This window comes from Zingiber officinale, chromosome 10A (assembly GCF_018446385.1).
Source record: "Zingiber officinale cultivar Zhangliang chromosome 10A, Zo_v1.1, whole genome shotgun sequence".
In the NCBI taxonomy this organism is placed as follows: Eukaryota; Viridiplantae; Streptophyta; class Magnoliopsida; order Zingiberales; family Zingiberaceae; genus Zingiber; species Zingiber officinale.
In genome coordinates, this window is record NC_056004.1 from 26,608,815 (window position 1) to 26,680,903 (window position 72,089).

General features: G+C 39.4%; 4 protein-coding genes across 5 annotated transcripts; 2 read left to right on the forward strand and 2 right to left on the reverse strand.

Annotated features, from left to right (window-relative positions):
- Positions 1-11,260: 11,260 nt before the first annotated feature.
- LOC122026549 (two-component system protein A-like) lies at positions 11,261-12,408 on the forward strand. The gene is made up of 5 exons (XM_042585287.1): positions 11,261-11,415; positions 11,561-11,843; positions 11,909-12,055; positions 12,125-12,244; positions 12,355-12,408. The coding sequence occupies exons 1-5, from the start codon at positions 11,261-11,263 to the stop codon at positions 12,406-12,408; spliced, it is 759 nt and encodes a 252-aa protein (XP_042441221.1).
- Positions 12,409-14,896: 2,488 nt separating this feature from the next.
- Positions 14,897-17,089, reverse strand: LOC122027500 (amino acid transporter AVT1H-like). The gene is made up of 3 exons (XM_042586495.1): positions 16,467-17,089; positions 15,767-16,377; positions 14,897-15,575 (listed from the first exon to the last, which is right to left on the reverse strand). Exons 1-3 carry the CDS (start codon positions 16,732-16,734, stop codon positions 15,036-15,038), a joined length of 1,419 nt encoding a protein of 472 aa, XP_042442429.1. The 5' UTR covers positions 16,735-17,089; the 3' UTR covers positions 14,897-15,035.
- Positions 17,090-30,845: 13,756 nt separating this feature from the next.
- On the reverse strand, positions 30,846-37,801 carry LOC122026884 (protein transport protein Sec61 subunit alpha-like). The gene is made up of 7 exons (XM_042585610.1): positions 37,651-37,801; positions 36,324-36,698; positions 32,460-32,687; positions 32,039-32,393; positions 31,831-31,955; positions 31,599-31,734; positions 30,846-31,306 (listed from the first exon to the last, which is right to left on the reverse strand). Exons 2-7 carry the CDS (start codon positions 36,665-36,667, stop codon positions 31,067-31,069), a joined length of 1,428 nt encoding a protein of 475 aa, XP_042441544.1. The 5' UTR covers positions 36,668-36,698; positions 37,651-37,801; the 3' UTR covers positions 30,846-31,066.
- Positions 37,802-39,783: 1,982 nt separating this feature from the next.
- On the forward strand, positions 39,784-40,807 carry LOC122027943 (transcription factor MYB20-like). 2 transcript variants are annotated; one of them, XM_042586960.1, is made up of 3 exons: positions 39,784-39,953; positions 40,042-40,171; positions 40,250-40,807. In XM_042586960.1, the coding sequence occupies exons 1-3, from the start codon at positions 39,821-39,823 to the stop codon at positions 40,704-40,706; spliced, it is 720 nt and encodes a 239-aa protein (XP_042442894.1). In that variant the 5' UTR covers positions 39,784-39,820; the 3' UTR covers positions 40,707-40,807. The 2 variants fall into 2 exon arrangements, with proteins under 2 accessions (XP_042442894.1, XP_042442893.1); XM_042586959.1 differs by having other exon boundaries at positions 40,042-40,807.
- The last annotated feature ends 31,282 nt before the right edge of the window (positions 40,808-72,089 follow it).

Genomic DNA, 72,089 nt, shown 5'->3' on the forward strand with positions numbered 1-72,089 from the left:
CACCTTGGCTAAAGGTTTGTGCGGAGAGGTGGGGAGGCACCTTCTGTGTGCCTGAAGGCACCTTGGAGCTAGGATAGAAGGCGCCTTCCATAACTTGAAGGTACCTTTATTGGTGCAATATCCCCTGAGTCAAGGTTGACCAGGATAACTAAGCTTGAGTTGGCTCAAGCTTGAGTCTTGATATTTGGTTTCGATGTTTGACAATATATGGAGATTGCAGGTGAAATCGTCCGATTGGGGAGATTGTTGGTGCAATTTTCCTCTGGTCAAGATTTGATCAGTTTGATGTGAAAAAGAGTTAAGTAGGTTAAAGTTGACCAGATACTTGACTGGAAAAATCCTATCTGGAGGTTAGGCAAGGGGAAGTCCTGGTGAGTGAAGCCAGGTGAAAGACCTAGTGAGTGAAGCTAGGCAGTTAGAAAATCCTAATGAGTGAAGCCAGGTGAAAGACCTAATGAGTGAAGATAGGCAGGTAAAAGTCCTGGTGAGTAAAGCTAGGCAGTGGAAAAATCCTAGTGAGTGAAACTAGGTGAAAGTCCTAGTGAGTGAAACTAGGCAGATGGAAAATCCTAATGAGTGGAGTTAAATGAAAGTCCTGGTGAGTGAAGTCAGGCAATGGGAAAATCCTAGTGAGTGAAGCTAGGTGAAAGTCCTGGTGAGTGAAGCCAGATAGATGGAAAATCCTAGTAAGTGAAGCTAGGTGAAAGTCCTGGTGAGTGAAGTCAGGTAGATGGAAAGTCCTAGTGAGTGAAGCTAGACAGATGGAAAGACCTGGTGAGTGAAGCCAGGCACGTGGAAATCTAGGTGGGTCAAGGTTGACCGGACACCTAGTGTTGGGAAGTCCAAGTAGGTCAAAGGTGTGACCAGATACTTGTCACAAGGAAATCCAGATGGGTTAAGGATGACTAGACATCTAGTGGAAGGAAGTCCAAGAGGATCATGGAGGACCGGACACTTGACATAAGACGGTAAGTCCAAGTGGGTAAAGGTTTACCAAACACTTGGCACGAGGAGAAAAGTTCAAGTAAGTCAAAGGATTGACCAGACACTTGATGAAGAAGTCCCAGCAGATCAAGGTTGACCAAATGCTAGGCATGAAGAAGTCCCAACAGGTCACAGTTGACCGGATGTTGGGTTTGGGAAACTTGGACTTGAGTTAAGCAAGTCAAAGGGAGGTCAATCGATCAACCGATCGATTGAACCGTAGTCCAATCGATCATCCAATCGATTGGAGGTGTACTGCGAGTGAAGACTCGCCCAATCAATCTCTCGATCAATTAGGAATCAATGTCATGAGTGCATAAGGGTCCCTAATCGATCAGCCAATGATTGGGCATTGCCAATCGATTAGGCGATCGATTGGGGCTGGATTTTTCGTGCGCACGCGAGAAAGCTGAATCGATCGGTCGATCAATTCGGGCCTTTTCCAGCAGAGCATAGAGGCGCTCTGAATCGATCACCCAATCAATTCAAGTCTCCCCAATTGATTGATCGATTGGGATATGATCGTTGCACAGGATGTAGATTTTGGATAGCTGAGATCGCTGGGATATGATGTGGCAATCGATTGGGAGAATGCCCAATCGATTAGGAGCCCTATAAATGTAGATATAAAGGCGATGATGAGTTCAAATGCGAAAATGCTTCTCCCGATTCTTCTCCACCAAGCTCACGACTTTTCCGCCAGTTCTTGGAAGCTCTTGGGGACATGTGTTGCTGCACTTCCAAGGTTCAAGAGGCATTTACAAGCTACAAGAGTTCAAGCAAGAAGGTTTTTCATTTGTATTATCTTGTATTTACCCTACAAATCGACCCTAACAACCTTCAGATGGATAAACAGCGCAGACTGCAGAGCTTATCGATACCGAGAAGATGGGGATAAGTTGCAAAGCTTGAGGCACCTTCAATGGGGTTGAAGGTGCCTTCAATAGCCAATAAAAGGCTAGTTCGAGCAAAGGGCTGAGAACAAATGATTTTCATAATCTTTCACCTGTGTACTGCTCTAAAGACGATCCGACGAAGCCGTAACGTGACTCCAACAAACTAATGCTCAGAATTTCTCATTCTTAGTTGTTGGTATAATTTTAATTATTGCAGTTAAATAAGTATACTTGTAATTCTCTGATTTATTAGTAAATTATCCAAATTAAACACTCAATGAGTATGGGCCTTGGAGTAGGAGTCGTCACAAACTCCGAACTAAATAAAATCAACTTGTGTCCTTGTTTTCTTTACTTATTCTTATTCCGCTGTGTTTATCTCCGATTGTGTTTATGAAAAGTGAAAAAGTCATGAGTGTTATTCAACCCCGCCCCCCCCCCCCCCCTCTCTAGCACGTCTCGATCCTACACTTGGTTCAAGATATGGTCTATATTTCAATTTCCACTAGGCTAACTACACTACATCTAGCCTAAAAAATAATTCTTTATCCTATAGATTCAAATTACTCAAACACGTATCTAAGAAGACTATCCTTTTGACATGTTTTACTTTGGTCAAAGACTTACGGGTAATAATCCTGATAAAAAGTTGCAGAGTATATGTCTCCTTTAAAAAAGGAGTCATGAATCCTTTGTGGACTATTCAAATACTTTCGGACATTTTGACTTATACCTAATTATCTCGTAACTACATCCCCTAGGGAATGTATAACAAATATGTCAATATATAAGCCTCCAAGACCGAGATGATTTAAATACCTCAAGTTTAAGAAAACTTACACTCGAACTACAATGATATCTTCATTGACATATGAACCACATGAAATCTCATAACATGTCACATCTAATGAACTAGTTACTCTTAACTAATATCCACATATTAATTCTCAACATCCCAAATTTCCATCTAGCGAGAAGCAGCTGCTTGGTTAAACCAAGAGTACAACATGCGCTAGTCTCACAGAATTGGCGATATCCAGTCTTATCAATTCATCGACTAGGGAAGATTTTAATATGTACACAATTACACATGATGATATACCCATTAATTATAATTTAATCATAATTTTTCTTATGTTATGCATTGTATTATGAACTTTATTAATTGAGTTTAAGATCAAATCACATACATATCAAATTTATACTCAAATAGTAAATTTTATTTATTAAATAAATAATACAATATCTAAGACGATCGTCTTAGGACACTCTCAAATATAACACAAATAAACTTTCTTTTATTTTTTAAAATCCTTCCAACAGTACTCAAAATGATTAAAAACTTTCTAAATATTATGATACTGATTTGTGAAGAACATCACCACTGTGGTGTTAGTCAAACCAGCACCAAAGTGACTTTTTATTAGTAAATTTTTATTTTTTTTTATTATTTTTATTAATAAAATTAACTTTTGTTATTATTTTTATTTTATTAAAAATAGGGAAAAAATGTTTTAAATATTTTATTAACCTTCTTTTTATATTTATATTTTTTAAATTAGAGTTTTAAAATTAAAAATAAAAATAAATAAATTTAGAGGATTATTTATTAAAATTTAAATGGTATTTAATTTAATTCAATTTAGAAGGAATGAGAAAAGAGGAAAGAGAAGTTGCATGCATGTAAAAGAGAGAGAAAAAATTACATGCATGCAAAAGGTTAAATTATAATTTGGTATGACTTTTGGGAATAATGAAATATTGGTACGTTTTTAGGAATTCTAAAACTTCTTGTGCGCCCTTTGAAAATTTGCCGAATCACATTTATACCTTAGTGAATATCTTTACACTCAGGGGGCGTTTGGTTTAGGGTAATAAGAGTGGGGAATGGGAATGGGAATCATTGATTCCCATTGTTAATGTTTGGATTATAGGAATAGGAATACAAATAAGGGAATGAATCCTTGAAATTGGGTAATGACTCATTCCCATGTACCTCCCCTTCAATGAGCCATTACCCTATTTTCATCAATCAAAATATTCCCTTATTCCAAAAATACCCTTGACTTAAAACTAAAATTTTCTCTATTAATATCAAATATCAAAATTTATTTATTTATTTTTTCTTTTATATCACTTATCTCTCCTTATTCTCTCTCATTACATTTTTCTCTCTCATCATTGTTTCTCTCTCATCATTTTATCACACACTTTCTCTCTCCTTAATCTCTCCTATCACACTCTCTTTCCTCTTTTTTTCTCATTACACTTTCTCTCTCATCATACTTTCTCTCTCCTCAATCTCTTCCATCGCACTCTCTTCCTTCTTTTGTTCCTTATCACACTTTCTCTCTCCTCAATCTCTCCCATCACACTCTTTTTTCTCATCACACTTTCTCTCTCATCATACTTTCTCTCTCCTCAATCTCTCTTATCACACTTCCTCCTTTTTTCCTCAACACACTTTCTCTCTCCTCAATCTCTCTTATCACACTTACTTCTTTTTTCCTCAACACACTTTCTCTCTCATCATACTTTCTCTCTCCTCAATCTCTTCCATCATATTCACCGTTCTTTTTTCTCTCACCATACTTTCTCTCTCCTCAATCTCTCTCCTCATTTTTTCTCACTATATTTTCTCTCTCTTCATCCTCTCCTATCATACTTTCTCTCACATCATATTTTCTCTCATCATGCTCTCTCTAATCACACTCTTTTTTTTCATTTTCTCTCATCACACTTTCTCTCTCATCATTCTTTCTTATCACACTTTCTCTCTCATAATACTTTCTCTCTCATCATTCTCTTTCATCATATTTTTCTCTCACATTCATCTTTCTCTCACATCTAATTTTTTCTCTTATTTTCCTTTAAGGGTAAAAAAGGAAACTTTGATTTATTCCGATAGAAGATATACAACTAACCAAACATTGCTTTTAAGAGTGATATCCATGCTCATACCTATTCCCATTCCACAATACAATGATTCCCATTCCGATTCCTATTCCTAGGAAAGAACCAAACGCCCCCTCAATATTCATATATATATTGTATAATCACATTATTAAGATTTTCTCATCAGAGCATCTATAGTGGTGGAAGCTCTCTAAGAGCTCTCTCTCAATGTCATATCAGTATCATATTAAAAGTAAACAAATCGTTATATATTTCTCCGTTATAAACAAAATCTATTAACAACTCCTTTATGATTCCATACTTTTTTAAAAACCTCACTCTTTTATTAATTTTATTTTTTAAACAAAAAATAAAAAAAATTATGCAAAATAAAAATACAAAACTAAAGAGTAGGCCCTTAAACAGAGAGTCACTCCCTGTCGAAAATGAAGGAGCTCCCTCCCCCACTATGAGAGGGAGCTCCCTCACCTATGCCACCATCAACCATGGGAGCTCCTAAGTGGATGCTCTCAACCAACCTATATCGCACAAAAGAAAGTGCACTTGTAATTTTATATTATTTAAAATTATTTAATAAGATAATTAATTCAAATTAAGTCTAAAATAAATTAAACAATAAAAATAATTATTTAAATTTAGTTTGATATAGTTTCTTTATAAGCTTCAATTTGATTTGGCATGAGCTCTCAAATTTAATTATTCAAATTTTTATATTTTTAAATTTATTTAATTGGTTAATGAATTTGATATTAAAAATTTGTAGAGTTTTTTATTTATTCATACTTTTAATATAAACTTTATTAATGAATATATTTTTTACAATCAATTCATAATCTGTATTTATGAATATTAACTAGTAAATGCATTCATTTAGCTTATTAAATTATTTATTTAATTAACATTTTATATATTAAATAAATATAAATAATTTTTTATTAAGCCGAATATTAACCTTACACTTTAATTCATTTACAAGCAACCTAATCTTGAGCTAAATTTTATGGTGTTCAAACTTGTTTGATAAGATAATAGAGTTAAATCAAGCTAAGCCTAAAATTAATCAAGTTATTGAAATAGTTATGATTTTTTTTATGAGTTTGGGCTAGGTTCAAATTTAATTTGAGCTTAATTCATTTAAATGTTATCAAGCTAGTTTAAATTTATTTGATTGTTTAAAAATTTTATGATTTTAAACTTATTTGATTGATTATTAAGTTTGATAATATAAATTTGTTTGTTCATTTTATTACAAGAAAATACTTATTCAACAACACTCAATATACAATAATTTTATGCCAAAATCATTATTTTTTATTTTTTTACAATGGTTTGTCTTTGAGTTTTTTTTAATCAAAGACAACAATTTTTCACAAATCCTTGTCTTTGAGCATTTTTTGGGGCTACAATAACCGTTTTAAAAAATTGTTGTCTATTTGGGCTTTTTTAGATGGCTACGACAACGATTTTTTAAAATCATTGTCTATTTATGTTTTTTTTAGAGCTATGACAAACTATTGTCTATTTGCACTTTTTTTTTTTTTGAGGCTACAACAATGGATTTTGAAAACTGTTGTCCTTTTGTAAAAACTTAATATCTCTATTTTGTTCCCACGCCAAGTATCTCAAGTGAATTTCATCTCTTCCAGGCCGTCCAGATTTCATCTCTTCCAGGCCAACCTTGGACGCCACCAGCGACCCCTTGTCCTCTCTTCCTCCACCAAGTCTGACAGCTCCACATCCTTCCTCACCGTTGACGGTTGTTTATCTCCTCTTCATACCTCTCCTCAAGCCTCCACCACATCCCTTCCTCATCACCTCTTCCTCATGCCAACATAAGGAAACACCTGACGCCAAGCTTCCAATGTCACCTTCCATCCATCCTTTTTCTCTATTTCTGGCCATCTCTTCTCTCCAGGTTAGAAGAAAGAAATCCGGCCACTTTATCTCCACCTCCTCTTCTAATTAGAAGAGGAGATCCAACCACTTCATCATCCAACAATCCCCTCTCTTGTTTGGGTGAGAAGAGGAGAGTTCCATTCATCTCCTTCACTTCCGGACAACAACTATTCCCCTCTTCGGGTTAGAAGAGGAGGGCAGCCCTCTCCCGATGATTCTGACATTAGCCCCTCTGCAAGCGCCTACAACCGTCATCCACTCGCGAGTTTGGGTCAATCTCTTCGTGTGTGGTTTATGTTTCTTGTTGTGTTGTTTACTTAAGTGTTGATTGTTCATTTGTGTGTTCATGCTTGTATTGAATTGATCTTCCATGATTAATTTGCACACACTTTGGTTAATTTGATTTATAACAACAATGTGTTCGACAAAATATTTCTTTCCTTAGTTAGACTTTAATTGTTGCAACTAGTTTAGTTTAATTACGTGCAATGATTTTCTTATTGAATTTAATTAGGATGTTTATTCTTGTTCTTAATTTTGGAGAAATTATGTTAGATTAGATTATGTTTTGTTCCATGTCAAGTTCATGTCATGCTTACTTTATGTTTTTGTAAATTTTCTTGCAATTGTAGTCTAGGGTAGATTAGAGTTTGATGACTTACATTGTCTTTCATTTATTAGAATTAGATTTCATTACATATATTTTCATTTCTTAGTTTTAGAACTGAAATCCAAACCCCTCATTTAAGCATAAAAAATCTTGCGCGATAAGATTGGATCCTAGGGTTATCATATTCTATTTTTATTAAGCATTTAATTTAGTCAATAAAACACTCATATGCCAACTATTATTGATGTATGAAGGAGCTTATTGGGATAAATACTATCCCTGCTATAAAAGAAGTCAACATTTTTAAAGATGATGTTGTCATCTAATTTCTGAATCCCAAAGGTAAACCAAGATAGAAATTGATTAAGTTAATGATTTCATGTATCATATAACAAAATTATACATTGTGTTATACCCTCTGTAGATTGAGCATTAGTCCGTAGGTTACCTTGTTCCTTGTTTAGTTGTTGTTTTACACTTCCATTTTTATATATTTTGATAGCTCTTATACTAGTTTCAAAACCATATGATTAATGATATTTCTTAATGGGCTTTCAAAACAAGTAGTCAAGCATATAACTCTTCTTTTATGGGAAGCTCTTATCATGTTTAACTATATTGATACTATTACTGTCCTTGAATGTTTGCAATCAATAAATATATTTAGGTTTTTACACATTGTGTTAGCAATTTTGAAATTTTTTGTTCAATGATGTGAGTGAATCTAATTGAGTTACCTCCTCTATAATGTAACTACATTGCAATGCTCATCTTCAAGTTACTGGACCACTTCTTTAAGAAGTTTTTCAAAGTAATGGTTTGGTCAAGGGGTGTAACCTTATTAGGAAAGAGAAGATTAGTTATATTCTCAATGTCAAAATAGAGTAATCATCTAACTACTTATTGATGGATTTTTTTTAGAGCTTGCTAAGCCATTGATTTTATTAATTTTTATGGCAACTTTTTTGTTTGTTTTAATTGTAGCCAAAATTAAGCTTGTTATTAAAGATGTCCATTTGGATATGCCACTTGAAAATTTATACATGCCTTATTCATGAAAATTATTGTCAATTACAAAACTAAATGATGTTGCATGCTAGGACAAACACTTCTTTCTTATAGAAAAATGTACCTCAGGTTTGTCAAACTTATTGATCACCGTCTTTTATATAGCAATAGAGCTAAATTAACTTGCACCTTAGTTCAATCCTAGTTTTATTCAAGGAATTCCATGTAAAATCTTAATAAATTCTAGAGGAAATGAGATGATAATGATTTGTATGGATGATTATAGGGAGTAGCAATTACATGCTATGTGGCACTATATTCGAACCTCAGGAGTGTAACTGGAAAGTACTTCAATGATTGTAATGAGGAGGATATGAGTAACCGCACTCAATGACTAAGAACTAACAAGAAAGCTTTGGGATTTAAGTGAAAAGATTGTTAAAGTTAATGAGTAAAGAACATTCAAGGCAAGAGGATAAGTAGCATCTACCAAGATCCTTTAAATTCATGCAATAAGATATAGTCAAAAGAAGTAGTTTTAAATATCTTCTAATTAAAATTTCTTTGTGAGTAATTATGTTTGTTATAGAAGTCTAAGGATGATAATTTATATGCTTATCTGTGTTGTTTATTTAATAATATACTGTTGATTGAAATATATTTGGTTTTCATTCATCTTCTATTTGTCTTTGGTATTAAAAGATAATAGTTGAAAATTGTTACAAAACTATTATCTATCGCGCTCAAGATAATAGTTTTTAAACGTTGTGAAACTATAGTCTTTGGTATTAAAAGACAATAGTTTAAAATTCTGTTGAGCGCACTTTTAACAACAATGTCAATTATAACAGTTTTTAAATGACAAATACAATGGATTTTATCCATTGTATATTGCAATTTTTGTAGTGTTTTAAAAAAAATATTGTTTATTTATCATATTGATAAGAGTTTTATTAATTGAAGCAAAAGGTGAAGTCGTCACTTTAGCGACCACTCCAAGGCAATCTCATACTCTTTGTAAGAGGTGAATCACAGGGAGCATTTGACCTAGCATAGCGGCTCTTTGCATGGGGAAGATCAGACATCCAGTAAGGTATTTTGCACTCGCTGAAAATTGACCCCAAGACCTATGTATTAAAACAATCACCCATGCAGGTACCAACTGTATCAACCTGTGGGATTAAGTTTTATTAATAAACATAGTTCACAAACTTTGTTCGTAAATATTATTCACAAACAGTTCATAAATTTTGTTCATGAACATTAACGATCCTAACACATATGCGTTCTGTTCATTTAGTTTAATGAGTTATTCAAATCTACTCATTTAATTGACTTTGTGTTTATTCAAAGAACATATACAAACTTTTATCAAATCGAATATCAAATTTGCTCATGAACGTAGGGCTATAAATGAGCCAAACCTAGCCAAGCTTTGTAGTGTTCAAGCTTATATGATAAGCTTGTTTGCTCATTTTAAAAATTTCATTGTTTATTTAATATATAGATAAGAGTTTTATTGATGAACATGATTTAAAAATATTGTTCATGAATATTGTTGATGAAGTCCCCTCGGGTGGGTCTAGTAACTAGCGCATGAGGTGTTGCCACAATGAGGTCTGGGGTTCGAATCTCGGCAAAGCCGAGGTAAATACCTCTCTTATGTGCTAGTCACTATTCCAAAGGCTAGTAGCCGTCCGTGATTTACCTCCTCCGTGTTGGCCTTGGGACGGGTTGGCGGGGGTTTGCTTCCCTTATGTGCTAGTCATTATTCCAAAGGCTAGTAGCCGCCCGTGATTTACCTCCTCCGTATTGATCTTGAGACGGGTTGACAGGGGCGCTAGAAGCGAGCGTATTCACTTTTTGCCGGAATGAATATTATTGATGAATATTAAATAGCTTAACACATATACATTTAAATTTGTTCATTTATTTAAGTTAATGTATTATTTTAACTTATTCATTTAATCGATGTTATATATCAAAATCGAACGGATATGAATAAATTCTTACTAAATAAAACATTAAATTTGCTCGATTCATTTATATCCCTGCGTGAACATTTGATTTATCGGCAGCGGCTATGTTCCTGTCTGCTTATCATTCCTTGAAGTCTAATCTGTGTTTTGTCTCTCTCCCACATGCGAGGGCACATCAGCCACTTCCACATTGGTTGCGAGCTTATCTGTTGCTGCGCCATTTGCTATTTCAGGATTCTCATAGCGCTCCACTTCCAAGATTTGCAATCTTTATCCTTGGTAAATTTGCTCTCGTTGTGTTTCTATATTTCCCAGACCCATCCGAATGGGCAAGTATATCTTTCCTTATCTGCTTCTGCACAAGACACTTCTTCCCAAATTGGTCGATTTCTTCCTTGATCTGCGTTGTGCTCATTTGAATAGAAATTTTGCTTCCTTCTCCGTTGTGGTTTCCATTAATCTCTGTCTCCTCATCGCTTCCCTCTCCTGCAAAGAAGAAGGTGAACGGCGGCCTCGCCGCACCCGGCTTCATTATGTCCGCCATATACTCCGGCGGCAAACCTGATGCAAGCTCTTGTATTCGATCGCCACACAAATTTCCCTCTGTTAACTGATTAGTTTTGATGGTTCTTCCTATTGCTGTTGCTATTGTTATTGCTATTTCTATTGCTATTGCTATTGCTATTGCGTCGCAAACCATCAAAATATAGCATATGTTTAAAAATTTAATCCGACACTTATTTATTTATTATTAATAAAAAATTAAATAAAAAAATTTAAGTCCATCAAAATCAATATAAAAAATCTCCAAGTTGTATCCCCATCCCTCGAGCCTTCACCACAGCCGTTGAGCACAACGGCTGACGTCAAACTATTTTTCTTTCACGGCGGGACCCATCGTAACGCAGCCGTTTCTTTCACAGTGGCGGCGTATCCACCTGTCAATCAGGCAACGCTTGCTAAATTTGGAAATGACGAACTTTACTTATGAGTTCACTGAACGGTGCAATAGTCTACTCCGCCGGGCCCCACGAGACTATGACGGCGACAAGCAACGGCAGCAGCCGGGCACGGATGCACCTGCGGAGGCTGCGCCTGCATCTACAACTGCAAGTGCATTGATACAGTAGGAGGGCTCCACGGGCTATCCGGCTGGTACTGGCTGAGACGTTGCCACCTAATTAGCCTGAGGTCGAATCCGGTGAGCGTGTGCTCTGGGGCGAAGTTCCCGTGTATCAGATGTCTGATCGATGTCGTGATTTACATCGAAGTGACGGGACGTTCGGAATGAGCGTTATCATCATTGCCACGCAAGTAGGAGGAGGGATGCATCTTCACCGGGTTACCAAATCCGGCCACTATCGCAGCGCACGCTACGACATCGGGGAAGCAACGGACCCAGCCAGCTCACCAACAAATGATACAAGTAGTAGCCACGTTAAATCCGCCCTGCGCATGGTCTGCTCTTCATCCGTGTCTATTCGCATGGCGAACTCGGCGGTTTCTTCCCGCGGCCGAAGAGCGCTCGTCGTCGAGGACAATGCCATCATGCGGGTGAGTACTCGATAAATTATCTTTCCCGTTCTATAAAGGACTTGTTCGATCGGTGGTGGATGCAGCTGGTGGTGCGTAAGCTGATGAAGGAGCAAGGGATAGTATTGGAGGAGGCGGAGAACGGGAAGGTGGCGGTGGAATCGGTCAAGGAAGGCAAGTCCTACGACCTCATCCTCATGGACAGGGAAATGTCGGTCATGGATGGCCATGAGGTATACCATGCATGCATCTGTTCTATTCTCCTCCTTTCTACTCTTTTTGATCACTAGATCTGGTTACAGGCCACAAAGCAGCTACGACTACTGGGAGTGAAAACCCCCATCGTGGCTCTCTCGTCGGACAGCCAGCAGTGCGATAGGGACTTGTTTCTTAGAGCCGGCGCCGACGAATTCGTTGAGAAGGTACATATATGATGGATCATGCATATTTCATGGTCATTTGATCGAGTAGTTAATTATATTAATTAAAGAGGGAATATTTTAGCTGCCGTTCTCTTGGTTTGCAATTGCAGCCCCTGACAAAGGATAAATTGGCTGGGATCCTTTCCAAGTACGGTCTTCAATGAGTACATGCTCGCATGCTACACCTTGCTTCTCTTCTATATCAGTAATGACGTTTTCATCGTCCATTGAACACACCCTCAAGTTTCCTTTATATCAGCCTCTAGTTTCTCATTATTAGATCTTTCAGTGTCTATGTTATGGAATGTCTCTGTTGTTGGAAGTCGGTCAAGATCAAACTTCTAAGTGTCTCTTGGGTACGTCATAATTGATAATATAGACAGTCAAACAAATTAGCAGTGTCAGATGCACAGACACGTGGCAGACCAAAAAAAACTTCGGAGCTAAATGTAGCCGTATATAAATATAAGAAAATATGGCTTCTTCTTAAATGCAGCAAGACAATTGTATAAATGCAATTCCAAAATTGGAAATGTACAACTGCTCAAGCAAGAGTCTGGTGTAAGGAGAAGGAGAACTTTAACCGCCACTCTACTTTCTCACGGGAAACGTGAACGTCTTGCCTATTATTGTACCTATGTGCGGTTTATATATTATCCTTCTCTGTAGATTCCAGGTAAAGGAAGCAGTTTGATCGGGGAGTTAATCATATTGGATACAATTACGAATATGCTTTGCGGGTTTGGCACGAAGAAATCCTTGGAGACATGGAGAAACATGAATCTACCACAAAATTATATATACCTTTCAGGTAAAATAGTTCATGTTAATTTACGTCACTTTATCAGACTAAACACCTGCTCATATAAAATTAAAATTTCATTATATGTATTTATAGTTACATAATATAATTATATGATTTACAAATAGTTTGTATCTAAATAATATTTCCAACTACGCTAAGAGCATCCATAATGACTAGGAATATTTTTCTAAGTATTTGTGCTCCCACTTCCATATCATTCTTCAAATATCTCAACTTTCATAATGAAAAACTCCACCAATCAAATATTTATGAGTCCGAACCATCAAATATTCACTCTTAAATATCCTCAATTCACAATCAAATATCTCACCAACCAAATATTTATTTTTTATTTTTTATTTTTTATTTTTTTTAATTTAATTAAATTAAAAAAATTAAAAAAACTAAAAACAATGACAGCCCACCATTTTGGTGGGCCCCATAAGATTTAATTAAATTATAAAAAATCAAAAACAATGACAACCCACCATTTTGGTGGGCCCCATAAGATTTAATTAAATTAAAAAAAATCAAAAACAACATCAGCCCATCATTTTGGTGGCCCCACAAGAAGAAAATCACCCTACACACAATCACCTCTCAAATACTCTCCCATAATGAGAGATATTTAGAGAAATATCTCCTCTAAATATCTCAAATATAATGATGGATTTAGATTATGGAATGTTAGGACACTTGTACTATCAAAAGTTCAGAATATTTTCAGGTATGTTTTAAGGCTCTCATTTTATTTTTAAAAATGTTTGGATCCATTCATAAAATCATTGTGAAACATAGCTAGTTCCGTCAATTTGGATTGGGCTTATTAGATTGGTCTATTCCGTCAAACAATTTAAATAGATTGGGTTAAAATTTTATTAATCTATTTAAAAGCGGGTTGAGACGGGTCAACCAATCTGGCCCGCGGTGGGCTTAGGTTGACCTGTAGTTTGAGGAAACGCTAAAGCAGTCGCTCGTGTACCTTGAACCGTCGTTAAAGCCCCTTGGCGCTTCTCTCTTATTTATCATAGCTAAGAGCACACTTGCTACTCTTTTGTAATGCATTTATATAATTGGGACTACTAGATTAATTTATAATTATCTTTATGATAGACTTTCTTAACTTGTATTTACTAAGTCATATGTGCTAAATTCATTTTGCTTCATGAATATTTTTTCTTAAATGGATGAGCAACCTATAGATTAATCCAAGCCACTGTTGAATTTTTATTTTTTTTTATTTTTTGATAAATCCACGAATTGATCCATCTAATCCGCAACCAACCATAGTTAAATTGGAGATATGATGGGTCAATCCTACTTATCCCATCAAATGGTCAGTCCACCGTAAGTTGCCCGTCCAGCACAAGTCACCTCGTTCTGTCATTAATCGACCTGTCTGACCGCTCTAAAACGTGGCTCACAAATTTTCTCGTTGTACTTTGTTACGATGGCGGAGCCATGTATATATAGGTCTATTCGAGCTGTAGTCCGGGGTCCAACGGCGATAAGAAGGGAAAAAATTGAATTTATTGTAAAAGAAAGGAAAAAAAAAAAAAAAGCAGGCTCGCCCTGAGTGATGACATCAGCATCCAGGCTCATGACCCACAGCGTAGGTAGATTATCGGGGTGGGCTCCGCTATTGCTTTGTTAATTCTTCTTGCAATTAAAAAAATAAATAATGAGTTGGTTTTTTTTTTCCAATAAAGAATTTGCATGTGTGACGGACAGGTGATAATTGATAACGAATAAAGTATAATATATATTTGTTAATAACTAATATACTATTCAGATTTTTCTCAATTTTAATTGAGTTATCCGGTTTAAAACTCAGAATCTTTTACATTCTGTTCGTTCCGAATGGTTATATCAGAATTTTTTTATTATGAAATTCTTTTGCCCATATGTACTACAATTACGTATCGAGAAATCGACATTGAAACTCGATCGATTCACTTGACTTATTCAAGTAGGATCAGACCTGTCTCAATGGAAGTGGGCTCTCTGAATGCTTCGCAGCAAGGCGGCGAAGGATGATACAGTGCCCGCCACCGCGAGCACGACCCCGAACAATATGAGCCCGGCATTGAACGCGACGGCGGGTCGCGAGACTCGCGCCCAGCAGATCCTGAGGTAGAAGGCGCAGGGAAAGACGACGCTTATGGCGACGCTCACGAGGGAGCCGGTGAGGCTGAGGACGTGCTCGAAGTAGGGGACGGCGAGGGCGAGAGCGAGGACGAGGAGGAGCAACACGGACCCGACGCCGCCGCGGATTAGAGTGCGGGTCCGCCAGCCCATTCTCAGGGGCAGCCGCTGCTCCAGCTGGATGGCGAAGGGGGCGAACTCGAGCGCGTACTTGGTCATCGGCGTCAGCACAGTGGCCCAGAGAGCCACTTTCGTCGCGACGATGCGCGGCGGCAGGCTCAGCGTGATTTGGGAGCTCACAGCCGGCCCGAACAGCCACGCCCCCATGAACGCTAGCGCCGTGTAGAGCGTCGACACGATGGCGAAACTAGTCACGGACACCTGATTGATTCATCGTTTCATTTGAGAGGACAATTTTAATGACATAATTATTAAATAATGAGGTGGAATACGATATAATATTATCCTGATCAAAATTCAGCCGTCAGGGATTAATAAAGATTTTATCCGAAGGAATTGGACGGCTATCAAGAAACAGTCTCGTCCAATGGGAATTAAAGCTGTGTCTTTACCTTGGTGAACTTGGACGGGTCCTTCATGGCGGTGTAGATATTTGGGAAGACAATGTGCCCGGCGAAGCTGAACACATACAACCCCGAGATCCCCGGAATCCTCTCCGCCCTCAGTGCCGGAATCTCATGGCTGCCCTGCACCCCGCCGAAAACCGCCACCCAGGCAACCGTCGCAAAGATAAGCAGCGACATGAGGATCCCCCCGAAGGAGAGGAACGATATGGAGGACAGATCCCGCAGCCACAGCGTGGGCAGCGCCACCAGCACCGCCATCACCGTCAGCATCTGCTCCGTCGACAGATGGAGCCACGGCAACCGCGCGTGGACGACGCCACCCAGAACCAGCGGCAGGTTGTCGCTCAGGGAGATGGTGTAGGACACCAGCGCGAAGAAGATCTCGAGGTATATGAAGGTGGAGGCCACGATCCTTCCTTTGGACCCGAACGCCCGCTCGCCGATGTCTTGGTAAGTCTTGGAGCCGGCGTCTTCGTCGAGGCACTTCCCGATGATGTGCGCCGTGTACGCGCACATGACGCCGAGGCCGATGAGCAACAACACCGAGCTCCATCCCCCGTTCTCGAGTGCGTAGGGAGTCGATAGCTGGCCAAGCCCTGAACCAGGAGAATTGATCACCACATCCACAGGCAATCAAAATCTCGAAATTTAAGCACAGAGGCCTCGGTAATTAATGCATGCGTACCTATAAGCATGCCGATCATGTTGATGACAGAATGCGCGAACGAGCTGGTGGCCTTGCCATGCTGCTCACTCTGCAGCCTGAAGGATTCGTCTTCTCCGCACTTGCAGGGACAAAGCTTGCTCTCGGCCTCCACGCAGCTCGCACAGATCGAAGCCTTCGCTGCCTGTGCGCCGTGGACTGTCTCACTCACTACCTGATTCCGGTGACGCTTCGTCTCAAATAATGAACACCAGCAGCGGATAATCCTGGCTGCTACCGTATCCGACATGATCCGAGTAGGATTTTATTAATGAAGGAACTCGATCGTGGTGGTTAGAGAAAGTGAGAAGGATCTGTGGTGAATTTATAAGGTTGTGTTCTGTTGTGGGGGCAAAAGAGAAGATGCGATGGACAAGTTGAGGAGATGCTTACAGAATTAGTGAGAACTAGACATGCAATTTGATACACGATGGTCGGCAAATTGAAGAACGATTAAACCTGCCAGAGATATGGAGCGGGCATCCATTGCTGTCTGTTGAGAACATTTTGCTCTGTATTTGCTTTAGATTCTTTATTTGGAATAGTGAATCGAAAAGGCACTTCAACATTGCTTCAATAAATTATTCTGTGATTCACGGAGGATGTCAATTGAATCATAGATGATCCTGTCTAAAAGTTAGGTTGGACAGAGGCTGCCCGAGTTGTCGCCGATGTTGACGTAAAGTCCTCGAAACGCCTGGTTGATCTGGCCCCTACCAGAAAGGTTCTCACGAGCGGGTGACGAGGGGTGATGACAAGGATGTCGACGCGAGGGTTCTGCGCACACTCAGACAAGCCGCTTCTACGTTAGAGACCAAGAATCAGGGAAAAAGTCCCCGGATCAGGCTCTCCGATACTCAAGTCAGGTACTTTTTCTCCAGAAGAACAGTGAAAGGACGAAAAGTAAAAGACGAGTGCCAAATGACGAGTGAGCGTACTTGCGTAGAGACAAAGCCTCCCTTTTTATATGATAGTGGATGCTTCTGGAGTTTGACGGGTGTCAGGGAATGTCGGGTGTCAGGATTTGTCTGGCGGTGAATGACACGTGACATCTTTCTATATGTCTGAGGAGGAATCAGAAGACAACAAGCCACGGACCGTTAGCATATTCCCTGACAGGTGGTGATTATTCTCTGACCGGTTGTTACGATTCTCTGGCTTGATTATCGTGTAGTGCTTCTCCGCTCTGGTTTGTTAACCTTAGACTGGGTCTTTGTACCTGTAAATCCTGACCTGTAGGCCCGTAAATCCTGACTTGTAGGCCCACACCTGCATTCACTGGCGCAATTCCCCGTTTGTATTTGTTGTCCCGCGAATCCAAATCTGTACGTCCCGCCTTGCATTTGTCATTCAGTCTATCTTGGTGAATCCATACTTGTGCCTATGACTCTCTGGCTTGATTGTCGTGTAGTGCTTGTTCGCCTCGATCTGCCAACCTTCGACTGGGTTCTTGTACCTGCAAATCCTGACCTGTATGTCTTCAGTCCATGTATCCTGCTCTACGAATCTTGGTTTGTATATCCCGACATATACGTCTTGTCCATGTATCCTATTCTGTACATCCGTAAGTCCTGACCTGTAATCCTTGGCTTGCATATTCCGACCTGTACGCTCTGGTCCGGCTATCCGGTTCCGCCAGTTCATAAATCCTACCTTATAATCCTTGGCTTGCATATTCCGACCTGTACGCTTTGGTCCGGCTATCCTGCTCCGCAAGTCTATAAATTTTGCCATGTAATCCTTGGCTGGCATATTCCGCCATGTACACTTTGGTCCGGCTATCCAGCTCCGCAAGTCTATAAATCTTGCCCTGTAATCCTTGGCTTGCATATTCTGACCGGTACGCTTTGGTCCGGCTATCCTATTCCACAAGTCTATAAATCCTGCCCTGTAATCCTTGGCTAGCTTGTATATTCCGACCTGTACGCTTTGATCCGACTATCTTGTTCCGCAAGTCCATAAATCCTGACCTGTACTCTTCGGCTTGCATATTCTGACTTGTACGCTTTGGTCCGGCTATCTTATTCCGCAAGTCCATAAGTCCTGACCTGTAGGTCTTACCTTACAAAAAAATGTGGAACCGCCACATCAACGGCCTTGTAGGTCTTACCTTACAAGTTCCTACTTGACATGTAGGCCTATTTCCGGAAGGCCACTTATGCTCGACCAGGACCATCCTATGACCTGGCCTTTTGAACCCCACATAGGCCGGACTTTTGACCTCCATGTAGGCCGGACTTTTGACCATCATGTAGGCTTGACTTCTGACCGTCACGTGAACTTGACTTTTGATCGCCTCATGGGCTTGACTTCTGACCACCCTGTGAACTTGACTTCCGACCACATCCGCTATCCAATCTTACTATCATGCGCCGTATCAATAGATAATTGTAAAGATGGCTTGTTTGGCAGCACTACAACAAAGGGAAGAGATATGTCCACTTTGGGGTTGATTTGGTCTCTGTTTTTAATGGACCAAAGGAATCCTATTTCGTTTCCAAATTGCTGGGATGCTCATGTATCCATGAAGCATCAAATTAACTATAGCGTGCGTGCATGTAACAATTCTAAGCAAATCTTTCTGCGTTTTAGTAAAGAAATTAATGTACTCGTTAATTGGTATCCTTGCTCGGGAAGCTTAAGGAAACAACCGCCACCCACGAATTTGATTCCTGTAACATCTATACATAACAAGCATCTCCAGTAATGGATTGATCACTGTCAGAAACTTGAAAGAGGAGGAAGATGGCCAGATTCAATTGGCATGAGGATGAAAGGAAGATGAAAAAGCAGCCACGGAGCCATTAGATGCACCTCCCAAAGAGGAATCGCAAGATTTGAATGATGTCATATTATATTCCGGCGGAATCCAATGCCTTGGCATGTAGAGCTAAGAATTAGGAGAAGAATCTTCTACAAAATATGTCGCCAAGCACATTTCATATTCACTTTTCTTTTCTGTTTCTATGAATTTTCGTGGTGATACGGCACCAATTAACGTGATATCATATTGTTCTTTCCTAGAGGAAACATTAATGTGAAATGAACTTTCATACAATTCAATCGTGTTAATGCTCCTTAATAGTTGCACGATGTAATTAATTTGGAATTTAACTTCAATCGTTAGATTGAGCCGAATCAATTTAAAGTAATTCTTTAAGGGTGAATTGTTGTAGTTTTTTTAGAATCTTTATTCCTATGTTGTTAAAAAAATGAAATCCTATTCTATTCAACTTCACAAGATACATATTTTCAATGCATAAGAATGGTCCAAGTGAATTGGGTTATATAGCTTGCACTAGTTAAGAGGACCAGATAGATTACCTATGTATTTAATCGTAAATTTAAACTAGATATCATATTATTTTTCTTGAATGATGATAAATTTGGCCTGATTTTGGGAACTAAATTTGTAATTGAGTGAAAAAAGTAATCAAGAGACGTTCTTGGATCAACCTATATCATTAGTAGACCTGGAAGCAATGAATGCATGGGGAAAGAGATTTGTCATGAGATGGCTGTTTGTGTTTGTATTACCATTAGCTCAATTGTAGTTGTGATGTAATTTTATTGTCTTAGTCACCTTCCTTATCCAAGTCATTGTAGGATACGTAAGGGTGTAAGTTGCATGTGGGATGATGTTTGAGTGATTGGGCTCATTGTAGGAAAAATGATATTTGGAGAGTTTTGAAAATCTATGGAGAGAAGTTTTGGTTAAACCTTTAAATGATAATTAATTTCTTTTAAACAAAACATGTGAGTGAAGATCTTACATTGAGAGAAATGGCTTGTAACGCTTAATTTAGCTAAGATTCTAATTCAATGGAAACTAAATTCAAAGCACAACTTAAACATATTCAAGCATCAATCTCCAAAATATTTGTTTCTATTGGGATTCAATCTTTGATCTTTTTGTTTATTTTCTTAAGTGTTTTATCACCCTATCACATCTATAGGGACTTTTAGTTCTTTGTTTGGTGTTTTTCATTCCTTGGACATTTATTTACCTTGCACATGTTTATTTGTTTACGTACTGTTTATTTGTTTAGGTATTGCATATTTAATCATGTTGGTGATATAGAGGTGTCAAACGGGGCGAGCCGATATGTCAAAAACTCATGTGGACCGACCCATTGCCTAGTGGGTAGGAAAATTCTTAATCCAATCCAACCAAATGGATTGCAGGTTTGGAGCCCGTCTACTAGCCACCAAAAATAAATTAAAAATTTGAAAATTTTAAGTTTAGTTATAATAGATCAATTCATGAGCTCATTGTTCTAAACACATGACTCGATCTAAGCTCGCCATGAGTCTGCCCGTCTGGACCCATAACCTGTGTGGGTGGGCTCGATTAGGTCCAATTTTTAAATAAATTGATAAAATTTTAATTCAATTTATTTAAATTATTTAGTGGGATGGATGAATAATATTGGTATGTTTTTTTCTTGATAATGCATGTTTAGATTTTTTAATATTTAATGTTCTATATTTATCATATCATAGGGGCAAGTTTCCTTAACCAGAAAAACCTATACAACAATTTTTATACTTATAGCATGAGGTTTGGTTTGTAATATCAGGTATATTATAAATTAAAAATAGGAAATTCTACTGGGGCATGCCATACAAAAAATGTACGATCGAGACGTTAGATTATATCATCAAGCATGTGATGACTCAGGTTGTTGATATCTAATGAGATTATTATAATTTTATATTAGAAAACACTTAGGTCAAAAAGGGTATTTTTTATCATTGTTTTATTTGATTTATTGATGGTGAATTTTTTTCCTTATAGTCAAAAGTGATTATGTTCGAATTCCCCTCTTAATTCATCCCTAGTTTATATGAAATGAAGTAAATTATGAGATTAATTTATAATCGATCGTCAAATGATTAGAGAATGAAAGAAATTTTTTTCTCTAAATTTTACGTCGTCACTTATTTTATTAGAGGATGATTACGTTCGATTACTAGAGTAAATTTTACGTCGTCAAATGATTAGAGGATGGGAGATTACGTTTGATTACCTTTCTTTAATCGACGGGCTATTCTGACATGATAAAATTATTTTTTTGATTATTTTTTAATTTTTTTTATTGAGCATGAGCAACGTATCATATATGAGTCAAATTTTATACAATTATAATGATGGCTAAACTTTTTGTAGTTGACATTTATACCTGGCATTTCATGACTATAATCATCGTTACATGCATGTGTGATATATCAACATGATATATATCATTTAGGTGTCATGTTAGGTCGAACATGATATGACTCATCATGAGCCTTGCCAATTTTAAATGGGTCGAATTATTTATAAGAAAATTTTCAATTTTTTTTGTATTTTTGAAAAATAATTTAAAATTTTAAAACCAGTTCAAAAATACTCACAGAATAGTTTGTTTATTCAAAATATATGATATTTTAATCATTTTATTTTTTTAATGTTAAAATTATTCCATCTCTTTGTCCCTGTTTAAGCCCCTTTAATTATATTTGTCCTACTAAACACGCGTGCTCTTTCTCCCTGTTTAAGTCCCTTTAATTATATTTGCCCTGCTAAACACATGCTGCTCACTCTGCAGCCTGAAGGATTCGTCTTCCGCACTTGCAGGGACAAAGCTTGCTCTCGGCCTCCACGCAGCTCGCACAGATCGAAGCCTTCGCTGCCTGTGCGCCGTGGACTGTCTCACTCACTACCTGATTCCGGTGACGCTTCGTCTCAAATAATGAACACCAGCAGCGGATAATCCTGGCTGCTACCGTATCCGACATGATCCGAGTAGGATTTTATTAATGAAGGAACTCGATCGTGGTGGTTAGAGAAAGTGAGAAGGATCTGTGGTGAATTTATAAGGTTGTGTTCTGTTGTGGGGGCAAAAGAGAAGATGCGATGGACAAGTTGAGGAGATGCTTACAGAATTAGTGAGAACTAGACATGCAATTTGATACACGATGGTCGGCAAATTGAAGAACGATTAAACCTGCCAGAGATATGGAGCGGGCATCCATTGCTGTCTGTTGAGAACATTTTGCTCTGTATTTGCTTTAGATTCTTTATTTGGAATAGTGAATCGAAAAGGCACTTCAACATTGCTTCAATAAATTATTCTGTGATTCACGGAGGATGTCAATTGAATCATAGATGATCCTGTCTAAAAGTTAAGTTGGACAGAGGCTGCCCGAGTTGTCGCCGATGTTGACGGAAAGTCCTCGAAACGCCTGGTTGATCTGGCCCCTACCAGAAAGGTTCTCACGAGCGGGTGACGAGGGGTGATGACAAGGATGTCGACGCGAGGGTTCTGCGCACACTCAGACAAGCCGCTTCTACGTTAGAGACCAAGAATCAGGGAAAAAGTCCCCGGATCAGGCTCTCCGATACTCAAGTCAGGTACTTTTTCTCCAGAAGAACAGTGAAAGGACGAAAAGTAAAAGACGAGTGCCAAATGACGAGTGAGCGTACTTGCGTAGAGACAAAGCCTCCCTTTTTATATGATAGTGGATGCTTCTGGAGTTTGACGGGTGTCAGGGAATGTCGGGTGTCAGGATTTGTCTGGCGGTGAATGACACGTGACATCTTTCTATATGTCTGAGGAGGAATCAGAAGACAACAAGCCACGGACCGTTAGCATATTCCCTGACGGTGGTGATTATTCTCGACCGGTTGTTACGATTCTCTGGCTTGATTATCGTGTAGTCTTCTCGCTCTGGTTTGTTAACCTTAGACTGGGTCTTTGTACCTGTAAATCCTGACCAGAGGCCCGTAAATCCGACTTGTAGGCCCACACCGCATTCATGGCGCAATTCCCGTTTGTATTTGTTGTCCCGCGAATCCAAATCAGACGTCCCGCCTTGCATTTGTCATTCGGTCTATCTTGGTGAATCCATACTTGTGCCTATGACTCTCTGGCTTGATTGTCGTGTAGTGCTTGTTCGCCTCGATCCGCCAACCTTCGATTGGGTTCTTGTACCGCAAATCCTGACTGTATGTCTTCATCCATGTATCCTGCTCTACTTAATCTTGGTTTGTATATCCCGACATATACGTCTTGTCCATGTATCCTATTCTGTACATCCGTAAGTCCTGCCATGTAATCCTTGGCTGGCATATTCCGCCATGTACACTTTGGTCCGGCTATCCAGCTCCGCAAGTCTATAAATCCTGCCCTATAATCCTTGGCTGGCATATTTCGACCTGTACGCTTTGGCCCGGCTATTCTGTTCCGCAAGTCTATAAATCCTGCCCTATAATCCTTGATTGGCATATTCCGACCTATACGCTTTGGCCCGGCTATTCTGTTCCGCAAGTTCGTAAGTCCTGCCCTGTCATCCTTGGCTTGCATATCCCGACCTGTACGCTTTGATCCGGCTAACCTCCTCCGCAAGTCTATAAATTCTGCCCTGTAATCCTTGGCTGGCATATTTCGACCTGTACGCTTTGATCCGACTATCTTGTTCCGCAAGTCCATAAATCCTGACCTGTACTCTTCGGCTTGCATATTCTGACTTGTACGCTTTGGTCCGGCTATCTTATTCCGCAAGTCCATAAGTCCTGACCTGTAGGTCTTACCTTACAAAAAAATGTGGAACCGCCACATCAACGGCCTTGTAGGTCTTACCTTACAAGTTCCTACTTGACATGTAGGCCTATTTCCGGAAGGCCACTTATGCTCGACCAGGACCATCCTATGACCTGGCCTTTTGAACCCCACATAGGCCGGACTTTTGACCTCCATGTAGGCCGGACTTTTGACCATCATGTAGGCTTGACTTCTGACCGTCACGTGAACTTGACTTTTGATCGCCTCATGGGCTTGACTTCTGACCACCCTGTGAACTTGACTTCCGACCACATCCGCTATCCAATCTTACTATCATGCGCCGTATCAATAGATAATTGTAAAGATGGCTTGTTTGGCAGCACTGCAACAAAGGGAAGAGATATGTCCACTTTGGGGTTGATTTGGTCTCTGTTTTTAATGGACCAAAGGAATCCTATTTCGTTTCCAAATTGTTGGGATGCTCATGTATCCATGAAGCATCAAATTAACTACAGCGTGCGTGCATGCATGCATGCATGTAACAATTCTAAGCAAATCTTTCTACGTTTTATTAAATAAATTAATGTACTCGTTAATTGGTATCCTTGCTTGGGAAGCTTAAGGAAATGGAGTCGTGGTCAACCGCCACCCACGAATTTGATTCCTGGAACATCTATACATAACAAGCATCTCCAGTAATGGATTGATCACTGTCAGAAACTTGAAAGAGGAGGAAGATGGCCAGATTCAATTGGCATGAGGATGAAAGGAAGATGAATAAGCAGCCACGGAGCCATTAGATGCGCCTCCCAAAGAGGAATCGCAAGATTTGAATTATGTCATATTATATTCCGGCGGAATCCAATGCCTTGGCATGTAGAGCTAAGAATTAGGAGAAGAATCTTCTACAAAATATGTCGCCAAGCACATTTCATATTCACTTTTCTTTTCTGTTTCTATGAATTTTCGTGGTGATACGGCACCAATTAACGTGATATCATATTGTTCTTTCCTAGAGGAAACATTAATGTGAAATGAACTTTCATACAATTCAATCGTGTTAATGCTCCTTAATAGTTGCACGATGTAATTAATTTGGAATTTAACTTCAATCGTTAGATTGAGCCGAATCAATTTAAAGTAATTCTTTAAGGGTGAATTGTTGTAGTTTTTTTAGAATCTTTATTCCTATGTTGTTAAAAAAATGAAATCCTATTCTATTCAACTTCACAAGATACATATTTTCAATGCATAAGAATGGTCCAAGTGAATTGGGTTATATAGCTTGCACTAGTTAAGAGGACCAGATAGATTACCTATGTATTTAATCGTAAATTTAAACTAGATATCATATTATTTTTCTTGAATGATGATAAATTTGGCCTGATTTTGGGAACTAAATTTGTAATTGAGTGAAAAAAGTAATCAAGAGACGTTCTTGGATCAACCTATATCATTAGTAGACCTGGAAGCAATGAATGCATGGGGAAAGAGATTTGTCATGAGATGGCTGTTTGTGTTTGTATTACCATTAGCTCAATTGTAGTTGTGATGTAATTTTATTGTCTTAGTCACCTTCCTTATCCAAGTCATTGTAGGATACGTAAGGGTGTAAGTTGCATGTGGGATGATGTTTGAGTGATTGGGCTCATTGTAGGAAAAATGATATTTGGAGAGTTTTGAAAATCTATGGAGAGAAGTTTTGGTTAAACCTTTAAATGATAATTAATTTCTTTTAAACAAAACATGTGAGTGAAGATCTTACATTGAGAGAAATGGCTTGTAACGCTTAATTTAGCTAAGATTCTAATTCAATGGAAACTAAATTCAAAGCACAACTTAAACATATTCAAGCATCAATCTCCAAAATATTTGTTTCTATTGGGATTCAATCTTTGATCTTTTTGTTTATTTTCTTAAGTGTTTTATCACCCTATCACATCTATAGGGACTTTTAGTTCTTTGTTTGGTGTTTTTCATTCCTTGGACATTTATTTACCTTGCACATGTTTATTTGTTTACGTACTGTTTATTTGTTTAGGTATTGCATATTTAATCATGTTGGTGATATAGAGGTGTCAAACGGGGCGAGCCGATATGTCAAAAACTCATGTGGACCGACCCATTGCCTAGTGGGTAGGAAAATTCTTAATCCAATCCAACCAAATGGATTGCAGGTTTGGAGCCCGTCTACTAGCCACCAAAAATAAATTAAAAATTTGAAAATTTTAAGTTTAGTTATAATAGATCAATTCATGAGCTCATTGTTCTAAACACATGACTCGATCTAAGCTCGCCATGAGTCTGCCCGTCTGGACCCATAACCTGTGTGGGTGGGCTCGATTAGGTCCAATTTTTAAATAAATTGATAAAATTTTAATTCAATTTATTTAAATTATTTAGTGGGATGGATGAATAATATTGGTATGTTTTTTTCTTGATAATGCATGTTTAGATTTTTTAATATTTAATGTTCTATATTTATCATATCATAGGGGCAAGTTTCCTTAACCAGAAAAACCTATACAACAATTTTTATACTTATAGCATGAGGTTTGGTTTGTAATATCAGGTATATTATAAATTAAAAATAGGAAATTCTACTGGGGCATGCCATACAAAAATGTACGAGACGTTAGATTATATCATCAAGCATGTGATGACTCAGGTTGTTGATATCTAATGAGATTATTATAATTTTATATTAGAAAACACTTAGGTCAAAAAGGGTATTTTTTTATCATTGTTTTATTTGATTTATTGATGGTGAATTTTTTTCCTTATAGTCAAAAGTGATTATGTTCGAATTCCCCTCTTAATTCATCCCTAGTTTATATGAAATGAAGTAAATTATGAGATTAATTTATAATCGATCGTCAAATGATTAGAGAATGAAAGAAATTTTTTTCTCTAAATTTTACGTCGTCACTTATTTTATTAGAGGATGATTACGTTCGATTACTAGAGTAAATTTTACGTCGTCAAATGATTAGAGGATGGGAGATTACGTTTGATTACCTTTCTTTAATCGACGGGCTATTCTGACATGATAAAATTATTTTTTTGATTATTTTTTAATTTTTTTTATTGAGCATGAGCAACGTATCATATATGAGTCAAATTTTATACAATTATAATGATGGCTAAACTTTTTGTAGTTGACATTTATACCTGGCATTTCATGACTATAATCATCGTTACATGCATGTGTGATATATCAACATGATATATATCATTTAGGTGTCATGTTAGGTCGAACATGATATGACTCATCATGAGCCTTGCCAATTTTAAATGGGTCGAATTATTTATAAGAAAATTTTCAATTTTTTTTGTATTTTTGAAAAATAATTTAAAATTTTAAAACCAGTTCAAAAATACTCACAGAATAGTTTGTTTATTCAAAATATATGATATTTTAATCATTTTATTTTTTTAATGTTAAAATTATTCCATCTCTTTGTCCCTGTTTAAGCCCCTTTAATTATATTTGTCCTACTAAACACGCGTGCTCTTTCTCCCTGTTTAAGTCCCTTTAATTATATTTGCCCTGCTAAACACACGTGCTAGGCTGGATCTCGCTTGGGATGCCTAGTCCAAACCCGATCGATCAGGTCAAGTCTGATGAATGATTAAACTCTTATATGAATGACGTGTACCAGACTCTGATCTCACATTGATGTAATAATGGTTAAACATAATGTTTATAAGGTGATGTTGGATTCTTTCTTAAAAATTAAAATATGAATAAGAATCATAGTATTATGAAATAAAAATGAGTATAAGTATGAATATCACTCTTAAAAATAATATTTAGTTAATTGAATATTTTTTATTGAAATAATTTAAATTTTTTTATCCTTAAAAGAAAATAAGAGAAAAAATTAGATGTGAGAGAAAGTTGAATGTGAGAAAAATATAATAAGAGAGAAAGTGTGATGAGAGAGAAAATGTGATGGGAAAGAATAAAGAAAGGAAAAGTGTGATAAAAAAAATAAGGAAAGAGAGTGTGATGGGAGAGTGCATGATGAGAGAGAGAATGTGTGATGAGAGATAATAAATAAAAAAAAGTGTGATGAGAGAAAAATGAAGAGAGAGTAAATATAATGAGAAAAAAATAAGGAGAGAGAGATTGGGGAGAGAGAAAGTGTAATGAGAAAAAATAAGGAAAGAAAGCATGATAGGAGAGAAAGCATGTGGTAAAAGGTAATTTGTTCGTCACAGCGCTCCCGCCAACCATTCCTAAGTTAACACGGAAGAGGTAAATCACCAGTGGCTACTAGCCATTAGTGGAATAAAGTGGCAAAGCATGGGGGAAGGCATGCTCAGACATGCCGAGTTTCAATCTCAAAACCTCATATGACAACACCCCGTGCCTTAACTACTGTACCGCCTCAAGAGGACGTGATGGAAGAGAGAGCATGATGAGATGATGAGGAAAAAGAAAGTATGATGAGAGAGTGTGTGATGGAAGATAATGGAAAGAGATACAGTGTGATGGAAAAGAATGAAGAGAGAGAAAGTATGATAGGAGAGATTAAGCAGAGAGAAAGAAAGAAAGTTTAATGATAGAATGGGGAAAGTACGATGAGAGTAAATAAGAAAAGAGAAAGTGATATGAAAGAAAAATTTAACAAATATATTAAAAAATATTTTCGTCCCAAATTTAATTCTCATTCTCATTCCCATCAAAACCCAAGGGAGAAGTGGATTTCATAACATCTAAAATTTTAAATTTCATTCCAAATTTTAATTCTATTTATATCAATGAAATACAAGATTTAAATATAAATCTATTTCTTTATTCCTAAATCTCTAACCCAAATGCTATCTAAATTTAACCGGTAGTATGAGCTAGACTTTAACGATAGTTAAGAAATTGTCTCTGTGAGATCAAGACATGAAACGCCGAGTCAAATCTTATACGTCTCTAATCATATTGGTTAGATCCTCAGTGACGACGATAGCTAGATAAGCAGCAGCAAGAGTAGAACAACGACCTTGGAGGTTTGTGCACTACGCCACGCGGGCAGCGGATAACTTTTGTGTTATTTGCCAATTAACTAATTATCAATTAATCCGCCACGTTTTTAAGGCTCAGTTCATTCACTGATCGCCAAAATTAGGTAAACCTGAGATGTTCATTATCAAACTTCATGAACAAATTGATTCAGATAAATGAACAAATCTAAACAATAACAGCAACAGAAATCAATATAACGAAGACGAGCAAATCATTAACATAATTACAAGAGAGGAATCACAATGGACTAATGGAATCTACTGAGAAGAATAAGTACAGCGGAGGAATGTAATTAATAATGACAAATATATAGCGTAATATATATAATAACAACAATCCAGTACTCGATCCCACAACTCACATCAATGGATGAAACTCTCCCTTCCTCATAATCTCCCTAGTAGGCCATGGAGAATATGAAGGCAACGACAGCAGAGAAGGCTAAAGCAACGGAAGGAAGTTCGCGAACAGACAAGTTCTCTGTGGGTGGTGGTGCAGGGCCGTCAGCGGCCATGACGGCGGTACCCATAACCACCATGAAGAGGACAAAGAAACTAGTGGCAAAAACTGCTCTATCTGCTGCCATCTTTTTTCAATGAGAACAAGTCTACAAGAGAGAGTTTTTGTGTGTGAGAGATGAAATGACATTGATCTTCCACCTCTTATAGGAACGCTAGAGAACAATGATGGAGTCAAGTCATCCCTAGCAACTAGCAAGTAAAGGATCACAATTCACAAGTCGGGAAAGGAAAAGTCGTTGGTTTTATTATGAACTAGAAATTGAGGCAAGAAACTTCCTTGTAAGAAAATCAGTACATATAAAGGTAGATAAATGAGCTCATTATTAGGAGGTCATCAATATCGATAGAACGATATACAACTCATCGAAGATTTTTTTTTTTGTCAAAGGAGTTGGTTGTTGATTGAACTTTCCAGTATTTTGACGAACTGGCCCTATTTTGGCATTACTTGCAATCTTCTCAATCATGCAAATTAAAAGCGTGTGATGCTGAGCAAAATATCAAAACAGAAGTCAATTAAGTTGTGCAGAAAAGAAGGCATATCTTAAATTTGTTCGATTAATATTGCTTAAGAAATAAGCAGGTAAGAAATAGTCAAAGTGTAGGAAGCATCGATGGGCGGTGTGGTTCTTACCAAACTTGGGTCTTGTAAGTTGTATCTCACCCATTTGAATACTTATTTAAACAGAGATGCCACACGTAGAAGAATTCTCTGGACTTGCCTAACGTACAAGATGTTAATTTGAATTAGGAACTTGATAATAATCCGCAAGTAAAACCAAAGACGGGTATACTTTTCTTCCCAACGTGATTAATGGAGCACGCATGGAAAATTTTGGTGAACAATAGTTGGCTTGACTTTAGACAAATGCTATGTTCAGGTACCTGAGAAGGACAGAGTTGTAGAACTTCGAAGGATTGGCAAGACGAGGAACAGTATATTATAAGAACAACTAGTGCACACAAATAGGAAAAAAAGAAGCAAAATCGTCCAAAGAGAAGAATGACTTTACTTGAACGTGTTAAACAATACGTACAAAAGAGAGGAAAGTATTCTAAGCATACGACTGTTCAAATGCTTAATTAACTGCAACACTTGGAGTATAACCAGCTTAGAAACGTCACATTTATTTCTATTTGGAAATTTCAATTTATTCGTTATTCCAGTTATAATTCCTTTTCAATCCATTCTATTCTCGTTCTATTAAACAGAGCCTCCGTTCAATTACTTTTTTCAACCAAAGAATAAACAACGATGAACTCCATGCCGTGACACAAAAAAGGACATCGGGCCAAAAAAGTAGGAAATATGGTTTAATCACAATTCAGGAGTTGGCCCGACTGTTAATTTAACATACACTGACTAAAGTTTCGCCCAAAGAAAGTATCGGGGACAGCTTACATTCTGCTAAACTAGTGACTAATGGCTCGCATCTGTTTCAGTTTGAATCAAAACCGTAAAAGTTCAGAAAAGCACCAAGCATTTCGAAATCACATGCCAAAGAACCCAAGCTCACTGGCCTTCTCCTTCTCAAATGTCTCAAAATATTGATATATGATTGTGACAGCAAGAAGGATTCCGGTCCCGGAACCAATTGCACCCATAAAATCAGCTAGAACTGTCAATGCACCAATGCACATGCCACCAAATGCTGCAGCAGTAGGGATGTAACGGTTCAATTCCTTCTGTAAATTGGACTCCCGGTGACCTGGCATAACCATTTGTTGTTCCTGTGCAACACAAAATTTACAAAGAATTTTTAAGTCTAATCTATTCAGATCTACGTATATAATACTGGTAAGTAACTAGTTATCAACACATCAGAGGCGTATCCTCTAAACCTGGCTATGTAACTCCTCAGACTCTGGCATTTCAGAAGATCATAGAGTTCCATTTAGTAAAGTATAGCTCCAACAAGCAGTGGTGTCTATGCAGTAGGTTTTTATTTCAAGGTGCCGAATTACCAACGTTTATAGCTCTCAGGCAGCAACCTTTAATGTAATGGGATAATACTAACTGTACCTTAAGCTGCTTTGCCACATCCCTTGCAGATGAACCAGAAACCTCTATCCAAGTTTTCGAGAAAAGAGCGCAAGCGGTGAGCATGAAGACTATATAGAAAAGTGCATGAAATGGATTTGCAGCCATGTCCGCCAAACTGCATGATTTAGTTTATATTAAGTATTAAAGGCGTTACATTAGCAACATCAAAATGGGAGACGGAGGGAGGGAGGTGCAGAAAGAGAGTGACTACCTTGATGGAGCAGTAATGTAGTAAGCTATACCACCAACAGGAATGGATTGGCCAGAATATTCTGATTCTTTCCACTTACCCAGCAGATTGACGAGGAAATTTCCACTGTACCTCCTATACAACAGCTGCAATGGACATAGAAAAACTCAGATTAACATAGGGCATATGATCCTGTTGTCATACAGATGCCTCTGCAGATATGATGTACCTGGGAGATAAAATAAAGGTTTGAGACAAGAGCTGACTGTAAGATGATGGGCATATTAGAGGTGTAGAACAGCTTGATAGGGTAAGAGCCTTGCTGCCCACGAGCATTCTTCGACCTCACAGGCAACACAACTCGAAAACCTTGGAAGTAGATAACAATGAGAAAGACCAATACTGTGGCCAGTAAGTTGGTCACATTTGGAAGATTCTGACGGTAGAAAGCCTCACGAAGAGCACGGACTTTGTCAGTTCGAGTAATCAGTAGATGGAACAGGGCAATAACAGCACCTTCAAATTCAGCACCACGACCACTGTTGATGGTTGTTGGGCTAAACGCCTTCCAGATGATGTTTTCACTGCAGAATGTGAGAATTAGGATTAACTATCATACAAAGTTAAGAAAGGGAAATGTTGACACTTACCAGATATTAGTAGCTATGAACAAAGAGATACCAGATCCAAGACCATATCCTTTTTGGAGAAGTTCATCCAAACAGATGACAATGATGCCAGCAAAGAAAAGCTGCAATATAATGAGAATAGCATTCCCAGTCCCAAGTTGGCTGACACTGCCATACATTCCAGATAGAACATATGCAACTGCCTCTCCAATGGCAATCAGAATACCAAGTAGCTTTTGTGCACCATTTCTGGAAAAGAAAATAGTTACAATGAGATTGTAACTAGCTGACATGTAAATCAGAGATAGTAGCGCACAAGATACAAATGACTTTCCTTTGGAATTCAGTAACTACCTAAACAATATTTCCAAGAAAACAACAAGAAGTTGATAAAAACTATACTTTGAATTAAAAGACAACTGGGCATTAATGAAAATTATCTAATCATAGCCACTTGTATGAGTATCAGCATATCTGATGCCTGGATAACATAGAAAAACTCAAATTAAAAACCAGAAGATAGTATATAACAAGGTATCTAAGCTTCTTTTATTATTAGTATATGCTCAGGTCTAAAATTTATTTTTACTAAATGAACAACTCCCTTACAGTTTGTTCTACACCCACAAAATATATTAAAAGCTACATCTCTAGCATGACATTTTATCCTTATAGTTTTGACTTTTCTAAGCATTTGGTGGGGCTAATTATCATTCAAATGTTAACCATATAATATGCTAACCTCCAACCGCTTGCTACCATGAGTACTCAACATACTTTTGTTGGTGCAGAAGCACCAGATGATCGAACATAAATTTTGATAATGGCAGAGTTTAAAGTTAAGGTTTGTTGTTATTCTAATAAGTCTAACTAAGTGTATAAGAAAGTCCTAAGTGAACTTAGGCAAGGTAAAAATCCTAGTGGACACTAGACAAGTGGAAAGCCCTTGCGGCCAAGCAAGGAAGTCCTGGTTCGAGAGACTAGGCAGGAGTCTTAGCAGGTCGAGGACATAAAACTAAAAATCCTACTGGTCGAGGATAGTAGGTGAAAGTCCTGGAGATCGCGGACATCAAGGCAGAAGACTGGACGAATAGAGCATCGGACGTCTAGTGGAAAGTCCTAAAGTCTTAGATGCTGAGCAAAAGTCCAAACGGTCTGGAGGACAGATTTGGCATCAAGTACACTCCCTTGAGAGGAGCAGGTGAGGATGCGTTTTTCGTAGAGGAAACAGTAAGTGTCAATTCGACCTAGGATTTCAGGAAAATCCAAAATCAGAACCAAACAGTCTCGAGACTGTCCAAATTATATTATGTATATTTTGTTTCTAACTTTGTGATGCGGAATAATGAAGCTTGAAGCTGGCTAGAAAAAGGCGATCCAGGCGCTTGGACGTCCAGTGCTCGGATGTCTAGGCACCCGGATTGGGTCCAAGCATCCGGGAATGAACCGAGCGGGCGACTAGCATGCGTTGAGGTGGCACGTGCTAATTGGCCAGCATACGTCACAGTCCAAACATCCGGACGGGTCCAAGCACCCGGAGATGGATAAAGTTTGCCGAATAGAGTTTCGACGAGAGCACGCCACATCAGCCTTGTGGGGGCGCCTGAGACAGGTCCAGGCGCTCGAACAGGGCTATAAAAGGAGAGCTTGACCAACACCTCAAGAACAATTATTCCAACGATCTTCTCTCTTGCGTGATGCTCAAAAGACAACTCTACAACGTTGTAATGCTTCTCCGACGACCGAAGACTCACAACTTCAATTCTTTAGTTGTTGGTATAATTTCATTTGCTGCACTTAAATTATTATCCTTTTGTATTTGTAATTTTCAGATCTATTAGTGGATTACTCAACGAAAGCACTATCACGTGTCGCGACACCGAACCAAGTAAAAATTCTGTGTCATTATTCTTCTTTCTTACTTTTTGCTGTGTCTCTGTACTCAATCCCCCCCCCCCCTTCCTTTCCCTAGCATTTTCGATCCGACAACTTTTTCCTTTTAAGTACATCTAATTTCAATTTATTACTTTCCATTTCTAAACAAATGCTGCAATGACTATATTTTAAATCTCTTCATTTTCGATTAACTGTCCTGCTTATACTTCATTGCCTCTCCATTTTTAAATGTTCCCTGATTTCAAAATGAAACTATATCTTATGAAAATCTTCATTAGATTGCTGCCACAAGTACTTGGTATGATTTTGCATTACTGCAATAATTAACTTTTTAATCCTTTCATTGTCAAATAGTTTTCCTGCGTATACTTCCTTTCCTTTCCATCTTCAGAATATAACCAGATTTCAAAGGAAAATATGTAGCATGTTGCCGGTAGCAACTGATTGAGATAGGAATGCAAATATCAATGAAAGTCCTTGAGTTAAAGATGTGATTAGATTTTCCTTTAAAAAGAAGCAATTCATTTGCTACAAAGAAAAATGGAGATTTATCATGTAGCTCAGAATCATGTTATTCTCCATACAATATTTAGACGTATAAATTAGTTTTAACTACCTGATAGTTGATTTCTCTGAATCCCTATTTCAGATTTTATTTCTAGTATTCTTATGCTTATTCCAGATAACTTACTAGAAAAAGTAACATGTAGGGAAGGATATATACTATATTCAGATTGAAAAACAATACAAAATATTTAACAAATTACAAATGATTCGCAATTCAATCAAAGATATGTACTATGAAATGGAAAGCCAATCTCATTTGTTTCATCAAAATTAAACTGTATGCAACTATGTATCACATAAATGCATCTTCTTAATATACAAAAAAAAAAAACTTTTTTTTTCCTTCATTAGACTACTTTTATTTTAATAATGTTCTTAGCCTTACAACAGATAGTGCTACACTGGAGAATTCTCAAATAATACATCAAATAATTGACAATTTATTTCATATTATTTTTTCTATGTAAATTTTTGGTAATAGTCATGTAACTAATTTCAATAATTTTGGATATAGTCTATCTAACAAAATTGCATACTGTCATTTTAAACCACAATATTTTCCTTCGATAAAAAAGATACAGTTATGAACTATTTCTTTACCTTCTGGCATAATGTCCAGGTCAGCAACTAGTCGGACTAATAGTTATTTTCATCAAACCACTTTAATGAGATAGAACTCTCTGTAGATAGTTTAGGTTCTGGAATTGAAGATAATGGATTTTTCATCCCAGTATGTTACAATTTTGTTCTTATCAAATAACAGATTCATCACTTGAAATAAATATTAAAATATCATACTAGTATCACGAAAAGAATGATTATTTAAAAATGAAAAATTATATAAGGAAATCAAACCATGATTATAAAGTTGCACCAACTAAAAGGCATTTTCAAGCTAAATAAATGCTTGATTTCAACTTTTTTCTTGAAGAATACAACAAAAGAAGATAAAAATGTGATAAATGAACAATACAAGCATACGCCACCAAAATGACTTATAGTAGAATGCATTTGTATCTTATAACTAAATTTGTTCTCTAAGCAAGAATTTTAATGTTTGCATTAATTATGAAGGACTAAAATAATTCAACCATCAGCTTGCTATAACACATTAAAGCTATTAATTGTTAACAACAAAGTAGTCAGTATTGAACACCCATGAACAAGAATAGGAACATAATTATCACGATATTTGACTAGGAATATAAAGCATGCATTCAATTAAAAATCAATGGAATAGGTTGTGATAATCCAATAAAGGCAATAATACGATTTATATCTGTAAGACTCAACTTGAAGATGACTGTTTGTTAAGGTAGTATTGACTAACTAAACTTCTTGTACTTATTTGGAAACAACCATCATAATATCAATAATACTTTTTGCTAATTTAAAAGAAGAAAATTCTCAAATAAGACTTACAAAAGAGCACGATCCTCTCGAACACTGTTATCAACTTCAATAATCTTGGAACCAACCAAAAGTTGCACCACCAACCCAGAAGTCACAATTGGAGTTATTCCAAGTTCCATGACAGTTCCACGACTTGATGCAAGAATAACACGCATCCAGTAAAAAGGATCCGCTCCAGTTGTTGAATGAATGCCATAAAGAGGTAGCTGACTGCAAACCAGAAAGATAAAGAGGGAAATAACAGTGTAGATGACCTTTTCTCTAAATGGAATTTTTCGATCAGCACTCTGAACTTCAGGCAAGAAAGCCAAAAATGGCCTAACAAGATGAAGAACTCTGAAACCACCAGCCATTTCGTTGACACTTTAGAACAGCAAACCACAACTGCATAACAAAATGACCTCTTTTAAAAAGCCAATAATAACATAGGCAAGATCATTCTATTGCTTTGTCCACATCACAAGAAACAAAATACAGGCAGGGACATTGCTGCATAAACGTTGGAAATACGGGCTTGTTGCAGTTATCCTTGTGAAAGACAAAACAGAATTAAAAAAACTATCCATGCTGGAAAAAATATATAAGCATGACCTGGATTTTAAAAGGAGATCAATTAAAGCCAACTGAACTATGAAATTATCCACTGCCGCGAGCTTAAAAAAAACGCATCTGATACTTTTGGCTAAAAAAATAATAAAGATAGCATGACAGTGATTATGTCTAATAACAGACGAGAACAACATTCAATCAGACTTTTCTTAAAGGTTTTGGTTTCTGATACTAGTTAATCAGCTGCCAAACTCACCTGCAATCTAGCAAATCCATGATTCGGAAGAGGATGCGGTTCACGTTGAAAGATGCCAAAGATCTTTCGCAAAGGCAAAAAAAAAAAGAAAGTAAAATGCATCACTTCATTAATCTCACTAAGTCACGCATGCATCTATGAAAGAGAAAAGGAAATACTGAAAAACCAGAAAATTTCTTTTTCACATGAATCACATCACCGTTATCCGTACGACGTTGTTTTGGTGTAAACAAAATCATAGGAAATTGCATCGATTCAATGCAAAGGAAAACAACAATATCAACCACAAGACAATAAAAAGGTCAAAGTGCACTGATGACGAAGAACATCATGGATGCAGAACAACCACGATCTGCAAAAGTGAGAACGAAGAACAACAGATCAATAGAAATAAAACAGGAATCGTAGATCAAAGGCAAGGAAACGATCCAAAATCGGTAGATTAACCAAATCGTCACGTGACCATACAATTACAAAGGAATTAAGTACGAGAGATCTGCGAAAATGAAGGCATGGGAGCTAAATTAATACCTCCCAACAGGCACCGGATCCCGCATCGCCTTCGATCAGCCCTAGTTCTCTCCCGGCCACCTCTCCCTCTCCCTCTATCTTTCCTTGAGATTTGTCAAGGCAGGGACCTCCAGTCGACCTCGATGAAAATATCTGGTCCAGATTAATTCCCAAGTCCGACCCGCAACTTGATTTAATCCGAAATAATACATTTTTTAAAAAAATTGCATAGACAGAGCAAAATTTTATTTAGGCAAAAAAAAAATAGTAATAAAGATATATATAATATATATGCTAACGATAAATATTTATTTTATTTTATTATTATTTTTTAAAAATAAAAATAAACAAAGAAAAATAAAAGAAATACTGCGGTAAATCTCGACTGAGAAAAATTCCGTCTGCTAAGTCATTCAAATTTTAAATATACTGCTGCTGTTAAATGCAGAAATTTAACCCTTTTCTAAATTTTCAAACTGATTTTCTTTAATCTATGCAAGAAAATAACAATTGAGAGTTGTCATTTCTACTAATCATGTTATTGAGACGCTTCCTTCTTTTCTTTAACTTACCTTCTGTATCTAATAGAATCACATTCAAAACTATTTATCTTCTGTTATATGCAAATTCTTGTAAAAGATGTTCAAGGTCAGAAATTTCCCAACTAATTTATTTACTTAGTTTTTACCACTATAACTAGCTTACTTTATCGAATTCTTTCCCAATTGAATTTATTATATTCATATTCATCACCAAATTGGTTCACAAATTCTATTTTGAGGTTCAGAATTGTTATTTTACATTGTGTGATACAAAGAATCAAATCTTCATGTGGGTTTAATTGCTTAATCAATTAAGTTACAAAATTTTACTATGACCTGGTGAATGATGCTTCATCTCTTTGGATACAAATCATCTATTTTCCTCTCACATTCTTTTCCTTGATAGGTGTCATCACCAGTAAATAAAAATCTTCACTGACTTTGTGTTTTGTCCCTTTATTGTACAAGACAGTTATCTATTTTTCTGCTCTATTCTGCTTGAACAATTGTGCTATTACTTTTGTTGAACTAGGACTTAAAATTGGATTACTAAGTCCACCAAAAGGTAATATCATCAGTTAAAAATATATTTTTTAATGTGATTACATTTTCGGACACCATCATATTTGTAACTATCTTACATTTTCGGCTAAAACTATTTCTTCTCATTTTGATGCTTGTTTTAGCTTATCATCAATTCAAAATATCTTACTCGGCCCTTTCACATGCCCCAGAATTACTATAACTATGCCATTGGTGACGATACTGAGATTTTATTTTACAGTGCTAATTCCATTTTTTCACTAACCTTTTTTTTTTCCTAACACTTGATGTTTAACTTAATCCTTATATATCTTGTTGTTTTCCCTTTTGCATGGTGAAGAGCTGATTTTTTAAGGAATCCTAGGTGGATAAAGATCTCTGAGTCACTGTCTCTTCTGATACTGCACAAATCTATCAAAGTTTTCTGTGCTCATTAGTGTAACTTCTGTTTATATTTGTATCGTATCATTGAGTGAAAATATGCTTCAAGCTTTCTCCTCTTATTTCTCTCCTTATGTTCCAGTGAGTAAACTGTGGTATTAATAACAATTTGGACGGATAATTCCAAAAGCCACAAAGCGACAATCCAAATTCCAATCAAATACAACCTTGAGTCGAGTGTAAAAAGAAAAGGAGAAAAGAATAAGGAATAGAGCAGCAAAACAACAATGGAATCTTCAAATGGACAGCCGAATCTAGATGGCAGCATCTTGTGATTGCTTCTGATCTTCTCGCCCACTCATTGTGGGCAAATGGCAGGCCACTCCTGATGACAAAACTTTAGCCTACTTTTTCCTGGTGGACCATTGATATATGGAATCTGATCTCTCAGCCAAGATAATTCAGCAAACATGTGTGCTTGTTTTCTTCCACCTCAACCACCATCTTATTCTAATCCACAGTAAGGACTCAGTCACGAAGGTTAGACTTAATGCTTTAAGTTTAATCATGTGAGCCTTGAGCTAAATCATTTGTTTAGGGAGAAAATGAACTGGCAGCATCTTGAGGTCCAGGATATAAAGACTTTGTTTGTTCCCTCCCAGAGTTCCTACTTTGTTGTAGCTTTTTCACTTTTGTTTGGAATAAGACTGTCTCTCTTGTGGGAGATGGGGAGGCAACCCTGCTGCGATAAGTCAGGACTGAAGCGAGGTCCTTGGACGCTTGACGAGGATCAAAAGCTCACCAACTTCATACTCAACAATGGCATTCATTGTTGGCGCATCATGCCAAAGCTTGCAGGTAGTTATGCTCTTCCTCTTTATCAAGTGGGGTTGCAGTGGCAATGGAGCTTCAACTTTGTTGAGGAAACCTTTTGATCCCTTCACAGGCCTGTTGAGATGTGGGAAGAGTTGCAGATTGAGATGGACTAACTACCTTCGTCCGGACCTCAAACGAGGAGCCATTTCTGAAGAAGAAGAGGACCAAATCATCCAACTTCATTCGCGATTCGGTAACCGGTATGCAAATTCTACATGGCCTTATCTCTGTATCAGTTTTCCTCGACTCTTTATTGCATTGTTGATCACTTTGTTCAGGTGGTCTAAGATAGCATCGCATTTCCCTGGCCGCACTGATAATGAAATCAAGAACCACTGGAACACCCGGATCAAGAAGAGATTTAAGCTCCTAGGCATGGATCCAGCGACTCATAAGCTCATAAATCAGCCTGCTGATGACTGCGTCAATCATCATCAATTCACTAACAGTTCTTCACAAGCATCTGCCTCGCAAGCCCAAGAAATGAACACAGACGCCATTCCAGAATTGATCGACATGAAACCCAACAAAATTGAACTAAGCCTGGAGGACAGATTCGATCGTAGTCAAGGCAATTGGACATCAAGTGAGAGCTTAAACGCAGAAGGAATAAACTATTCTTCCTTCACAACTGATGGCTCGCTCTTCCCTGCTTCCATGGACACTTTTCTTAGCATGAATGATTCTTTTCCTCCATGGGAGACCATGTTTCCCCTCGAAGACCTTTTTCTATAATGAGAAATTCCTACGAGTTGTCAAACTTTCATCAGAGCTAGTGAGGCAAGGGAGCAAGAAGAATTTTGGGCAGAATATATTATATGTGATAGTATTGGAATTCCGAATGTTAAAACTTCTAGAAATTTTTTACTTCTTCATCTCATATCTCATGTATTTAGAGACAGTTTGTATTCTCGCCACTTTTTATACCAACGATTGGCTAAATTTTCTTTTAGAAAATGCTTGCAGATTTCTATTGATTATATTTAATGACGTCCAAACCACGGGTAAAAATTAAAAATAAATAAATTATTCTTTGGTTAAAATTGACGAGGCCATTTAATTTTTTACAAAGAAAAAATCCACTGAACACCCAATCATCAACGTAATGATTTTTTATAAAAAATAATTTACTCGATGACATTTAATCAATCATAAGAAGTTTCTGTACGCTTCCTCCTTCACCTCATCGTCTTGTCGCCAAACATGCCTACAACTTTGAATCCGAATAAACAAATATGAGACAGAGTTTTAATATCCTGAAATCAAGAGGATGCAACTTTGAATCCGAATAAACAAATCTGAGACAAAAACTTTAATATTCTGGAATAAAGCGGATGAAGTCATGCAAGTTTAAAGGAGTCTTCGTGGAAGCCCACAAATTTAAGATGAGTTTTTTTTTCTCCCCTGTGAATGGAAAGTTAAGACGCGTCGTTCTGTCCTTGTACTTGCATGAATTTTTATTTGATGGAATTTGAGAATAATAAATAGGAGCCGGCTCTCCACTTATTTAAAAGAACACCTTTTTTTATTAGAATCATGGGTGTTCTTTTTTATTTTTAATTCAAAAGGTGCTCCTGTAAAATTACAGCGTGACTTTGAAGTGCATTATACAGTAGGGATACTCTGATTAAATTATAGAACAGGGGATCATTTATTATATGAAGATTCTTGATTTGAATGGATTTTACCTTCATCTTTAAATAAGTGGAGTCCATCCAAATCAAGGGTCCTCATCAATGGATCATCCTCTGGTCTACAATTTACGGACCAAAGGATCTACTCTCGTGCACGATAAACCCGTGTTCTATTTATAGATTTCATAACCATTAAAATGTAAATTTTACATGATCATCTAATATTTATATTATAGTAATACAAACTACAAATTAAACTTGTTCTATTTAATAATATTTATATTATAACAATTATAAGTTATAATTATTACAATTCAAATTTATCATATTCGATCATATTTACGTATTTATAGATTTCATAACCATTAAAATGTAAATTTTACATGGTCATCTAATATTTATATTATAGTAATACAAATTAAACTTGTTCTATTTAATAATATTTATATTATAACAATTATAAGTTATAATTATTACAATTCAAATTTATCATATTCGATCATATTTACGTTTTAAAATCTACAATTTCATAACGATTACAATACAAATTTATATAACTGTCCAACTAATTCAAGATTTAATGCATATATACATGAAATAATAATGTCAAATCGTGTGAGTAAAATTTAACAGGGGATGGCTAACGTGAACCACTTTTAATCTTAAAAATAATGCTCACGTAACATTACATTCCAAAAATTAAGGACGTTATTTTATCCTTATTATAAATACCTATAGGTATTTTAACAACAATACATTTTACTTTTTAGATTTTTCATCTCAAACTACCCCATCATAGCTAAGATTCAAATTATGAGTGATTGAAAGTCTACTTTATCACTGAACTGCCTGAGGCGTGTCCCTTTTATTCTTCATCTTTAAAATTATGCTAATACGGGATTACGCTAATCTGGCATTGTTAATCTTTATATAGTCCACTACAAAGTAATTAAAAAGAATAAGTAGATCTTCAATTTGTGTAAAAATTAATATTTGTTTTTTCATAAATAAATAGAAACGAAAAAGAAATGAATCAAATGGCGGTCCCCTACTTCCCTTTGACAACCTCTTGCTCGTTGCCCATTTGTTGGAGCTCAACTTAAGAAAATAGTTAATAAATGCACCGACTAGAATAAGACCAAAAGGTGATGGCAAACTAGTAGTTGGCATGTCATTGCGCATACAAATCCAAAGTATATAAAAAGGGTAAATCCAGTTAGTAACTAGTCTTGGGGTTATCAGCTTAGCCCAATTTCTATTAGTGGCACATAAATTCTCATAAATATGTCATAATTGGAGATGAAACCATGAAAATCTATAAAGTGTATAAAAGGGGTAAACCCAATTAGCAACTAGTTTTGGGATAATCGACTTAACTCAGCATCCGTTGGTAGCTGAAGATTAAACTGTTGTTATTTGAGTGAGAACCTAAATATTCTATCACAGTATTATAACCCTGGGACTCATTGATGGTTAATATTTAATGGGATCAAATTTAATTAATTAATTTTTTTTTTTTTGAAGATTTGGATTTTGGAAGCAATTTTGAAGTCAATATGTATACACTAAGTGCTCTTCATCGTCGCCCCCATAGTGATATGAAGGAAGGTAAATCAAGTACTAAGCAGTCATCTAAGTGGGAAGGGTTATTTGTCACAGTAGCACTTAAACTCGTGCCAATTGATATAAATCTACCACTTAAGTATTAACTCAGCATGTCCTAGGACATTCTATATAGAGAGAGATATATAGATAGATAGATTTATATATCAAATGATATCCTCCATGTTGACAACACGTCAGACCACTCCATTTTTCGACCAAGCTTGTTGTAGACCCGACCCACGAATGGTTGGCGATAGATGTGTTGCACCCTAGTGGAAATAAAAATCTAAAATCTTATACATAGTGATTGGAAGCCTGAGTAGGGATGACAATTTCACCAGAATCCGATGCAGGATTTGATATTCGATCCGAATGGTGGAGGGTATGGAAAGACTATCAATATCTGATTTCCAACCAGAATACCTGATTAAATAATATATACATATTGATCCGGTGGTAAGGATCGGGGGCCCACATAGGAAGAGGTCAACGACACGGGAGAGTCAAAATCAAGATCAGACTTGGGACCTGGCTGATCGGGGGAAGTCACCTGGCCGACCGACCGGAGTAAATCCCGGGCCGGCGCGAAGATAGCTCGACCTCGAGTCGAGCTTCCGACGCTCACGAGTTTCCCTTATAGAGGAACCGTTGTGCCGAGCGGCCAATCCGCTCGGCCAAACTGTAGATCAACCATCTCGTACTCCCGTCCAAGTATGTGACCGAGCGGCCTTCTCGCCCGGTCCGATGCACATACTTACCCGAGCGCCTTGGAAGCCGAGCGGCCATCTCGTCCGGCCCAGTAAGAGACAAAAGACTTAGAAGAGGACAAAAACGGTAGCTAGTAATATCATTCTCGAGACACCTGCCGCCGACAAACAGCATGGTCGGTGGCCGGGCCATATCGAGGATCGTACGGTGGAAGTTTCCACTGTCATAACAGAGATATGCTCGGACGGTTGCGGTATGACGTTAGACACGCTTTTCTAACACAACTATTCTGAGGTATGCTTTGAGGAGCGTGCACGCCTCGAGAAGCGTGCACGCCTCGAGAAGCGTGCACGTGTCTCTCCGGGATCCTATATAAGGACCTCCAGACTTCGACGGAGGTATGCTTTTCTCATCTACTATAGCCACAGTCTCGTTATTTTACTTCTGCTTCATCTCACCGTTGCCTGACTTGAGCGTCGAAGGGTCATCGCCAGGAACCCCTTCCCGGCCCGACTTTGTTGCAGGTCCACCGGAGGTCCACGTCATTGCCGAGATCACCCGAAGGCAACAGAGAGCGCCACACCCTCAGTTTTCATCGACCCAGCGCTCGGACAGAATCACATATATTAAAGAAATTTTTCTTTTTTCAAAATTAACTTACTATTTTTATTAATATTAGGAGGATATTATATAAATGTTTAATCTATTTTTTAATTTTATATATATATATATATATATATATATATATATATATATATATATATATTACTAGGATATTAATTTTAATATATTTTTTATTGAATGATAATAATTGAGTAGAAAGAAGAAAAAATTATAACTATAGAAGATATCTGATCATTTAATGTATATGGTTATACACATCGGGTATCCTATACCCTGATGGGTATAAAAACGGAGGATATAGAATCTGATCCAAACCTGACCCATTATTATCTCTAACCCTGAGATTAGTTCCGAAGAAAGGGGAAGGCAGGGTTCTCGAGCATCTAGTGGCTCAGTTGTAATGCTCAGGTTTCGAGTCCTTTAGAGCTTGAAAAATTGAACATTGAGTGCTTAATAAGGAGTTGAGGATTCAAAAAAAGTTGTCAGTCAGGAAGTGACAAGGTGATATGCAATTAGCTAGTATGGAAAGTCATTAAGAAATGACAACGATCGTTACATCGAAAGTAGGGGCAAATTTATTAAATTAAAAAAAAATTAATATAACATGAAATAGTTAGTCATTGGTTCTAGTTGAAATCATAATCTATCAGTCCCCAAATTTTATTATGACTTAAAGTTAAAGAATTCTTTATGATTTAACTTCTTCGTAATATTTAACATTCTACATATGAGATATTAATCATTCTGATTTAATCATCTTAACTAACCACCTAATAAAGTAAAGTTTATATTTTATAATTTTTCTTCAATTAATTAAACATAAAATAAAAAAAGGAACAACTTATTCCTATTGTCATTGTGGTTGAATATAGTGAAAAAGAGTTATTTGTAAAGGGTTGCTCACGAGGAAAAGATAAAAAGAAGATTGTTATTTTTGAGAAAAATAGAGAAAAAGAAGATAAAGAAGAAGAAGCAAAAGAGGAGAGTTTTACCTTCTTTACTAGCAACCTCAACTAGCTTCAATGTGCTCGGCAACGGCACAAAGAGAGCAAGGTAAAATAGGACTATTCTTACTGTGTCAACAAAATCCTAAAAAATAGCACATGAAGAGAAAGAAGATGCAAGGGCCAAGGACTACCCTTGTTGCACAAAGAGGGCAGCATCTGATGTTGCATTTCTTGCTTGCGGGAGAAAAGAAAGGAGAATAAAATAGAACTCTTATGTTTGAGTAGAGGAAAAGAAAAAAAAACTATCGATTTACTATTGTTGGAGAAGAGAAGGAGAAGAAGGAAATGAGGAAGAAGAGGAAGGGAAAAATAAAAAAGAGAGATGGGCGAAGACACAATGGTGGCATACGACACGGTGGGGCAGCATCATGCATAGCGAAAAAAAGAAGGAAAAAAAATGAAAGAGAGTTTTTCCAAAATTATCATAAATCGTTTTAAACCGATCAAACTAGTTTAAATCTTAAATTTGGTTGGTTATAACTTGACCAAATTAACTCCAAATCAATCTCGATTTAAACTAACGTAATCCTTATCTCCGCCCCTACTAGTTGGATTTAGTTCGAACCCAATCGAATTTTAATTTAACACCCTCATTGTGTATTCTATGATTTAGTTTATCTGTTTATTATTATATATTTTATTTTTAAAATTCAATACTTAACATTCCAAGTCGCAATATTTCTTCGTAAAAAGGTATCAATGGATAGCTTAGGTCGAGTGCTTTCAAAATATGTGGTATGTTTCAATTTTTCGACAATGAATGATGATGCATCAACCGATGAAAGTGATAGTGAGGTATAATATTATTTTTTTTAAAACTCATGGTGGTGGTCGCACCTCCTCATCTCTATTTGGCTACGCCCTTGACCGAAAGGGTTAGATCATTAGTGAAGGGTGACTGCCATTGCGGTAAGGCAATTATTGTTAAAACTGCTACTTTATAAGGGTGGCCTAAAAGGTATGGTGATTGAAGAGGTAAAGGGAGTTTTTTTCCTCATTTTTCATTTTCTATTACTTTGTGTAAACTATTTCAGAGAAAAAAACTAGTATCAGAGGGGTAATGACGAATCTCATCGGCATCTTCTGACTCATGTTGATCTTGGGCAGGAAGTTACTGTTGGGACATGTAGAGAGCCAGAGGGGATGAATAGCTTCTATCGCTACTTTGAACTTGATTTGTGATAGAAAACCTAAAGCAATACTAACACCTCAATTTTACTTAATCTTCACCTCCTTGAGGTGACTAATCCAAGGGGCTGACTCTCACGATCTAATCCACTATGAATTCTCTCCTTTTCGTACAAGTTCAACCATGAGAATACAACATGAAAACAAGAACGCAAATATAAAATGCAATCGAACATGACTTTTAGGGTTTACAATGAGGAACCTTGTGCTGATTGCTATTTTTTTTGCTTTGGATTTCCTCTTGGTGGATGGAAATTCAACAATACTATGCTCCAAAACTCCCAAGAACTGGCACGAACAAGTGTTATTCAAATCTTCACGAAAACCCCTTTTTTAGGATTACTTCGACGCCTCTTAATCGATTGTCTTACTCCTAATCGATTGTCACATCAGAGTGATAGTTAAAAATAGGTAGAATGACTCTTTTTCACCTAACTAATCAATTTTTGAGTCATACCAATCGATTCAACAACTTCTAATCAATTGCCTAATCGATTTAGAAGCTTTCTGTTCTTGTGAGAATCTCTTAATTGATTTCCCAATCGATTTCAGCATCTACTGTGCTCTTGCGAACATGTTTCAATCGATTACCCTAATTAATTGGTGAAGCCTAAATCGATTGTCTCAATCGATTCCAAGCTCTTCTGTTCTCATGCAAAACACCTTTAATCGATTAACATAAGGCTTAATCGATTATCCAATTGATTCAAAGTCATACTGTGTTTCACGAAAACCAATCAACCTAATCGATTGGAGCAGATCCCAATCGATTAGGCTAATCAATTGCTCAACCTTAAACTTTGAACTCGAGTTTAGGATTCCTTTGCCCAACCTTAAAGTCATCCGTGACTCATTGAGACTTCCCATTTCCTAGCATCGGGTCACGCTTGATCTACCAAGGCTTCTTCATCAAGTGTCCGGTTAATCTTTAACTCACTTGGACTTTTCATCTCGTGTAAACTCCAATTAGACTTTCGATCACCAAGTGTCAGGTCAACCTTTGACCCACTTAGACTTTTTCCTTACCTAGACCCAGTAGGACTTCCATTGCCTAGTTCCCAACTAGGTCTTTACTGCATAGCCCCTCTATGACTTCTATTATTTAGTTTCTAACTAGGTATTCACTATCTAACCCCTCTAGGACTTCAATTGTCTAGTTCTCAACTAAGTTTTCACTGCCTAGTGATGACTAGCATTTTTATCTATTATTATTGCTCTTGGACTTGACATTGTTACCTTATCGTATGATAAAATTGGTATTTATATCATGATTTACAAGTAGAAATGTATTTTAGACTTAATTATAAATTTCCTACAATTGTGAAGTTTAATCTCATATTTTTGATATGGTTTTGTAGAAAATCCAAAGAGTCATGGAGTAGGGTCGAGTTAGATCAAATTTAGCTTAATTTGGATGTCAAATGGGGGAGAGCAAGTAAAATCAGTGTGAATCGTTGATCTAGATCAAGAGAGATCTTATTCCTTTATTCATATTTAAGGATTCTGCCCTTGACCTAGATCTGAAATGATATGGACCATTGGATCTAAGCAAGGAGGCAACTTGATCCGGACCATTCATCTCTTCATTAGCTAGATCAAATGGCCAGATCTTCATCCATCTCCCTCACAAAATGGACGACTCAAATCTAAGGAGAAAAACCCTTCCTTTCCTTTTATTCACGTAAAGGAACAATAAACAATTTGGCTCAGCACTATTTTCTTCTTCGTGTTTTCATCTCCCGACGCTGCAGCCCGCAAATCTCCTCTTCTCTGATCTGCTTAACTTGGCAATGGTACAACGTTCCTTCCAACAACTACTAACAACATCAACGACATTCCGATCGTGCTCAACTCATCAGAGGTGTTCTTTGGTGAGTCTCCTTCCTTCGTTTCTTTGTTGATTCTTGTTTGAGCGGTTGCGAAAGTAGGCTTCAAGGTAGTGGCAGCAAGCTCCAATCAACTCTAACTCATCGAAGGGGTTCTCCGGTGTTGTTCTCCACCTTTCAACACCTTTCTGAGGTTCTCTGCCTCCAACGAGTTGCAAAGGCTAGGGAGGTTCTTCTAAGCGACGGCGACAGTCTATCTATATCTCTCCGGTGGCAATCTGATCAACCTTAGTTTATCAGCAAGCTCCATGGAATTCTCTGCCTCTAGCGGATTGCAAGGGCAAAGAGGTTCTCAACGAGTTCCAGCAGGCTCCTTCAGTCTCTGGTGAGTTTCCAGTGGCTGCTCTCTTTTCTGGCTTCATCCGATTGGGCTAGGCCAGAATGGTTTGCTGGGGCAGAGCACCGATCAACAGATATAGGCAGTCATCTTCATTTTCAGTCAACTTCCATCAGAGGAGTTCTTCGGTGAAAGATCAATTCATTGTCGTAATCGAAGCAAGCACCGCCAGCATCTTTGCTACTGTCCACTGGCTCTGGGGGTTCCAGATTAGAGTTCTTGGCGTGACGACGAAGAGTAGTCAACTTAGAGTTGATTCCGGAAGAGGGTCTGGCTAACTTAGTTGCTTTTCTTGTTTGTTTCATCGTGTTATTTCCCTATTCATGGTTGATTGTTGTTATTGCACTTTATTTAGTTTCGCTATGCATGATAGATTGTTTTTTATTGCACATTGTTAGTTTCATTTATGTATGATTGTGTTGGTCCCTTGGAGGCCGACAAGAGGGGGGTGAATTGCTTGTATAACAATTACAAACCTTTCTTGATTTCCAACTCTAATTAGTAGTACAGTTATAACTGTTAGGACCTTCGGATGGCTAGAGAGGGGGGGGTGTGAATAGCCTCCACTAAAAGCTCAATTAATTCCTCACAAAAGCTTGTTAGCACAGCGGAAATAAACAAAAAGAAAACTGATGCAAGGAAAAGAAACAACCCACCACTAACACAACAAGGATGTACGAGGTTCGGGGATAACTTGCCCCTACTCCTCGGCGTGTCCGTAAGGTGGACGATCCCTTGATCTTTCAGTAGATCACACCCCGGACAAATTTCGGCTAAGTATTTCTCCTTCTCGGTGGAGTAACCTCTCCACAAAGTCTCAGAAAAGATTTGAAATGAAACACAAGACTTACAGAGTTTTGTGGCTAAAAGGAATGAACAATAAGCAACTTACAGCCACGATGAAAGCAAAACGCAGAGACAGAAGAAGTTCCTCAGCCAAAAGCTCAAAAACACAGCCTCTTGCTTGATCGACCGAGAGTTTTTCAAAATCTTCTACTCGTTTAAAAACCTCTCTTCTTCCTTCTTCTTATCCCTCTGCTTTCTCACTGTCTTCAGCCAAAGCCGAATCACTGCCACCTGTATCGAATCACTACGACCAACTCAGGCGTCGCCAATCACTCTTCCTCCTCATCTGGTTCTCTGAACTCACACCAATACCATCCATGGTCTTCACTGGTGTCTCTGAGCTCGAACCAATAAGCAAGAGTCAAGCTGTTGGCAACTGATCGCAGCCAGTGAACGTTGACGCTCCAATTGCACAATTTGCAGTGAAACACAGTAGAAAAGCACTTGGTCTTATTCTTCTGATGGTGCTTAATTTGAATTCAAGCATTGGCACGACACATGCAATCTGTAACTCAAAAAGCTTACAGCAGATGTTACATCAGATAAATCAGAAATCGTAGAGAAATATCAGAAGACAAACGACATCGTTATGGATCGGTCAACAGATCGATCCATAGCTCTCTGGACCGATCAGGACATATCCTGATCGGTCTGGGAGGCTTCTGATCAGTCTGTGGACCGATCAGCCTATAGGTGGATCGGTCCACAGACCGATCCCCTATAGTCCTCTGAATCCTTCGCTTCCTTCTGATCGGTCTACAGACCGATCAGATAACTTACAGTGGACTACTGTTTGGTTACTGATCGGTCACGAGACCGATCAGATAACTAAGGTATCACTGGATCGGTCGACAGACCGATCCAGACAGTCAAAGTATCACTGGATCGGTCAATAGACCGATCCAATGCCTCTGTTGGTTTTAGCGCTTCCTAGCCCTAAACCCTAACGTCTTCCTGGTCCAGAGAACGAGCTACCGAGCCCTCTCTGACCTAGTCTGGAGAACAAGCTACCAAGCCCTCTCTGACTTCCATGTCCGGGTCAGAGAACGAGCTTACCGAGCCCTCTCTGACCTAGTCTGGAGAACGAGCTGCCGAGCCCTCTCCGACTTCGTCCAATCCAGAGAACGAGCTACGAATCCCTCTCTGACCTAGTCCGGAGAACGAGCTGCCGAGCCCTCTCCGACTTCGTCTGGTCCAGAGAACGAGCTACCGAGCCCTCTTTGACCTAGTCCGGAGAACGAGCTGCCGAGCCCTCTCCGACTTCGTCCGGTCCAGAGAACGAGCTACCGAGCCGTCTCTGACCTAGTCCGGAGAACGAGCTACCGAGCCCTCTCCGACTTCGTCCGGTCCAGAGAACGAGCTACCGAGCCATCTCTGACCTAGTCCGGAGAACGAGCTACCGAGCCCTCTTCGACTTCGCGTGCCAAATATCCGTACTTGGACTTTTCCTCTCCATATGATTAACCTTGATCATTAATCAGTCTGAGTATAATTAATATCTGATACAAACTTAAATCAGTGTCAACATCAAAACAACAGCCAGGTTAGACTATATCAACAATCTTCCCCTTTTTATTGTTTGACAACACGATTTGAGTTTAGATCAGAAATGTTCATATTTCCCTAATTTAGGGGAATCAATATCCTCCCCCTAAGACAGATACAACACCATGTAAGGATAGGGGAATCAAGATCCTCCCCCTAAAACCAAACTTTCATTTATCTCTAAACTTAGTTATCTTCTCCCTCTTTGTCAAACACCGAAAAGGTGCGAATTAGGAAAAAAAATGTTAAATGACTCCCCCTTAACCCATACTGTCTTTTTCTTAATCCACCTAGAATGTCCTCTAAGTGTATTATAAGACAGTAATAAAGAAAAAGAGACATACAAGACATGACATATGAACAGCATATTAATAGCCAATAGGAAGTGAAACATGAGCAAGAAAAATGAGCAGCATAAATATATAAAATCAACAAGTATCCAGGTCAGACATAAGTATCCAACCAACAACATTCAAAATATAGATAATCAAAATGACAGCATAGAACAATGTATATCAATTAGTCTCCTCATCATGAGGAGCATCAGCATCATCAGCTGAAGGAGTGGGTCCCTGAGGTGGCATGCCGCTGCTCGAGGATGGATAGCCCGGGAAATCATGCGGAGGTGGGTATCTGGCCATCCATCCCATAATCGCCTGATGTGTCGCCCACTGCTGACTGCGTAGATCATCGTAGCGCTGGTCAATCCGAACGCGCAGCCCGTGGTGCTCAGCAACTAGCAGCTTATCGTGCCGATCAATGCGACTCTCCAGCTCGGCGATCTGCCAGCGCAGATCAGGATCTGCCTTGTTAGGATCGATGGTCGCGGCTAGAGAGGGGGGTGTGAATAGCCGACCCCAAATCTCGTTCGTTTCGTTCTACAAATCAAGGTTAGCGCAGCGGAAATAAAAACAATGAAACAAAGACAAGAAATCAAACCTCAATACGCGTCGACGTAACGAGGTTCGGAGATGAAACTCCTACTCCTCGGCGTGTCCGTAAGGTGGACGAAGCCTATTAATCCGTCGGTGGATGAGTCCCCGGAAACCCGGCTAATAATCACTCCTTCTGGGTGGAGAAACCTCGCCACAATGTCTTGCAATAGCAAGATGAACAGGAGTACAAGAATACAGCAAGAAACTAAGTACAATACACAAATGTAATAACCCTAGCTTGCCTTCTTGTCGACTGGTTGAAGCAGCAACTTTACGAGACGCCTACAACAGCAGGAACCCAGTCGAAGAAGCTCACACGAAGCTTCGGAACTCAGCAAAGCTCAATAGCATACCAGCAGCTCAGTAGAAAGAAGAGGAAGAAGAATTAAGAAAAGTAGCTCCTCAATCCCTTTTATAACCTGCGAAGAAGACACAGAAGAAACTAGCCGTTGCTACGCAATGGCTAGGATGTGGACCGATCAGGCTTCATCCTGATCAGTCCACAAGGGTCCTGATCGGTCACAAGACCGATCAGGCCCTTCCCTGATCGGTCATGGACCGATCAGGCCCTTTTCCCTCCCGAAGGTGATCTCCTTCTGATCGTCTCCTGATCGGTCTGCAAACCGATCGGGAATTTCACTGTATGCTACTGATCGATCACTGATCGGTCTGCTGACCGATCAGATAAGCAACAGAATGCTTCTGTTTGGTTACTGATCGGTCACCAGACCGATCAGATAACCCAGCGTATCACTGGATCGGTTACCAGACCGATCCAGGTTTAGAGCTCCCAGCCCTAAACCCTACCTCGTCCGGAGAACGAGCTACCGAGCCCTCTCCGACTTCGCATGCCAAGCTTCCATACTTGGACTTTTCCCGTGCCAAGCTCCCTGCTTGGACTTTTCCGTGCCAAGTCTCCATACTTGGACTTTTCCCCGTGCCAAGTCTCCATACTTGGGCTTTTCCCGTGCCAAGCTCCCTGCTTGGACTTTTCCGTTGCCTGGCTTCACTCACAAGGACTTTCACTTTCACCTAGCTTCACTCACTAGAATTTTCACCTGGCTTCACTCACCAGGATTTCCCGACTGCCTGGCTTCACTCACCAGGACTTTCCGAACTGCCTGGTTTCACTCACCAGGACTTTCCGAACTGCCTAACATCCCAGTTAGGACTTCCCAGTCAAGTATCCGGTCAACCTTGACCTACTTGACTCTTCTTCATCCAGCCTGATCAGACCCTGATCAGTATCTCTCCGCATGGACAACTGTACCTGCATTGTCCATGTCTACATGTCTTTCTGTATTGTCAAACATCGAAACCATGACCAAGGTTTACGCTTGGTCAACTAGGTCAACCTTGACCTACTGGAAATTGCACCAACATGCCTCTCCATCGTCAGCAGCAGCAGCAACAGGAGCAGCCGCAACCTGTCATGGAGGTGCCTGTGGTAGCTCACCTAGTGCTATCCTATCCTTCCACTGAACCTCCCCATTCTGTCCTATGATGCCAGACTTGGAAAATGCCCGTTTCCCAAGTCTACAGTCCTGCCTGACCATCTTGACTATTCTACCCTTGGAGACATCAATCTGAAGGGTCTCAAGTCAATCTGTAATTATATGCCCATAAGGCATATAAACAGTGAAGCTGTTTGGCTCACTATAGGAGATGATCGAAGAATAGATGCTAGACATGATGTCAAAGTCGAAACGCCGACGCAATCCATAAAGCATCAGGAAATGATATGCTCGGATCTCAGACAAGGGTTTAGATGTGATTGGCAGAAGGCAGTTCGTGACAATCTTAAAAAGAATGTAATCTGGGGCAGATAATCTCAAGGCTGCAAAAGTAGGAAAATCAACATCTAACTCATCTAGTCCACCCGGTCTAGGATGTCCAAAGAAATACTCATAAATGGAGTCAGATGAAATATCAAAAGGAGAAGGTAAGGGGTTTGGTAAGTCAGGATATATAGAAAAGACATTTCCTGAACACCTACGGCAAGTAAGATAATCAAAGAAGGCTGAGAAACTGAAATCAAGAGTCTGCTTAGCAACTTTTGTTTTATAACTTACATCATTAGTTTGATGAAGATTGTTATAAAACTCAGAGACTAAGTCATAATTGATATCTCGTTCTAAATAGACAAGTGAATCAAGTTTGTAATAGGCAATGATTTCAGATACAGATGGACAAAATTCGTCCATGAATTTTCAATCCACAGACCTACAAGGGAGCAATTTGAAGGTCTGTTGTTTAAAGGCTTGTTCAAAATGGTGATTTGGGAATCTCCCGGAGACAGATGGTTGAGGTCGGGAGGGAGCCTTAGACTTAGACTTCTCAGGCGACTTAGAGGTCCCTTCACCCACTTGTTTCTTCCTAAGGTTTAACAATGTGATACAATGGGGCAAATAAGTGAGCACCGGAGCCACCAACAACCGAAAGCCAAAACAAAATGCACAGATACGATGAGAAATGAAACTGAAATGCCAAGGTGAGTAGTTCTAGAGAAGTATGGAGTTACCTTGGTGCCATTGAGGTATCTTTTGGCTAGGGCTTCGGCGTGCAAAGAGAAGAGAAGAGTTGTGGTGTAGGAAAGTGTCGGCTAGGGCTTCAGCGTGAAAGAAGAAGAGAAAGGATCGGGAAGATTTAAGAGAGATCGGTGTCCAGGTGTCGAAATGATCGGACGGCTGTCCGATCAGGAGATATCAGAAACTTCCTGATCGGTCACCAGTCCGATCAGGAAACCTCCTGATCGGTCTCTGGACCGATCAGGGAACCTCCTGATCGGTCTGTAGACCGACAGAAAATGATCAGTAGCCCGCGGACTAACCTGATCGGTCCCTGGACCGATCAGGGAAACTCCTGATCGGTCTGTAGACCGATCAGAAGATGATCAGTAGCCCCGCGGACTAACCTGATCAGTCCCTGGACCGATCAGGGAACTCTTCCTGGCGTACAAAACGAACCTGATCAGTCCCTGGACCGATCAGATTACAAATAGAGGGTCTAGAGAGATTTTTGGATCGGTCGACAGACAGATCCACCTTCTCCGGGCTGTAGACCGATCAGTGTCTGATACTGACGTTTCTCTAGTAATTTCAGTAACTGAAATTCATAGAAGTGTTCGATAATTCGTAGAAGTTTCTTCAGTAAAACTTCCAAATTCAGTACCTAGAACCTGAAGAATCTACAAGCATAACTATTTCCTAAAGATCATGGTCTGAAATTGTTTATAGCCCGAAGGTTTCAGACATTTAGAAAAACAGACAACTCAAGGCTTGAAACACTGAAATTTCCGACCTTGTTATGTTCAGTTTCAAGTTTGTCAAAATATAACCAAATTGCTATCATTATTTCAAGGACTTGTCCTAGTTTCAATCAAAATCATGAAAAGTATCGGTCAAAGGTATCAAACAGTCCATCAACCAAAGAACCTGAAGAATATATGAGTAAGATCTAGGAACCAAATACATATGAATTATGTAATGGTCTTCCCCATACTCAATTTATGTCTCGTCAACCTAATTATTCAAGGGATGCATGATACATTTTGAATAATTCGGCTGATCCTAGCATCTCACCCCATTTCTAGCAAATAAAAATAATTTGTTAAACCTTATAGTTTGTGTGAGATGTTCCCAAGTTGCCCAAATTAATTTCCCAATTCCTCTTGTCATTTTAATGTCCTTGTCGATCATGATGAAGTCCTAATGGCCTATTGAGCCAAAAACATTCCCAATTCTCTCCTTAAATGACTAAATTCATTTTCCGGAAGAGGTTTGGTGAAAATATCGGCTAGGTTTGACTTTGACTCAACATATGTGAGTGCAATGTCTCCCCTAGCTACGTGATCTCTAATGAAGTGATGACATACTTCAATATGTTTGGTCCTTGAGTGATGGACTGGATTTTTTGTTAGATTTATTGTGCTGATGTTATCACACAACACTTGCAATCCCTTATATGAAAGCCCATAATCTTCTAGGGTGTGGATCATCCACAACAATTGTGATACACTCTCTCCCATGGCAATGTATTCAGCCTCGGTTGTGGAGAGAGCAACGCAATGTTGCTTCCGACTTGACCAACTAACCAATGATGAACCTAAAAATTGGCAACCCCCACTAGTGCTTTTCCGATCCAATTTGCACCCAGCATAATCGGAGTCGGTATAACCTATCAAATCAAAAGACTCAGTACGAGGGTACCAGAGACCTACTCTAATTGTGCCCTTAAGGTATCTCAGAATTCTCTTAACTGCAATTAAATGAGATTCCTTGACACATACTTGATATCTAGCGCACATGCCCACAGCAAAAAGTATGTCCGGTCGACTAGCTGTGAGATATAGAAGACTACCGATCATGCTTCTATAGTGCGTTAAATCAACTGATTTTCCATTCTCATCATTGTCAAGGCGAGTGTTCGTCGCCATTGGAGTGGATACTTCCTTAGAGTCACTCATTTTGAATTTCTTGAGCATCTCTTGAGTGTATTTTGTTTGATGGATATAAATGTCATCTCGAGTTTGTTTGATTTCAAGTCCAAGGAAGAATGTCAATTCTCCCACCAGACTCATCTCAAACTCACTTTCCATGTGAGTGATAAATTCATTCAAATAGCCCTTGTTATTTGAGCCACAAATTATGTCATCGACATACACCTGGGCTACAAATATGTTTTCACCATCTCTACGCAGAAATTGTGTTGGGTCTATTTGACCTCTTACAAAACCCTTTTCTAGTAAGTAAGTTGACAACCTTTCGTACCATGCTCGAGGTGCTTGTTTAAGCCCATAAAGAGTTTTCTTGAGCTTGTACACGTGGTTTGGAGCTTCGGTATTCACAAACCCCGGTGGTTGTTCAACATAGACCTCTTCTTTAATTAAAATGTTTAAGAAAGCCGATTTAACGTCCATTTGATAGAGTTTGAAGCCTCTATGTGCAGCAAAAGCTAGCATTAAACGAATGGACTCTAATCGAGCCACGGGAGCATATGTCTCATCATAATCGAGGCCTTCGACTTGACTATAGCCCTTGGCTACAAGTCTTGCCTTGTTTCTTACGACTTCTCCCTTTTGGTTTAACTTATTTTTGAAGACCCATTTGGTTCCAATAATGGTGGTCTTCTTAGGTCTAGGAACTAAGTCCCACACTTGGCTCCTTGCAAATTGACCTAACTCATCTTGCATAGCTATGATCCAATCAGGATCGTGCAATGCCTCATCAACTAATTTTGGTTCGATTTCTGAGATCAAGGCGACCTCATTAGACTCATTTCTAAAGAATGATCTAGTCCTAACCCCTTGTTGAATGTCTCCCACAATCTGGTCTTGGGGATGACTAGAGGCTATCCTAGATTGCCTTGGTGTTGGCGGTGCCTCATGAGTGGTCTTACTAGACACAGGCAAGGGCTCAGTATCAGGCAAAGGATCAGACTGAGCCCTCTCTTGCCTTTGCTCATCATCATCGGAGTCAATTTCGACTCTCCCTATGTTTTGATCATTTAAACTTAGATTTCTAAGTTCAAATTGAATTTCTCCTACATCCCTTGATTGATCATTTGATTTAGGAATTTCTTCAAATGCTACATCCGAGGACTCTTCAATCAATTTAGTCCTATTGTTGTAGATTCGATAGGCTTTGCTGATGAGAGAGTACCCGACTATTATCCATTCGTCAGCTTTAGCCGTGAACTTTCCAAGATGATCCTTGGTGTTCAAGATAAACACCTTACAACCAAACACCCTAAGATGTTTAATTGTAGGGGGTCTCCCAAACCAAAGTTCATGGGGAGTCTTTCCTAAAAACCTATGTATCAAGATTCGGTTTTGCACATAGCAAGCTGTATTTACAGCTTCAGCCCATAAGTAACTCGGTAGTGAGTACTCATTGAGTATGCTTCGTGCAGCCTCTTGCAAGACTCGGTTCTTTCTCTCCACAACCCCATTTTATTGTGGGGTCCTCGGAGTAGAGAACTCATGCCTATATCCCTTTTCTTGACAAAATTCTAAAAATCTATGGTTTTGAAATTCTCCACCATGATCACTTCTAATTGTTTTAATTATTGTTGATTTTTCATTTTCAGTTCTTCTATAAAAAGAAACAAAAACTTCTATGGTTTGATCCTTATTTTTCAAAAAAAAAGTCCATGTATATCTAGTAAAGTCATCAATGATCACTAAGCAATATCTACTTCCATTCAATGAAATGACATTACTACAATCAAATAAGTCCATATGCAATAAATCTAAAGCAGTAGATGTACTTACAGCGCTTTTACCTTTATGAGACGCTTTTGTTTGCTTACCCTTTTGATATGCATCACATAATTTTGTCTTTTGGTACTTGATGCTTGGTAAGTCTCGCACTAATCCTTTGTTGGCTAGCTTTCGAATATTCTTCATGTTTACGTGGGCCAACCTCCTATGCCACAGCCATGATTCTTCTTCTTTTGACATGAAACACTTAGCAAAGGCATTAGTAGCAATTTTAAAAGATACTTGATAAATGTTATCCACCCTTGTGCCTACTAGTACCGTGTCAAGTGTGTCAATGTGTTTGACCAGACATTGACTTGAATGAAACTCAATTGTGTAACCCGTATCACACAATTGGCTGATACTTAGGAGATTAAAGGTCATCCCCTTGACTAGAAGGACATTTTTGATTTGGAGACATTCAGATATTTGAATATCTCCAACTCCTATAACCTTAAGGCTACCATTATTACCAAAGGACACATTACCTTTATTTTTGTTTTGAATGGTAGTAAAGAGTGACTTGTCCCCGGTCATGTGCTTGGAGCATCCACTATCAACAAACCAAGTTGATAGATGCTCCCCCTTGACAAATGCCTACAAGATACGAAAGACAGATGTTTTAGGTACCCAAATCTTGGGACCTAATGCATCTACAATGAAAGACCTAGGAACCCATGCCTTGGTCACACCCTTCCTAGTCTCATGAACCCTAGAAGCATGTGATCTACGAAATTGGGTTCTAGACACTAGGGAAATGAAACTAGACTCCTTAGGTTGATATCCTAACCCAGCCTTGTTGTGGACCGCCCTTTGGGCATTTAGAATCATATCTAAGGTCTTAGAGCTATTTGAGAATTTCTCAAGCATTTTCTTGAGTTTCTCAACTTCACTCTTTAAGGCTTTGTTTTCATCCTCAAGAAGCTCTTGATGTAGGTCATCAACCTCAACTTCCCTAAGAGTCTTCAAATGTTCTACTTCATCTTTTAATGATTTGATTTCAGTTTTTGATTTCTTAAGCAAAGTAGATAAATGAGCAATAGTTCTATAGCATTTTTCTAAGTGAGGAGAAGTTACCTCTTCATCATCCGAAGATGATGAAGCCGCGGCTGATGTATCACTTCCGGAATCCGATTCCTCCCTTGCCATGAGCGCTAATTGACGAGTGCTTTTCTCCTTCTTCTCTTCCTCCGATGAGCTTGAGGAGGATTCATCCCAAGTAGCTTTGAGAGCTTTCTTCTTCTTGGCTCTTTCCTCCTTCTTCTTGAGTTTTGGACACTCGCTCCGATAGTGTCCTGTCTTGCTACACTCATAACACGTAACATTAGTCTTATCAACATTTTGATCAATAGACTTACCTTTCCCTTTGTATCTTCGGCTCCTTCTCATGATTCTCCTTACGAAGTTGGCCATCTCGCTTGATGAAGATCTACCTTCATCATCGGACTCAGAGGAGAATGAGGATGTAGGAATCTCTATCTCCTTATTCTTTTCTTTCTTCCTTCTTCCATCCTTGCTATTTTCTCCTGCAACAAAGGCAATACCTTTCTCTTTTTGACCATTGTTAGCAAGTTCATGAAGTTCCATTTCACAAAAGAATTCATCTAATTTTACAATTGAAAGGTTCTTGGAGACCTTGTGGGCATCTACCATAGATGACCACAAGGCATTCCTTGGAAAGGCTTTGAGAGCGTACCTTACAAGATCGCGATTCTCTACGCGTTCATCTACGGAATGGAGACCATTGATGATCTCTTTGAACCTTCCGTGTAGTTCACTTACCGTTTCGTTCTCCTTCATGGTGAGATTTTGTAGTTGGTTTAGGAACAAGTCTCTCTTGGCGATCCGAGAATCTCGGGTTCCTTCTTGGAGCTCGATGAGCTTGTTCCAAAAATATTTTGCGCTCACAAATGGACCTACCTTGACAAGTTGGTCTTTGGCTATCCCACATTGTAGAGTGACCACCGCCTTGGCATCGGCTTGTCCTTTGCGAGTTTGCTCGGCGGACCATCTTGACGACTCTAGTTCCTTACCTTCTTCATCCTTCGGAGGTGTGAACCCTTCCTTGACCAACTCAGGCGTCGCCAATCACTCTTCCTCCTCATCTGGTTCTCTGAACTCACACCAATATCATCCATGGTCTTCACTGGTGTCTCTGAGCTCGAACCAATAAGCAAGAGTCAAGCTGTTGGTAACTGATCGCAGCCAGTGAACGTTGACACTCCAATTGCACAATTTGCAGCGAAACACAGCAAAAAGAGTACTTGGTCTTATTCTTCTGATGGTGCTTAATTTGAATTCAAGCATTGGCACGACACTTGCAATCTGTAACTCAAAAAGCTTACAGTAGATGGTTAGATCAGATGAATCAGAAATCGCAGAGAAATATCAGAAGACAAATGACATCGTTATGGATCGGTCAACAGACCGATCCATAGCTCCCTGGACTGATCAGGACATATCCTGATCGGTCTGGGAGGCTTCTGATCGGTCTGTGGACCGATCAGCCTATAGGTGGATCGGTCCACAGACCGATCCCCTATAGTCCTCTGAATCCTTCGCTTCCTTCTGATCGGTCTACAGACCGATCGGATTACACTCATGTGCTCGGTTCTTGATCGGTCACAAGACCGATCGATAACAGTATCCTGGATCGGTCGACACCGATCGAACCAATATCCTGGATCGGTCCAGCACCGATCCAATGCCTCTTGGTTTTAGCGCCCACCCTAAACCCTAACGTCTTCTGGTCCAGAGAACGAGCTACCGAGCCCTCTCGATCTAGTGCGGAGAACAAGCTACCGAGCCCTCTCCGACTTCCGTCCGGTCAGAACGAGCTATCGAGCCCTCTCTAACCTAGTCCGGAGAGCTGCCGAGCCCTCTCCGACTTCGTCCGGTCCAGAGAACGAGCCACCGAGCCCTCTCGGCCTAGTCCGAAGCTGCTGAGCCCTCTCCGACTTCGTCCGGTCCAGAGAACGAGCTACCGAGCCCTCTCTGACCTAGTCCGGAGAACGAGCTACCGAGCCCTCTCCGACTTCGTCCGGTCCAGAGAACGAGCTACCGAGCCCTCTCTGACCTAGTCCGGAGAACGAGCTACCGAGCCCTCTCCGACTTCGCGTGCCAAATATCCGTACTTGGACTTTTCCTCTCCACATGATTAACCTTGATCATTAATCAGTCTGAGTATAATTAATATCTGATACAAACTTAAATCAGTGTCAACATCAAAACAACAGCCAGGTCAGACTATATCAACAATAACAACAAATTAAATGAATAACTTTAAAAAGAAAGAGGCAAAGAGTTACTTGGTTACAACCTAGATAGTTGTTAATCCAAGGCAAAGAAAGCACTACAAATTTCCTTCGTTGAAGGCGGAGAAACCTCTTACTCTCTTTGAACGTTCAGAAATAAGCTAGGAAATGAATACTTGAGTTATTGTATATTTTCTAGGTCTAGGAGTCTTTTTATAACTCTTGAAAAATCTTATCTGAGGCTGGAAGATACCTCCAACAAGGTGGAAGGAGCCTCAAGTGAGGCAAGTGAAGGTAAGGTTTTATCTTCACTAACGGTTAATTTTACCCAATCTAAGGCGCCTTCCATGGGTGGTTGAAGGCGCCTTCAACCCTGTTGAAGACGTCTTCCCACATAAAGGCATGAAGGTGCCTCCAACCACACTAAGGGCACCTCTGTTGGTGTAGGAAGTACCAAATGATTGAACCTATATTTTGATAATGACAAAGAGTTCAAAGTTAAGGTTATTTGTTACCTAACAAGTCTGAATGAGCTTACAGGAAAGTCCTAAGTTTTCTTAAGTAAAAGTCCTAGCTAACGTTAGGTAGGTGGAAACCCCTAGGGAGAGGTAATCATAAGTCCTAGGGGGTGGTAACCTTAGGCGGAAAGTCTTGGCGGGTCAAGCACTTTGGGCGAAACCTTAGAGTTAGGGACTCTAGGTGAAAATCGTGGTGGTCGCGGACCAGGTAGAAGACTGGATGGGTCGAGAATCAGACGTCCAGTGGAAAAGTCCTGGAGACTCAGACGCTGAGAAAAAGTTCAGTCAGTCTGGAGGATCGGTCTGTCAACAAGTAAACTCTCCTGAGAGGAGTAGGTGAAGACGCGTTCCCCGAAGAGGGAACAGTAGGCGTCAGTTTGACCTAGGGTTTTAGGAGGAAATCCGAAGTCAGAATTGGACAGTCTAAAGACTGTCAATCACTTACTTTATTCATATTTTGTTGTGCTAACTTTATTTTACAGGGTATACTTTGTTTATAGACTAATATGCCTTGCAATAATGGAGTTGCACAAGGAAGAGCTTGGATGAACAGTGTTTGAGGTGCCTCCGGGGCTGTTGGAGGTGCCTCGGGCGTCCTAGCTGGAGATGCGCAGGAAGCAAGGCTGAAGGTGCCTTTGAAGGGGCTTAAAGGCACCTTGGACACTGGATGGAAGGCACCTTCCATTGTGCTTGAAGGCGCCTTCGGATGGATAAGTAGCGAACACAGCGGAGCTAATCGATTTCAATCGAGGGGGGATAAAGACTACGCTAAAGGCGCCTTCCATGCAGGCTGAAGGCGCCTTCAGCAGGCTATATAAGGAAGTCTCGAGAAGATGCTTAATACACAACTTAGATTCGTAATCTTTCTCCTATGCGCTGCTTAAAAGACGATCTGGCAAAGCCGTAACGCTACTCCAACAACCAAAAGCTCTACTTTCAGATTTCTTAGTCGTCGGTATTCTTTTAATTAATGTACCTTAATTGTTGTACTTGTAATTTCTGGATTGATAGTGAATTACCCATCAAAAGCACTCTCACATGCGGGCCTTGGAGTAAGAGTCGTCACAGGCTCCGAACCAAGAACTCTCGATGTTTGCGATTGTCTTGCTATTTCATTATTTCTGCGATGTCTATCTCAGAGTTTAGTTTTAAAATGAGCTCTATTCATCCCCCCTAGCACAACGATCCTACAATTGGTATTAAAGCAAGGTTGCTCTGAATTAGTGAAACCACCAATCGAGTAGAGGGGACTCTTTTTATCGTTTATATTCAAAAATTACTTCTTTTTTTTCTTTTTCTCTCTCTCCCACACTACTAATCCAAGTCCAAAGTCTTGGAACATTGGTTTCTATTTTTTTTTTTTTTGTGTCAGATTTCATTTTAGCAATGGCCCACTAAGAAGGTTATAGCACAACACGCCACCTCTCTTCTTTGGCGAGGATTTTGGCTATTGGAAAGACCGAATGAAATACCACCTCAAGACTCAAGTCGAGATGTGGATGATTATTCAAACTGGTCTCACACTCCCACTAGACTGTTGGGATCCTTCGTACGGCTAGAGAGGGGGGTGTGAATAGCCGACCCCAAATCTTTGCTCGTTTCTTTCTACAAATTAGGTTAGCAGCGGAAATAACAACGTAGAAAGAAAACAGGAGAAGAAATCAAACCTCAACGCAAGGATGTAACGAGGTTCGGAGATTAGGGCTCCTACTCCTCGGCGTGTCCGTAAGGTGGACGAGACCAGTCAATCCGTCGGTGGATGAGTCCCCGGAGAACCGGCTAATACAATATACTCCTTGTGGGTGGAGAAACCTCGCCACAAACGTTTGCAACAGCAAACAAAGAGTACAAGTACAAAGAATAAGCAAGAAATACAATAAGAATACACAAGCACTCTACCAATCTTGCTTTCTCGTCGACTAGAGTCCGGATGAAGCAGCAGCTTCAAAAACTCTAACAGCAGCAGCTGTTCCAGTCGGGGAAGCTCACGCGAAGCTTTCGGAAGGAACTCAACAGAGCTCTTATCGCAGCCCACAAATCTTCAGCAGAAGAGAAGAAGGAAGGAAGAAGAGATGTTGCACAGAAGATGCCCTCGATCCTTTTATACCTGCGAGGAAGACAGCGAGAAACTAGCCGTTGCGTCGCAACGGCTAGAACTCGATCGGTCTACGGACGATCGGGACTGTGCTGATCGGTCCCGCCGATCGATCGATCTGCAAACCTAGCTCATGCGTACCACGATTGGTGCGTGGACCGATCAGATGGATCGGTCCACGCACCGATCCCAACTCCGGCCGTGCTTCCGCGACATTGTCTCTGATCGGTCCCCGGGCCGATCGGAGATCGATGATGCGTGGACCGATCGGCTGCTTCTTTCGCCTCTGTTAACTGCGATCGGTCCACCGATCGATAACAGAGCTTTGATATCGATCGGTCACGGGCCGATCGAGCAACAGGTATCCGGATCGATGCGGTGGCCGATCGAGCAATTTTTGCCCAAACCAAGTCCCAAGACTTCCAAACCAATATCCGGTCAACCTTGACCTATTGGTTCATCATGCTTAGCATCTGGTCACTCCCTTGACCTGCTAAGACTCTCCACCAAGTGTCCGGTCAATCCCTTTGACCTACTTGGACTTTCCAACACCAGAAGTCCGATCATCCCTGATCCATCTGGATTTTCCAACACCAGAAGTCCGATCATCCCTGATCCATCTGGATTTTCCAACACCAGAAGTCCGATCATCCCTGATCCATCTGGATTTTCCCTTGCCTGGTTTCACTCACCAGGACTTTCCAACTGCCTAACATCCCAGTTAGGACTTTCCCACTGCCTGGCTTCACTCACCAGGACTTTCCAACTGCCTAACATCCCAGTTAGGACTTTCCCACTGCCTGGCTTCACTCACCAGGACTTTCCAACTGCCTAACATCCTAGTTAGGACTTTCCACTGCCTGGCTTCACTCACCAGGACTTTCTCATTGCCTAACATCCCAGTTAGGACTTTTCCACTTGCCAAGCTCCCTGCTTGGACTTCTCCGTGCCAAGTCTCCATACTTGGACTTTTCCAGTGCCAAGTCTCCATACTTGGACTTTTCCAGTGCCAAGCTCCCTGCTTGGACTTTTCCGTTGCCAAGTCTCCATACTTGGACTTTTTCCCGAATCAGGTCAACCAGGTCAATCTTGACCTATGGTTGCACCAACAATTTCCCAAACATCTATTCTTGTCAAACATCAAGAATAGAACTCTCTTCTCGACAAACATCAACATACAACTCAACTAGATCAATCTTGACCTAAGGTTACATCAACAATCTTCCCAAGTCAAACATCAAAATACAACTCGAGTCAAGTCAACTCGAGTCGGGTCAACCAGGTCAACCTTGACCTAAGGTTGCACCAACAATCTCCCCCTTTTTGATGTTTGACAAAACCATAATCAAGTTAGGTTAACCCGATAACCTAACTTAGGTTTTCCAATGTTCTCCCTAGAACATTCTCCCATTTTCCAATGTCCAATGTTCTTTCCTTGAACATTCTCCGGACATTCTCCCCTTAGGTTAACCCGATAACCTAACTTGGGTTCTCCAATAATTCTCCCCCTTTTTGACACACATCAAAAAGAAAAAGGAGGGTATCAAGGTCAAGAGTTTCTTCCTAATGAAAGTCCCATACCTTTCATTGAAACTCTTAATTTCCCCCTTGATACTAAACTCAACAATCAACTTAGTGATAATTCCATATCACTAATCCTTAAAAGTCTTTTGAGTAAAACTCCCCTAAAAGTCAACTTCCCTTGACAATTAGGTAAAACTCCCCTAAAGGTCAACTCCCTTGACCATTGCACCAACAATGTCTTGGAGTTTCAAACCTTTAGAAATCCACAAAACCTAACTTCCACTGAAATTTCGGACCAATGAAAATCGAAACGGCACGATCGGTCCCGGACCGATCGAATCCCCTCGATCGGTCCCGGACCGATCCACGCTCATGATCGCGGATCGTTCTTGATCGGTCACCGGACCGATCGCTTCTCTGGATCGGTCCGGTGACCGATCCACACTCTGAAATCAGAGATTTCTGATTTCCCTTCCCGGAAATTCAGAAACTCCTAATAAATTCCAGAAAATTCCAAAAATCGTAAAATTTTGAGGATACACTCCTCATACCATAGACTATCACGGAAAAATAATTTTCTATGAAAATAGTTTCTATTTTTCAATCTTGATACAAAGTTCAAAAACTTTGAAATAGTTCAAGTTTAACTCAACTTTGTATCACAATGTTCAATGATGAATGCTATCACTAGGAAAGCTTCATCAAGGTTTTTCAAATCAATTTTAAAATGCTTTTAAAACCATTTGAATTTAGGACCATAATCTTAGGGCTAAATGTACATGACTTGTACACAAGCTTTCCCTATGATCCTCCATTTCTTGAATTAGGCTCATCTAGGTACAAGAACTATGCACCTTGATCTTAACTCATGATCCTAATATCTCACACACATCTAAGGTGTATCAAACCATATCCATGTCAATTTTGATGTGAGATATGGGTTTAGGTATCTTAGACTAAGGTCTCATGCATTTTCTAAACACAACTTTGATCTCAATATCAAAATGTGTTTTTCATCCTTAAATCAATTCAATTGATTATTTATGCAAGAGATGATGACATGGCATAAAATGGTATCATAAATGAAAACATGTGCCAATGTCATGATGTCATGGCATAAAGTTTGAAACTTAAATAAACATGACATAAAAACTAGCCTAAGCATTATCATGACATTTCAAATGATAATAAAACTAAACATGATGTCATGACATGTGAGGGCAACCAGTCATGGCAAGTTAGCTCAAATAAAATACTTAAATTCCCTATCTAAGTATCCTTAGCCTTAGCTAACTTAAAATCTAACCCTAGATTGCCCATATATCCCTAAGAGAAACCAAAATCCCAATTATGGTATTTCTCTAGGTTTTCTTAAATTGTGTCAAATAAGATTAAAATCGATATTTTTCAAATATGACACAATTTACTCTTCAAGGAGTAAATAATAATTCTTTTTCATTTTCAAAGGTTATCAAAACCTTGAAAATGCTCCTTGAGTGTCAATTTCCTCAAAGTTGGGTTAACTACCCTTCTAATTGGAGTTGACACTCTCTAACCCATCTATGGGGTAGAGAAGATGCTCCTAGGAACCCAATACCTATTAGAGCTCATTGGGTTCACTAAATATTCACTAGGGATAACTTCCCTAGCAACCCTCCTAATGACCCTCTTAGGCTTTGAAGCCTTGGTCATTTGGGTCTCATCAAGGTCAACTATAGGGGTGACTCCCCTTGTAACCTTGGTAATGGTCTTCCTAGCCCTAGGTTTTGTTCCATAATCAAATGGAACATTGTGGTAAGTGGGCTTGACCATTTGAGACTTAGGTTTGTGACCCAAACCTTTCTTGTCCTTGGACTTGAGTTTTTGACTCTTAAACCCTAGAGATGACTTCTCCATGTTTTTAAGAGCCTTTTCTAAATTATCAAGTCTTGACCTCAAGACTTGATTTTCCCTCTCCAATACCTCAAGTTTTAATTTGTCATTTTCTCTTGAGATATTCCTAGGCATGTGTCTAGTCTTCTTGGGATTTCTACCTAGGTTTTCCTTAACTTTAGAAGCGTTAATCCTAGGGTTGGTATTTCTAGTGTTATCCTTACCTAGGCTAACATGTTTAGCTCCTAAGCACATGAATTGGTTCCTAAAGTTAACATGCTTATCATTATTAACAATTGCAACAAAACTACTAGCATGAGTTTTATTAGAATTGCAATAATGAACCTTAGAGGTTACCTTAGGGTTTGCCTTAGCTCCCCTTATCGATGTGCCCGGTCTCTTGCCCTTGTGAGGTTGCCTCCCCCTCGGACATTGGCTCCTATAGTGTCCCCTTTGCTTGCATTGGAAGCACACCACGTGCTCCTTGCCTTTGCGTATCGGGACTCCGGCTTCCTTGACCTTTGGCGCCGGTGGAGTCTTTCTTACCCTCTTTGGACACTTACTCTTGTAATGTCCATGTTCCCTACACTCAAAGCACATAATGCGTAATTTAATTGAACTTAAATTGCTCGAGTTACCTAGGGTTGAGGGTGGATGCGAGCTCTCTTCTTCATCCCTTTCGGAGGTAGAAGCTTCTTCTTCTTGCTCCGAACTTGAAGAAGAACTTTCCTCCTCTTCGTCCTTAGATGTTGAGTAACCCTCAACTTCTAATTTGCTCCCTCCATGATGTGAGCTACTTGGCTCACTAGGCTCCTCTTCATGGCTTGAAGTGGAGCTCTCCTCATGGTACTTGGCCAAGTTATCCCATAATTCCTTGGCATTGTTGTAACCTATCTTACACAAGATGTTAGTAGGCAATGAAAATTCAATTATTCTCGTTACCTCTTCGTTGATTTTGGATTTGTGAATTTGTTCTCTTGTCCACTCCTTCTTCTCAAGTGGTTTTCCTTCCTTATCCACCGGAGGAGTAAAACCTTCTTGTACACAAAACCAATTCATTATGTTAGTCATAAGAAAGTACTTCATCCTTACCTTCCAATACGCGAAGTCGCCGCATTCGTAGAAGGGTGGAATGGTGACATCTTCTCCATAGAGATCCATTCTCTAGCTTTGCTCCCACGGGTGTTGATCCGATGAAGAGCGGCCTCGCTCTGATACCACTTGTTGGGATCCTTCGTACGGCTAGAGAGGGGGGTGTGAATAGCCGACCCCAAATCTTTGCTCGTTTCTTTCTACAAATTAGGTTAGCAGCGGAAATAACAACGTAGAAAGAAAACAGGAGAAGAAATCAAACCTCAACGCAAGGATGTAACGAGGTTCGGAGATTAGGGCTCCTACTCCTCGGCGTGTCCGTAAGGTGGACGAGACCAGTCAATCCGTCGGTGGATGAGTCCCCGGAGAACCGGCTAATACAATATACTCCTTGTGGGTGGAGAAACCTCGCCACAAACGTTTGCAACAGCAAACAAAGAGTACAAGTACAAAGAATAAGCAAGAAATACAATAAGAATACACAAGCACTCTACCAATCTTGCTTTCTCGTCGACTAGAGTCCGGATGAAGCAGCAGCTTCAAAAACTCTAACAGCAGCAGCTGTTCCAGTCGGGGAAGCTCACGCGAAGCTTTCGGAAGGAACTCAACAGAGCTCTTATCGCAGCCCACAAATCTTCAGCAGAAGAGAAGAAGGAAGGAAGAAGAGATGTTGCACAGAAGATGCCCTCGATCCTTTTATACCTGCGAGGAAGACAGCGAGAAACTAGCCGTTGCGTCGCAACGGCTAGAACTCTGATCGGTCTACGGACCGATCAGGACCTGTGCTGATCGGTCCCCAGACCGATCAGTCAGTGCACAGAGCCTACTGTGCGTACCCTGATTGGTCTGTGGACCGGTCCACGCATCGATCCCAACTCCGGCTGTGCTTCGCGACATCGTCTCTGATCGGTCCCACCGGCCGTCGGGGTCGTCGACGAATCGAACAGAGCTTCAGATATCGATCGGTCACCGGACCGATCGAGCAAACAAATATCCGGATCGGTCGGTGACCGATCCGAGCTTGGTTTTGCCCAAACCAAGTCCCAAGACTTCAAACCAATATCCGGTCAACCTTGACCTATTGGTTCATCATGCTTAGCATCCGGTCACTCCTTGACCTGCTAAGACTCTCCACCAAGTGTCGGTCAATCCTTTGACCTACTTGGACTTTCCAACACCAGTCCGATCATCCCGATCCATCCGGATTTTCCAACACCGAAGTCCGATCATCCACGATCCATCTGGATTTTCCAACACCGAAGTCCGATCATCCCCGATCCATCTGGATTTTTCCTTGCCCGGTTTCACTCACCAGGACTTTCCAACCGCCTAACATCCCAGTTAGGACTTTCCCACTGCCTGGCTTCACTCACCAGGACTTTCCAACCGCCTAACATCCCAGTTAGGACTTTCCCACTGCCTGGCTTCACTCACCGGGACTTTCCAACCGCCTAACATCCTAGTTAGGACTTTCCCACCGCCTGGCTTCACTCACCGGGACTTTCTCATTGCCTAACATCCCAGTTAGGACTTTTCCACTTGCCAAGCTCCCTGCTTGGACTTCTCCGTGCCAAGTCTCCATACTTGGACTTTTCCAGTGCCAAGTCTCCATACTTGGACTTTTCCAGTGCCAAGCTCCCTGCTTGGACTTTTCCGTTGCCAAGTCTCCATACTTGGACTTTTTCCCGAATCAGGTCAACCAGGTCAATCTTGACCTATGGTTGCACCAACAATTTCCCAAACATCTATTCTTGTCAAACATCAAGAATAGAACTCTCTTCTCGACAAACATCAACATACAACTCAACTAGATCAATCTTGACCTAAGGTTACATCAACAATCTTCCCAAGTCAAACATCAAAATACAACTCGAGTCAAGTCAACTCGAGTCGGGTCAACCAGGTCAACCTTGACCTAAGGTTGCACCAACATAGACAACAATGGAAAACCAGTATCTTACAAGAACTAGGACTCAGTCCTGATGAAGAAGATTGAAGTCGATGCCAAAGCAACCTGCACTCTTCAATGTGGCTTAACCAAAGAGGAGTTGAATCGAGTCAGCCCGTTCTCAAGCACCAAAGATCTGTGGGAAAAGCTAATCAAGCTGCACGAAGAGACCTCTGACACTAAGGTAAGTAAAAGGGATTTAATTTTAAATAAATTGTATAACATAAAAATGCAAGATGGAGAATCGGTAAGTCAACTTCACACTCGGATCCAAGACCTTCTCAATGGCCTCCACGCAATCAGTCAGAAGGTGGAAAATTGTGACGTCATCAGGTACACATTAAATGCATTTCCTAGGAACATCTTGTGGGCATCAATGGTAGATGCTTACAAGAGATCTAAGAATCTTTCATCAATTAGATTAGACGAATTATTTTTAGAATTTGAATTACATGAATCGACTAATACACCCTCGGTCGAGAAAAGTATTGTTTTTGTCGCATGTACAAACAAGACAAAGGAATCAAAAGTCAAGCGTCTAACTAACCCTGAGCCCGAAGATGAATCAGACTCAGAAGACGACGATGAGATCACCGCAGAGCTTGTTAATCTTGTGTGAAAGCTATGCAAGAAAAAGAAGGGTTTCACAAAGTGAGAAATCAAAAAGGTGATCCAATCAAAGACGACGCAACCGAGCCCAAGCTCAAAAACAAAGATTGAAGTCACCTGCTATGGCTATAACAAAAAGGGACACATCAAGGCAAATTGTCTAAATCACAAGGAAGCGAAGAAGCAACAGAGAAAGAAGGCGCTACAAGCAACATGGGATGAATCACCATCGAAGGAATCCGATGAAGATGTCGAACAAACGAGTTTCCTTGCACTTTCGGCCCGAGAACAAGTCGTCAAATCCTAGTTCGAGATAGCGCCAGAAGCTGAGTCCGAGCGCAGCCATGGATCCGTATCCGATTCCGAAGGTTCCCAAACCAATGTAAGTATTTCTTTAATTAGATCGCACAATTTAATTTCTTACTTGTCAAGAAAATTAGCTAAGTCCAACCTCCGGGTCAAGTCACTTCAAGAGGAGGTCAAAGCCCTCAAGGAAGTGACTATCCCAAGCTCCCTGACTGACTCAATTCAGACTGGAATCTCAACTCAAGTCCAAAAACTTGAGGAAGAAAATTCCAATCTGAAAAGTTAAGTCAAGGAACTGAAAGATACGTTGCAACGATTCACCTTGG

Bases quoted from the DNA above. Each gene is read 5' to 3' on its own strand.
- LOC122026884 (XM_042585610.1), bottom strand. From the start codon at position 36,667: ATGGCTGGTGGTTTCAGAGTTCTTCATCTTGTTAGGCCATTTTTGGCT. The intron at 32,394-32,459 runs GTAAGTGTCAAC...CACATTCTGCAG, and splicing joins TTCATAGCTACTAATATCTG to TGAAAACATCATCTGGAAGG. The intron at 31,956-32,038 runs GTACATCATATC...TGTCCATTGCAG, and splicing joins ACCTTTATTTTATCTCCCAG to CTGTTGTATAGGAGGTACAG.
- LOC122027500 (XM_042586495.1), bottom strand. From the start codon at position 16,734: ATGTCGGATACGGTAGCAGCCAGGATTATCCGCTGCTGGTGTTCATTA. The intron at 16,378-16,466 runs GTACGCATGCAT...CTCCTGGTTCAG, and splicing joins CATGATCGGCATGCTTATAG to GGCTTGGCCAGCTATCGACT. The intron at 15,576-15,766 runs GTAAAGACACAG...TGAATCAATCAG, and splicing joins ACCCGTCCAAGTTCACCAAG to GTGTCCGTGACTAGTTTCGC.
- LOC122026549 (XM_042585287.1), top strand. From the start codon at position 11,261: ATGACGAACTTTACTTATGAGTTCACTGAACGGTGCAATAGTCTACTC. The intron at 11,844-11,908 runs GTGAGTACTCGA...TGGTGGATGCAG, and splicing joins AGGACAATGCCATCATGCGG to CTGGTGGTGCGTAAGCTGAT. The intron at 12,056-12,124 runs GTATACCATGCA...ATCTGGTTACAG, and splicing joins CGGTCATGGATGGCCATGAG to GCCACAAAGCAGCTACGACT.
- LOC122027943 (XM_042586959.1), top strand. From the start codon at position 39,821: ATGGGGAGGCAACCCTGCTGCGATAAGTCAGGACTGAAGCGAGGTCCT. The intron at 39,954-40,041 runs GTAGTTATGCTC...ATCCCTTCACAG, and splicing joins CATCATGCCAAAGCTTGCAG to GCCTGTTGAGATGTGGGAAG.